The sequence below is a fragment of the Plasmodium coatneyi genome, chromosome 10, assembly GCF_001680005.1.
Source record: "Plasmodium coatneyi strain Hackeri chromosome 10, complete sequence".
NCBI lineage: Eukaryota > Apicomplexa > Aconoidasida > Haemosporida > Plasmodiidae > Plasmodium > Plasmodium coatneyi.
The window spans coordinates 82,490-154,578 of record NC_033565.1 but is presented as its reverse complement, the minus strand read 5'-3'; the positions used below and the strand labels follow the sequence as shown (position 1 = coordinate 154,578).

Below are 72,089 nucleotides of genomic sequence, written 5' to 3'. Positions count from 1 at the left end.
TTTACTTATACTATTTCTCAATAGCATTGTTTACAAGGTTGCGTCATGTTCAAATCAATTCTGCCTTGGCTATATCGAAGGATGCTGCAACTTTCTTCCTATGTATTAATTAAAATAAATATTTTACCATTTTTCCAAGGGGAGTATTCACACCATTCAGTATTCATTTACACAACTTCCCCTTATCATAGACAGATCAGTCCTGTTGGTTCTATCGTGGTAAAACCTTCCAATAAAGTCATTATTTTCGCAGGTTTACATTGAAGCATTTAGTCGATGCGGTATCTTCCTTTTCATTATACTAAAGATCACAGTTACAGCTTCAAATTCCATTTAGGCATATCTTCATTTTTGTATTAATTGGAAAAACATAATGATTCATTGAACATATATAACACTGAAATGAATATTATGAACTCATCCTTAGTCATCTTGTTCCGCAGAAGGTTTACCTTTTTCTCTGTTACAAATTTCGACCAGGGTTCATTGCTTGTTAATCCTTGTAGCTGAGCATCACGTGTGTATTATTTTGCACCTATTCTTCTTGATACTAAGCGGGATTTCTTTTTCCTCTACAGGAGTTCGATACCTTTTTAAAGAAATAACCTATTTCAATTTATTTCATCTTTTGTGCTCGCTTTTAATTATTTTTCTGTCCTTTAGACACAATGCCTTTTTGCATCTTGCGAGAATGAGACAAAATGTTGAAGATCAGCCTCATGTTTCGTAAGTGAATAATTGCATTGGCTCCTTTCATGTTTTTCTGACATTTATGCACCTTTTGGCTCCTTTTCCAAAATATTCTTAGTAGGGTATTTGATTTCCTGCGCTCATTTTTTTGGAAGTTAAACATAAAATGGTTGTTGAAGATGTAATTAGAGTGCAAAAAGAAATATAGGTATTTATATAGTTTTGCTCATGCCACATTGGCTTCTCTTTAAAATTAGTTAGAACGATTTTAATTCATTTACATATGATGCGTATCTTACTTTAAATGCATGATTTAAAAAAACGTGAAGAGGATATAGGTGTGAGATACCATATGCATAAAAAAAATAGCAGTCGCTTCTTTTTTTTTTTTTATTATTAAACATTTGCGTTTGTATTTTTCTATCAAATTAGTGAAGAATAATTTTTTTCAGATATGTTACAATTTATTTTTCTTGTTTTATTTAACAAAGAAATCTAAATCTTTTGACAGACTTCATAACATTTGAATATTTGTATAATTAATAGTGCAACCCATGAGAGGGGCTTATTCATTATTTCTTATTCTTATATATAATATCCCATGTACATATATCCCCTCAAATTTTACCACATAATGCATAGTAAAATATTAGAAAAAATGACAAAACGGCTATATGTCGAACTGTAATTTTTTTTTTATTATTTGAAAAGAAAATTATTAGATACATTTGGCTAGCTGTCGAATAGCCAATATTTGAGGCAATATTTGGAATGAAATATTTTGGTTGCATTCTTTGCAAATTTTCGTTACATGATAGTTATTATTGTATATAAAAATTCGAAAATATATATTATCTTTTTATGATAGATATTTAATGTCATGTTACTTGGAAAGTTTAAAAAAAATTTCGTTTTTCCTATAATGAATATAATCCTAAAACATGAGCTGTCTATGCTCATTGCCCTTAAGCGCGCAATAAATCAAAATTATATTACGAACAACTTGGTACTTGAATAAATTGGTAAATTCCATTATTCCTGCTTACTATCATTTGCAATTTTATTCTTAATTTCATGTAAGGAATATAGTAGTAAATTAATTACACAATTGTGAAGAATTATAATTCAAAATATTGCTTGTTTATTTTTTGTGTAACGAAGACCCTGTTACTACATTAGATATTTTTTATCGAAGTTGAAATGGTAAAAATATTAAATAAATGGAGGAAGTTATATTTTCTGCAAAAGACCAAGTTCCGCTGATACAGATGTTTGCATAAATAATTTTTCCTTACCATTTAATAACCATTTATGTCTTTGCTCTGAATAAAAAATAGTACTTTATTAACCAAGAAAAGGCCCATTAACTGCGAATCATTTAAATTTTGTACTACTATCTATTTCATTTTTATCTTATATATTTATCCTTTTTGTTACGTTCATCCTGATTAAATTATGCAACGCATAATAATCATCGAAAAGAAAATTCAATTTAGAGAAAACTACGTTTATCAGAATATTACTACTTTTAGCATATACAACATAGTGTTTAAAATGACTGTCACCCTTTTTTCTGTTCACTTTCACGTAATTATTATCATTATTATATGTGACTTATTCCAAAAAAGAAAAAGAAAAAAATGTTTTGTGTTCTAGGCATTTTTACAACGAATCCACTGTACAATTAATATTAAATTGTTCGTTCTTTTTGCGTACTATACAAGGTCTTTAATTGGTTATAGTATCATTTTTGCACATCACATATAAAGAGATCAAACAAGGGTATCGTGAATTACTATGTAATAGTCCATTCTTTTGAATTCTACTATTATATCAACATATAAAGGAAGAATATATTATATAAATTTATAATACAAAAAATTTACTGCAAATGTGATAGAATAATTTTTTTTCCCCTCTATATTATAATTTAAATGTTCTGTTGAAATTTCTCAACACATTTGAAATATTTTTTTCCATTTTCACATGAACAGAGGCAATACATAATTATTTTCTTTTTAAAACAATATTTTAATAAAACCAAGCAGTGATGTGGAATTGAAGGATTTTATTTTTTAGTTGAATATTTACAGGTAGCAGTATTCTTGTATATGCGCATTTCTATTTCGTTTTAGAATGCATAAGCACGAGGAAACAGAAGTGTAAATAACACAATTAATTATTCCTTAAAAAAAAGGTTCATACTTACGTAACACACCTAATTATAAATAATGATTGCACAACCAATGGTAGGTGAGCATAAGACTACAAAACGTTTTGGTGTTTTTCTTAAATCACGCAAACAATTGGGTGAGCAAAAGTTAAAAAAAATCTTTGAACATCTCCTAATAATATATCTTCTTCGTTTATACATTAAAATTGCGTAGAAATATATGTATATTTTACACATATGTGTAATGTTGAATAAATATTCGAATTCATTCATTTTTATAGGTAACTAACCCGTTACACATTTCAGTAGTGATGTATATATTGTGTAAATTTCTGAAAATATGTAGAACGATAAATTAATATTAGCTTCTGTCCTCATTACAACATTCTTAATCGCACAAAATAAATAAAGCTAATATAAGGAGTTCGCAACAAACATGTTACGTAAAATAATCGCTTCCTCAATATCTGGGTGTGCATATACAGTGTATTTACTGTAAGTTTTCTTTTTCTTTGAACACTTCTAGTATGAATAATAAAAGAGCATAAATATAAAACACAAAAAAATAATAAATTGATGCCCTTAATAAGAAGGTCTATTGTGATCAAAGACCTTAAGAAATATTAACAAAGCATTTTTTAGGGGTAAATAAAAATTAAGGTGCTCATGAAAAAACAAATTATTAATAAATCAGATTTATTGGGGAGTATAAAATACGTTTATAATTTTAAATATGTATAAATTAAGAAAAAAACATTCACCACACGTGTACACATATAACTATATGCCATTTATTAATCATTAGTTTTGCTAAAATGCATTTATTTGTAGAAAGCATAAGTACCATAACAGGAAATAAATGTTACCATATAATAACAGAACCTTCACATTACCCAGACATAGATCTGAAAAAGATATTTAATTGTACAGCCTGCAAAAAGATAAAGCAACAATGTTTCTACTTTTGATTAACTAGACTTTTGTTCGTTATAAACATTAGCGTTTATGAAGAAGTCTTTTCATTTATGTTTTTATTCTTATAAGTTGTACAAGGTTATAACTAAGGAAGTCCGATATAGCTTTTTTTTATTAACGTTCTTACCAAATATAAATCCACGTAGCTCGATATATATATGTACGGGCGTGCTTAAATATTTTATACGTGATCAAAATAGAAATATATCAATTTCGCAAAAATAGGGGAAAAATTCAGGAGGGTGTACCACTTACAATTACATAATTATATGGTAATAAAGTAAAGGTAGTTCTATATATATAACGGATAAGGAATTAACGATTAACTATAGGAGGTACAATGTTCGCATAGAATTAACCTTCCTTTTTTTAAGCACTATTTATAGGATTCTTTTGGTTTTATTACCAATTTCTATTTTCATTTTATTATACTAGCCCGCACCGTCCGCAGCTTTTCTTAAATATTTAGTAAAGAAAATACTGGTGTGTATGTAGAAACCGCTGAGAAATTCATCATAGAAGGAGTACCTCAGTTGGTAATGAATTCTCTTCTAATTCTATATTAATATGTATAGGGCCCTTTTTTTTCACATTTTCTTTAATCTCTTATTCCAGATTCCTAAATTTTTCCTTCATTCCAATTTCTTAATAATTAATGAATTTCGCAATTAATTTGTGCAACAGATTTAAAAGAAATTTTTAAATGGAAAAAAATTCTTTCAAAATTTTATCATTTTCACATATTAGGAGAACTTTTACGAAATATATAACAACTCAATTTTCATCATTTAAATGAACTGAAGAATAAACTATATATGAATAGAAGCGCCATTATTTTTCCTTACTGCAATAGGAACGTAAAAAAAATTCTAATTTTTTTTTTTATGTTCTACAGAAATAAGATTAATTTCATTTGTTCCTTTTTTTTTTCCAAATGGTAAGATGGCCGAAATGAAGCATATTGTTATGGTGAAAACATAATAGTTAAAGGCATAAAATATACAATCCTGAGTCAAAGAGAAAATATATTATAAAATTTGACCTATGTGAGCTTACTATATTTTTCTTGTACCCTATAATGACAGTTATTTTTATTTATAATTGTGCTACCATTGGGTGAAGAAAAGAAAAAATTACTATTTAAAAGGAAGAGCTTTATAGGAAGATCGAAAAAAAAGGCCTTTATCTGCTTTATTTATAATAATATATAGCTTAGAATGTCTGAGCAAATATACATGCGAATATTTAATTCAATTATAGTAATATTAAAAAAACATAATATGGCGTTCTATTATTAGCATGAAGGGAGGTCCTTGCTCAGTTTTATTAATAGGTTTTTCTCAATAATTGAATTAACACTATATTGTTTATAAAATAGGCGCAAAATAAAAATTTATGCGGACCTGTTTTATTAAAATATCCTTGACTTATCTTATGGCTTGTTTGAATAAATGAGCAACTTCATTTTTTAGAATTTTTTTTTTATCTTTTATTTAATAAAACGGATTCCATTAATAGCAGAATTATTAATTATTACTTTAGAGCACAGTGCGTTTTGGCCATAAAAAATAGGGTATTATAGGAAATACTTTTATTCTTTTTGCATAAATTAAACGAGTTTCATTATATGTAAGTATATATGCCTTATATTTATTTATTTATTAATAATACAGCAAAATGAAGGAAAAATTGTTTGGTTATTTCTAGTCATAAAATTAATGTATAGGTTCAAGTGCACTTACCTAAATGGAAGCGGAAGCCCATTTATATGCATTGAATTAATAGTAGGAAGAATAAAATAAGGAGGAAGCTATAAAAAATTGAAGTTTTTAGCACAAAGAAGCATTTATATTTTTAAGAATAGTTACTTTTATAAGAGTTCAATATTTTTATTAATAAATGTTTTTTTGAATAGATCTTTTGATTGATTTAGAATATATATATATGTATTACATATTTGTGAAAGATTTAGATATAGAAACTTTTATACATGAGTTGCGAAAGGAAAGAAAAGATATTTTTAATTGAACATATATTTATAAATACATATATAAAATCATGTTATGTTTTATTAAGGTCATATAATATATAGAACTCTTATTTATTTTACTGTTTAGTTAAGTAAAATATAGTTTTCTCTTTTATACATATAATATTTTAAAAAAATGGTACTCTGTAGTGCTCACGCATCAGTTTTATCAAGGAAATCCTCAGTTAGGAGGAACGGGAAAAGTAACCGTGATTCCACAAGTGTGTTGTTGGAATGTACAGAAGAGAACTCTAGCAGAAGCAACTTTAGAAAATTTATGTTTTCAAGGTTTGCGAAAGTGTTTCTCGTTGGTTGCTTATATATGTTTTTGGAAGTAAGATTACATGCTCAGAATATGTAGTTCCGTGAAATACTACCCCTTTACTATGTCTTTGCCATATGTACGAGTAATATGTACACATATATATAAACACATCTTGTTCTTTATAATCATACCTTTATACAAATAACTTATCTATATTTTCATACAGAATGGAATAATATATGAAGACAATATAGTATCAGAAAGACATTGGGGTAATGTTAAAGCAAGGAAGCTGGCAGAATCCAATCTTAGAAGGGAAAAGGAGGACAATAATGACTATATGGGCAAAGATTTTGATCCGGAGGATATGCCAAATTTAGGACAAGGAAATTATGGTACTGGGAATACAAATGATCCTAGGGATTTGTATCAGAAAGAGGGAGATCCAACAAATATGTGGGGTGCAGGAGGGAACAGATCCGTAGGTTTCAGTGAAGATGACTGGGATTCATATTATAAGAGCAGTTATGGAAATTTCCCTGCATCTGCTCCTAATGCACCGAACGCCGATAGTACAGATGCTTTAAAGAACAGAACGTTAAGGTATGGTGATAGTAGTATGCAGAATAGTATGGGGGAAGGTGTACCGCCTTCCTTGGATAATAATCCGGATGAAAGTGTTTATAACACTAGACCATATATGGGAGATCAGGGAGCTGATGGTGCTGGTAATGGTAGATTACCTGGAAGTCCTAACATGCATGAGGGTGCTTTTGGATCTGAAGGAGCTGCAGGAAGTAGTCAGGGTGAACAGATGACAGATGATAAATATGCTGTTTTTGATAGTTTATATGAGGAGTACTTAGCAAGTACAAAAGGAGCATCTGGATTAGCAGGTGTAGGTGTGGACGGAGGTGCTGGTTCAATGGCAGGTGTAGGAACAGCGGGTGATGCTGGATTGGGTACTGGATTGGGAATTGAATCAGACGATGAATTAGGCAGTGCATTAGGAGGTAGGTTTGACAGTAGATCAGATGATGGATTAGGCAGTGGATTAGGAGGTAGGTTTGACAGTAGATCAGATGATGGATTAGGTAGTGGATTAGGAGGTAGGTTTGACAGTAGATCAGATGATGGATTAGGCAATGGATTAGGAAGTAGGTTTGACAGTAGATCAGATGATGGATTAGGCAATGGATTAGGAGGTAGGTTTGACAGTAGATCAGACAATGGATTAGATGGAAGATTAGGAGGTAGGTTTGACAGTAGGTCAGACAATGGATTAGATGGAAGATTAGGTGGATTTTCAGGAGGATTAGGAGGTGGAATGGGGGGAGGAATGCCCGGAGGTATGCCAGGAGGCATGCGGGGGGGATTAGGTGGCGGATCAGGAGGAATGCCTAGCGGATTGGACAGTGGATTAAGTGGAAGATTAGGCGGAAGATTGGGTGCTGATATGGGCAACAAAAGTGAAAACATCTTCAAAAAGCCCTCTGATCCATATGGACAGTTTGAATCTGGAGCTCCATCGCACTCTATGTGGTCTGGATTTCTGAATCAGGATGATTCTTTCGGCGGACCTAAGATGAGTACGTCAGTTAGTACGAATGATATGTATCCAGGGGATATATGGGCTGAGTATAAACAAAAACTTGGAGATTACTCAGGTACAAAGGAAGAATTAGAAAAAAATAGAATGGGAGAGCATTCTTCTCATGGATCAAGTAACAGTCATCACCGCAGAAGATCGTCATCTGAAAGAACATCAAGTGGTTCTAGATCTAAATCATCATCAGATAGCAGAGTAGCTAAATATAGCGGAAGAAAAGGAACTTCTGGCGAAGAATATGACAGACGTCGTAAGGAATCCAAAATTCTGGAACAAGCCTCCTCAAAACACATCAGAGGAATGATTGACAAATTAGGTAGTACAGTGAATTTAAGAGACATGTTCTACATTTTTAACTGTTTGATTAATCACGAAAGAAGAAAGTACATTGATATGGAAGAGGGTACCATGCTGTTCTGGGATAAAACAGCAAAATCTTATGGTCTCCCAGATTACTATAAAAATAGACAATGGATGAAAGCTTTTGACGGTATGACGAAAGAGTTGTTTTATACCGAGAAGAAATTGTTCGATAGACTGTACCAGTTACTTCAACATGGATCATGCTCACGAAGTGGATTTATTCAATTTTTGAAAGAAGTTAAGTATACATGCCATAGAATGAGGAAAGAAATGGAAAATCAGTGGAAGCAATATTTGAGCAGCAAAGTCAGAGGGTTCTGGTAATAATGCAAATTTCAGCTATTATAAGTGAATTATAAATATATATCTATCCTAATTTATGAGGCAGGCGGTATATATAAGTATGTATTATTTAATGGAATCTGCTTTATAATATTTTAACATTTTATGCAGTGTTAAAATCTATGTATAATTTATGTGTGTATAATATTGTAATAATATTAGTCTGCATAATATTAGGACCATATTACGGTGCTGCTTAAAATTCAAAGGATGGAGTAATTATTTAGCTTACATGCGTAACTGTTATTATCAATTGTTTATGTTTAAAGGAGGAGAAAATAATATATGATTCTTTCCTTTGCATTATAAATTTAATATATTGTGGAAAATACTGAAGAAGAATAATTTTGTCGTCTGTGCCATTTTTTATTTTGAATTATCTATAAAAGTATAGGTACAAATATATATTGAACTTATACAATGTACATATTCTTTTTAATTATATGCTTACATTTTCCTATGAACTTTACATAGGAAATCATTTATTTGTTTTAGTATTCATGAGTATAATATATATACATACATATATCCATATATACATAGAAAATAATTTTTTTTTTTTTTTTTGCACATGACGGGATTGATAAGCACATAACTCATTCATTAATGACAGAATAATATATTAGAAATGTATGAGAATTTTTTAAAATTACAGTTAATTTAACCACACAAATCGGGACGAATTTTAAAAATCCGCTGTGCTTATAAATGCATTGTAGAATTAATATTCGTTCCTGCAAAATGGAGGCGTAACATATGGACGCTTCTGTTGTTATTTGGAAATATAGAATATATTCCTCATGCTCTTCTTTTTTGTGCATTATAATAACTGCTTTAATTATGTTGTGCGTGATGGAAAGAAATAATGAAGGAGATCGTAAGGGTCCATATATTAATGCAATAAATTAATAGCATAGAAGGGCACGTTAAGTGTGTTATATTGATAAATAACTACGAACAGAAAGAATTCAATAAGTTCTAAATAAGTTCACTGAGTGCGCCACTTGCGCATCTTACGAATTGTGTCGTTGCTAAGTCATTAACGCTTACGTCACAAGTATGTGTGTACAGTGTACAGCACCATAAATAAATATTTACGCCATTCCCTGTAATTGACCTAATAAATTGCGGACTAATCTGTATACTGGAATTATATATATTGTGGAAGCATTTAATGGGAAGATTCAAATATAGGAAAAATTTCAAAAGTAGATACACTTTTAATGATTAAGCATGAATCTGCAGAATAAGCTTTTTTATATAGTGCACGAAGTAAATGAATGATCCCTTTGTTTTGTTATTTTTAGGAGATATATGCATAATAGCTGTTATTATGAGTTTCGCATATTATTTTGTATTATTACTCATAGTTCTATGTAATGTATACATATATATAACTAATATATATAGAATAAATATCTAAGGACATAAAAATTAAATTATAGCTATTATGCAGAACTATAATTTAGGGTATGAACATATATGGTTAGCCTTAGTGAAATATTATGCGAGATCGAAATTGTGCAGTATTTTATTTGTGAGTAAAAATGTATCGTAGGAAGAAACATTTTATTTCGATTGTACAAATGTGGGGCAGTCCGTGCCATGGAACAGTCGATACTCTATATCTCGTTAATTGTTATTTTCTAGTGGTACCTGAACAACATTATTATTGAATTAAACTTTTAATTCGCACAATAGGCGGAAATTATGGTACAAATCGCCGGGAACTGATTGTCACATCATACTGTTAAACTCCGCATGAATAACATAAAATGAGAATGTCTTAACAATTTGATCATAACATATACTTCAGTATACGTTGTCTCAAAACAAGAATAACCGAAGAGAGTGTACACAAAAATTGGGTGTCATGGTTTATTGCTTCCACATTATGGCTATTATTTTAGCGTATACATGATTTCATAAATAGTATCATCGTTTTTTATACAATCCCCACTCCGTTAGCTAAGCCATTCATCATTTTGCTTTTATCTATCCGTTTCAATATATTTTTCTTTTTTTTCCTTCCATTATAATATTTTAATGATATGTATAAACACATCCATAATATTTTTAATGTAAAAAATATGTGCTTCTTACGAACGTAAAGCCTGTCTTATATGCTATTCTAAAATATTCCTTAAGATTATAAGTAGGACTATAGTTGACATAACAATACAAAAAAGGAGAAATTAACACTGCTATGTTGCGATAAAAAAGAAAATACTTCACATAAAATGAAGGTTGAATTCTTTCGGTGGTGTATAAGACATCACATATATAAGAGACAAATTGTTCTTCATCATCAACCTGGAAACCTAAAACCTTTTATAGCTTCTCAATCATGAGCTATTAAATATAAGGCCATATTGCTGTTCTTACAACTTGGAATTTCTATTCACCATACCACAGACCCTAATACCCACACCACACCCTATTCTCCAATTTTTCACCTCAGTTTTTACACACTTCGCACCTCAATATCCACAACCTCATCCCATACTCTAACTCCACATACCTTATTCCCCAATTTTTCACCCTATTCCCTATATATATTGTACCCTAATTTACATAGACTGAACCCACTTTCATACACTTCGAACCCATTTTCATACACCCCGAATACATATTCGTACAACACAAATCTATATTCCTAGAACAACAATCCATATTCTTACACCATAAACCCATAACCCTAAACCCTGAACACTAAACCCTGAACCCAAAAGCCTAAAACCTAAAAAACCTGAACCCAAAAGCCTAAAATCTGAAAACCTGAACCCTAAAACTTGAAAACATGAACCCCAAATCCTGAAAACCTAAACCCCAAAACCTCAAAATTTGAACCCTAGAACCTGAAAATCTGAAACCTAAATCCTGAACTCTAATCCTTGAACCCTAAATCCTGAACCCTTAATCCTAAACCCTGAACCCTACAACGTGAATCCTGAACCCTGAACCCTAAATCCTGGTGTAACGAATATTCCATGTATGAATAAGTTGCAGTATACTTATGAAGGAAGGTGGAATTGGGAAAAAGGGTAGGGGGATCTATTATTCTGCAGAGATTATGAATTTGAGGAAGGAGAAGGGGAGGGTTGTGTAACGGAGAGAGTATTATTCTTATGAAGGTACACATATATTTCCTTAAACTTACGGTGTATGGAATATCTTACATTATACTTTTTTTTGCATTTATTTTTTAGTTCCACGCATTATCTTTGGAATACGAATGAATGTGTGCAAATTAAATATAAGGTTAAAGGGAAGGAGAAAGAGTGTGCTCCTTTTTTTTATTTGAATTATAGAGTATCTGTTCACAATTTTCAATGAGATCCGATAATAATAATGAAACATGAATTAATATTATTTCCTGGAATTTTCGTTAAAGGAAGGTATACCTATATGCATAGTAAGAATAATATATGAATAATAATGGGAATGAATGTTCAGACCGAACATATGCGCAGTGAAAAAACATAATACACATATACATGGTGCAGAGGAAATTTGACTCCTCTTTATTATTCCTATATTTTCGGTTTGTACGTTCCCGTTCTTACATTAATTATATGTATGGTGGTTTGATAAATATATATAATCTGTTATCATTACGTTAAGGGTTGAGTAGTATATGAATTTTGACTAAAAAAAAATTTTTAATTCAACATGCATATTCCTTTTGTAGTTTTTTATTGTACAGATAATATTTTCAAGTGTCCATTGTATGTACATGTGGCAGAAAGCACATATTTGAAAAAAAAAAATTTTAATCCACATATATAAAAGAATGTACACATAAAAAATGGGACAATGGCAGCACAAGTAAGAATAATCGTTTTTTTGTGTTCGTTTGTATTTTATTCAAAATGGACATACATTACTACAAATACAATACATTATTCTTTATATAGTATTCTTCATGTTTAATGTAAGTAAAGTGTAAAAGGAGCATGTAGAAATATGCATCTGTATATTTCACCTTATTTTAATAACATTCACAGAGTTCATGTTTAAAGGAATTACCTTCCATGACCGATTACTATGATAAATTCGAGGGGGCCAATAATTCCTGCAGCAGTAGTTGTAAAACGGGAGGAAAGAATAATAAGTTGAGTACGTATGTTGATGATGGGGACATTGCTGATAAAATTGGTACAGCCTGGTGTGACAAAACTATATTGGACGACGACGCCAAAATTGGGAGTCCAATATGTTATTGGTTCTATTATTGGCTTGGTGATAAAATACCGAGGACTACAGTAGGGAGTAATTCATTTTCAAGCACTATGAACATAATTTACGGAGAATTAGGTTATCCCTGTTCTAGTCAGAACTGTCGCTTCATGTACAGTAAAATTGAAGAAGAAACTTTCAATCAAATGAAAAAAGTATATGGGTACCAGCAGGATTATGGAGTTATAGAAGAGTACACAGGGGATCGCGAAAATCCTGAGCCACCTTGTACTGACGAATATCACAGTTACTTGGAGAAAGTTGTTTCAGCTTATGAATATATGAGCACAAAATGTCCAAAGGAAGATAATAATGCCTGGTGTACGGATTTTAGGAACATGGCTGCTACACACAGTTATGAAGAATTATTTAAATTAAAGTGCAAGTTAAAGTACACATCAGATTGTACAACCAACAACATCACCACCCCAGCTGCTATATCTGGTACATTGGCAGCGATGAGCCTACCAACAGTTGCTTATGCTTTATATAAAGTAAGTACTTACATAATTATTACCACTATATATTTGAAAATGTCTATATATATATGTACATATATATATGTGAGTATACATAATTCATATTTCTACCCTAACACCCTCTCTTTCCACTCCTTTTGTTTAGTTTGATTTATTACCTCCATGGATAAGGAATAAACTAAGGAATCAATTTGGAAGCAACAGCAGTAGAAGAAACAGAAGATCAACCGCCAGGAATGAATTTGACACTCTAACTTCAACGAACAATGCCTCCACATTCGATTCTACGGATGTTTCTACGACAGTGTATTCAACAGCAGAATCAACAATAACAGATTCTACGGAAGATCATTCTACCATATATGGTGGGCGACCACCATCCAGAGGAAGGGAAGGAAGAACAAATAATAGAAGACCAGGAAACAGGAAGAATATAAGTTATGGACGTATGTGAACATTGTAATGTAATGTGTCCTTCCCGAAGAGGCATAAATAACCCCGGGATTTCATACCATCCAGAAGCAGGTTGATATTTCTTTCTTCCCTTCTTTTTTTTTTTTTTCCTTCCTTTTCTTTCTTTGTTTGTTCTCTTCTAATATTATGAATTAATTCAATTCAGCTCAATTGAATTTTTTTTTTCTTCTTTCTTTTTTTTTTTTTACCTTTTCTGTTTTTTTAATTGTTTAATGTGCCACAGTTTGTCCTTAAAATATTGATCCTTTTCCGTATACATACATGTATGTGTGATGACATGGTAAAAAATTTGTGTAATTGGTACACACAGTTCCTTTCTTTTTTGTTTTTTCGACGAATTTCCTTTTTCTTTTTTGCAATTTTTTCTGTGTGACACAATTTATATTAGGGCATTTTTTCTTTTTTTTTTGCAATTTTTTCTGTGTGACAAATTTATATTAGGGCAATTTTTTGGACAACTTTTTGGAGAATTTTTTTTTTGCAATTTTTTTCTGTGACAAATTTGTATTAGGGCAATTTTCTTTTTTTGGAAATTTTTTGTGTGACAAAATTTATATTAGGGCATTTTCTTTTTTTTTTTTTGTGGTTGCTCCTTATTTGGTTGTTGTTGTGCTTCCCACCCACCCCCTTTTTATTGTGTGTGTGTACACTTTCCATATTGTACATTCCATTCTTTTTTTTTTTTTTGTAAGAACACTTTCTTTTTTTGCGCATCTTCGCGCATCGCTGCGCACAATTTGGAGGAGCACCTTTTCAAATGCTCATAATTGGACCGTAGAAAGAAGAAAAAAAAAAATTATTAAGACTAAAAAAAATAACATAGATAAAAATTTGTAAAAAAAAAAAAAATGCTAACAGGAAATTGTCCAAAAAAAAATTGCCCTAATATAAATTTGTCCCAATAAATTTGTCACAGAGAAAAAATTGCAAAAAAAAAGAAAATTATCCAAAGAAAAAAAAATAATGCCCTAATATAAATTTGTCACAAAAATTTTTTCAAAAAAATTGTCCAAAAAAAAAAGAAAAAATGCCCTAATATAAATTTGTCAAAAAAAAATTTTCAAAAAAAAAATTCTCCAAAAAGTTGTCCAAAAAATTGCCCTAATATAAATTTTGTCACACAGATAAAATTGTCAAAAAAAAAAAAAAAAAAGAAAGAGAGGAATAAATAAAAAGGAAAGAAAAAAAAAAAAAGAAGGAAAATGGAAGAGGTAATTTTTCTTCCATGCGGAATAAAAATACATAACCAAAAAAAAAAATGGCGTACCAGAGAGGAGTATGCATATATAGGGACACGTGCATATACATATTTTTAGAAAATGCCGAACGCAATTTAATAAGTGGGACGTTCTCACATTCTTCAATAAATATGTATTCAGTGCAGAATATTAATGAGGAGGTAAGCACAGAAAGAAAGTAAGAAACTGCATGAAGCATAAATATATGTATTGTATAAAAAAGTCCCCACAATAAATCTGAGCATAGGAGTAAATATTTCTCCATTCAAATAGCGTAATTTGAAATTTCTACATTAGGGAAGAAATTATAATTTTCGAAGGGAAAGGAAACAAATAAGAATGATAAAGAATAATATAGTAGTATACAAGAACTCACGCAATGTGTAGTAATATAAGAGTGAAGAGAAAGGGGAAGAAGAACAAATAAAAAATACGCCACAGAGGACTATGTTTTTCCTTAACTCACCATCTTCCTTAATCCATAATTAGCGGGCCACATGGGTAACGGATATATTTATATAATACACCCCAGGCATAAATTGTACTATATAGAAGGAAGGAAAATAAATACACCGTGCGAGTAGAATGACCACTAAATACAGAACCATGAATGAATATAAATAAAACAGAAGAGAGTAATTAAAGGTAAATTCCAGGAAGTGTACACATACGGTACACATATTAGGATAAAATATGCTATAAACCAGTATAATTCTAACAGAAGAGGAGGAAGGGAGAATGTCCGAGGTAAGAACATGCTGCAGCAGAATGAATAAACGCGTGGTACCTAATGAACATGTCATAGAATGTATAATATTTTGAAATGTATGTACATAATATATTGGAGTGCACATACATAGTACAATGGTGTACATATATATATTATTCACTATATTCGTAGGAAGCATGTCTTGGAGGACAGAGTTCGTATATCCTGTACTACAAAAAATTCGATTCATGGGCAAAGACTAATGGATGCGAGGACAAGTATAATAGCGGAGGAGAAGAGATACAAAACTATTTGGGGGCAAGCGGAAATTCTAATAATTTACAGAGTAAAATTATGAATACCTGGTGTAAAGGGAAAAGAGGTTGGAGGGAAGGGCTTCTACCACCAGGGACTGATTGTTTCTCCTTCTACTATTGGTTGGGAGATATAGTATCACAAATGAAAGAGAAGGACCAGGAGTTCAAGGATATTATGGAACTTATATTTGAAAAAATAAAGGAAGTCCATGGTAAGGAGGCATGTGACAATTTGTCCCCAGGCATAGCTGAAGAGCAGTTCAAGCTTCTAAAGAAATTATACGATTACACTAAAACCTTCAGAACCCTGAGGACTAAACTGAGCAGTAATTGTGGAGGAACATGTGGAGCATACAGGAAAGAACTTATTGATACATATGCAACGGCGACTGCAGCTTGTGCAGGTAAGAACAGCGGAGAATACTGTAGAGAATGGAACAGAATGTTCGGTACTGGTGGAGGGTACAATGTTCCGAAGCCACCAGAATTGCCATGTGTTATTGTCAAACCTGCTGCAGCAGCAAAACCTGTTGCTGCCAAACCAGCAGCAGTACGACCTCCCGCTGCAGCAGCAGCCAAATTCGGTGAGGAGGGGTATGATTCACGTGCCAGAAGTGCAGATTCCCCAGTAGAAAGAGTAACTTCCCAAAGTGGACTTTCAGATATTGGACCAACTGAAGCACAAGCTGAATCAGGTAAGCATAATAAAACAACCCCAATTGGAGTAACTTCAGAACCTTAGGTGAAGTTACTTTAACAGGTGAAGGTGGGAGGAACAACGAATTTCCCTATAGTGGCAGGAAGGAAAGGTGTTCTTCAGTCCACCCACACAGAGCAACCTTCCACAGAGAGAACACCTTACAGGGAACACTTCACACAGAACAATCCTCCACAGAGCATCTGCACAGAAAATAGTGCACATGCAACATTTTCATATCATGTGGTTGGTTTTTTCCCGCCGCCCTCCCCTCCTTTCTATTATACTTAACCGATACTATTATACCTAATCGGCACTCTTCCATTTTGTACTTAACCGACACCCATATCATTTTTTCCTCTCTTCTCTTTTTGTGTATTTATTATTTACATTTCAGGTCACCTTCATACTACGTCTGAGGAAGGTCGTCAGGAAGGAGCAGGTGCTATTCCTGGGAAAGCTGGTTCTGCTTCCCAGGTCCCAACAGAAACAAAGAAACTTGAAGTAAGTGGTCCACAGGATTCTCTCAATGGTCAGGAAGTTAGTAGTACGCATGGGGATATAGTAAAAAAACCTGAAGATACTGAAACTATTCCAAAAGCTGATGGTACTGGTGATCAGAGTGGTAGTGGTGGAAGTAGGGCACCTGAACCCGCACAACCAGCAGCTCCAGGAGCACAGCTACATCCTGAACCTGATGCTGCCGCTGCAGGTCCTTCCTCAGCACCTGCAGCGGGCCTACAACTTACTACTATTATCCCTCCTGCTATTGGAGGAATAGCAGGAGCAGTAGCACTTCCCTTAGTTGGTTTCTTCCTTTATAAAGTAATTAGGACTATACATTTAATAAATAAATAATATAATGAATAAGCATTATTTTTTATGAGAAGGCAAATGCATAATAAACTATATTTTGTGTAACACATAATGCACATTTCCATCCCGTCCTTTTCATCCTAACCACTGTCCTTTGTTCCTTTCCTTTTTTTAGTACACTTCCATATTTCCTAAAAGACATAACTCCTCTTCTAATAGAAGAAAAAGAAGAAAGGGAAGATCCATTGAACGAAACGTGGATATGGAAACGGAAGACGACGATTCTATTGAATATTCCACCGAATATGCAACAACAGAACATTCAACAGGAGGAGGCTCCACATCAGACGACTCAACATTTGACTCAACATACGATGCAACGGAGGCTTCAACGGAAAGTTCAGGAGAAGAGGAATCTAACACCGAATATTCTTCCCCATATACTACTACTACGTCTAGCAGCAGAAGAGGGGGGACAAATACAGCAGGAGTTCGTCGGAAAAATATACGTTATCATCCTGTATAACGTTCTTTGCAGAATAATAAATAGCATCTATTATTACTCACACACTATAAGTAGCACATGTAAAACATTGGAATGTGTAATGTTTCTTTCTTCCCACATAATATTAAGTGGCTATGCGCACACAGTTTATATACAATGTACTTCATACACACTGTGTGTAATGGGCAGAAACAAAAGGACATTTTTCCTGTTCTATTTTTTTTCTTCATTCTTCTTTTTTTTTGTTTCTTCCAATCTTGTTTCTTTGTTTTTACAATTTTTTTTTTTTTTTTGTGCATTTTTTTCTCTGTGACAGAAATTTATATTAGGGCAATTTTTTTTCCTTTGGACAACTTTTTTTTCGTAATTTTCAGTGACCAATTTATTAGGGCATCCTTTTTTTTTTTTGGACAATCTATTCCTTTTTTTGGACAATTTTTTTTTTTTTTGCAATTTTCTGTGACAAATTTATTTTAGGGCATTTTATTTTTTTCGACAATTTTTTTTTTCCCAACATTAATTTTATTGATGGTTTTTTTTTGTTTTTTTTTTGGGAGTAATATTTTACGCGGTGTAACTTTGCTTCCCGCGCGCTTGCTGCTGCACGTTGCGCTTTTTCCGCACAGCAGCGACGGCAAGGACGGAAATCCTTTTTGTACTGTTCTGCTTCGTGGTTGCTAATTTACTGTTTCGAATTTTTACAATGCACATTTTTAAATGTGTTCACATTTTACACAGTTTTCATTTTAACTGTCTTCACATTTTTACACAGTTTTCATTTCACACTTTTTCATTTTAACTGTGTTCACGTTTTTGCACAGTTTTCATTTTTAACTGTGTCCACATTTTTTACAGTTTTCATTTTTAACTGTGCTCACATTTTACACAGTTTGCACATTTTCAACTGTGTTCGTTATATTTTCACAATATCATCGCCAGTAACTGCAGAGCCGGAATGGATGCGTGCGGAAAGGAAAAAAAAAAAGTGCAAAATAAGCAAATGCTACGATTCAGTTGTACTGAAATAAAAATATGGTTTACAATGTTTGCATATCATCAAGGCATAGCTGCCATGCCGCGCACGGAAATGTATGCCTTATCGGGAGAGGGGGTTCAAAAATTAAAAATAAAAATAAAATAAAATAACAGAGGAAGATAAAAACGGTTAATGTGGTTAATGTGGTTAATGTGGTTAATGTGGTTAATGTGGTTAATGTGGTTAATGTGGTTAATGTGGTTAATGTGGTTAATGTGGTTAATGTGGTTAATGTGGTTAATGTGGTTAATGTGGTTAATGTGGTTTATGTGGTTAAAGTGGTGAAAACAGAAGCAAACGCAAACGTGATGATGAATGAAACAGCATCAACACGTAGAGACGGGAAACAGAAAGACGAGATATGAATGACCAAGTAACACACACAATTAGGAACGAATACATTCCCCTCTACGCGCAACAAGAAAAAAAAAGAAACGAAAAGGCATATGTATGCGGTGTAAAAGATATAGGGAATAACACAATAAAAAAAAAAAAAGGAAAAAAAAAAAAAAAAAAAAAAAAAGAAATAAGGAATAAGGAATAAAGCGACATAGGAAGGTAAAATCACCCTGCTTTCACATTATTTTTCCAACTCTGCGATTATACATGTTCTTGGAAGAGATGGGAGTGTAAACATTTTATCTAGGATAATAATGTATATTATTTTTATTTTTCCCCTTTCTATTATTTTTTCTTCCAGATGGTGGCCTACCAACATTACATACGGTAGATTCATCTGTAAAGGTGGACAATGAATCTGGTACTGTTGACGCTTGTGTTGTTGAATATAGTGTGTATGTCTCTTCTGTAGATGCATCAAAGTCATGTTTAATTGATCGTCCTTTCCTTCTTCGTCCTCTATTGCTCCTGCTTCCGAGGAAGTTCCTTATTGTAGAAGGTAGAAGATCATACTAAGAAGGAAAAAAGGAGAGAGGAGGGACGAATGAGAAGGAATAAAGAAAGCAGGGAAGGGGAGGGGGGGGAGTGTGTAGTACATGTGTATAATGAAGCTCACCCTATATTTATACTTTAAAAAAAAAAAAAAAAAAAAAAAAAGATATATATTTAATAGAATGCTATTATTATTTATATACTTTTAAGTGTACATTTGTAATTATAATTGTAGTTATAATTGTATGTACTTACTTTATATAAAAAGAAAAAGATGGTAGGAATTCCTACTAAAGCGAGTCCACCAGACACAGAAGGGACGACACCACCACTTCCGCCAACACCAGCATCTGCTTCCTCACCAGTACTAGGTTGACTACCACCCTCAATTTCTTCTCTAGAATCAGGAAGTTGGCGCGGGGACTCCGATTCCGCTGCAAACAACGTTCCGCTACCTGAATCACATGCTAATCCTGATGCCTCTCGGTGGCAGTATTGTTCGTACTCCCTTTCAAAATTTTTACAGTAATTCTCACCCGGATTTCCACATTCCCCCTTCACATTATCATAAGTTTCAAAAATGTCATCCAGATATTGTTCAAAGTCCACAGCACAGCGGTTCCCATAAAACTTTAATAACCTCCCTATAGCCGCATAGTTCTTAGAGTGATCAAACAATTTTTTCCGTCTTTCAAACTGATTTCTGTTAATATTCGTATATATATTACTACATTCCTTTGTAGGAATGAACTTCTGCAACTCTGTATAAATTGTACTTATAGTTCCGCTAAATTCATTTGTCCCCACTAATCTATTGGATAACATATCCCCCAGCCAAAAATAGAAGAATGTACAACGTTCCTCATAGGATGGACTCTGTGAATTCATTACCTTAGATACATAGTACCATGCACCTACAACTCTATCCGCATAACTACTTACATCCAGATACCTCTGTAATACACTTCGCAGACTTCCCTGCCCGAACCTCACAGGAATACTTTTATTATACAGGTCCCAGCTGAAGTCAAAGGCTTGGTACGCACTACCTGCAGACGCACCCTTCAATTTATCTTTCTATAGGTGTAATTCGTGAAATATATATATATATTTGTTACTACGTTTCTGTACCTTAATTTATTATATTGTACACATAACGTACTATATGCGCTTACTAGTGTGTTATTGATTTAAAATATTAGTTAACCGTCAGTGCTCCTGTTATTGTTTCCATTGATTCAGGTTCTGTTTCACTCACTCCTTTACATGGTAATTCTGGTAGCCCCTGACTTGTACATTGATTACCTGTCCCGTGTCTAGTCTTAAATTTAATGCAATACTTATCCTCACTGCTCTCACAAGTATTGCATAATTTGTCATATGCTTTTTTAACTTCCGCCTGCCTTTCGTTATACTTTATGCAAAGGGGATATGTATTAGCATCCGCCCTCCCCCGTAGAGCATAATAGTTATAATAGCAGTCAGACAATATTTTACTCTGTTCGAAAACGTCTATGCCAACATCATCACACATACTATAGAATTCATTCTTACATTGACCTTCTGGAAGTTGCTTGTAAATTTTCTGCATGATCTCTGCAAGGCCATGGAAATCTAATTTCCCTTTTATTTTACCACCTAACCAGTAGTAAAAAAACCAGCAAGGCGTATCATCTCTGCCACTACTTTTTCTTTGTGCACACGCATAACAATAGTTCCGCTCAATTTCATCGGCATCACTATCATCCTTCAACCAAATTTTCAATACTGTCTTGACATTATCCCCTTTATGCTTGCAGCATTTCTGTGCATCCCCTTGTATACCACACCCTATACCTTCGTTAAGCAGCTTGTATATTAATTCTGAAGGTAGTGCAACTGAACCTGCCTGCTAAAAGGTATATTGGGACGAAATAACACATAAGAATGAATGTTCCCACAGTCTATATTTATATTACTGTAAGTGTAAAATACTGCACGTACACTCCATCGTTAAATGTAAGCGCAGAGAATAATTTTTTCCTTTTTGTGTGCTCTTCTCTCTTACTGGCGCCATTTTTCGTACACAACCCTCTACACAACAGAGTTCCACCGAACATGCTTCCTTCTACTTATTCATAAGGAAATGAACAAATGTGAGATTCTTCACTTTATATATATTCTGAAAGGGAAGGGGGGCTCAGCATTTCAAAAATTTATATGTAGCAAATTTTTGTACTCTTCCTCCCCTTAAAAAAAATGCGTATCCTTTCACTTCGTTCAAAGTACAATAATACACTATACCTACGTATTGAACTAGCATATGCATATATACTGAAGTCAGAAATATGTATAAATATTCTAAAATTACCAAAAGAAAAAAGAAAAAAAGAAAAAATTCATCACATTTGTTATGTATAGATTATCCACACGCTACATGAACTGTGTAAAATTATTCGCAACTTTTTATTACAACACTATGTACACTTCCTTCCCTTCCATGTATTATTTTTCCCTTTCATTGGCACAATTTTGGCTTAAGGGAAAAAAAATTTCAATTAGGTGTTATTAATATTCCTCACCTTTTTCCTTCCCATTTCGTTAAATATATAATAAAAATTTCATTTATATTAAATGTACACATTCCCATCTGAGCTATCCTTCCTTCATTCTCATTCCTTCACACCTGTCTCTTATTACTTCCTTCATTCTCATTCCTTCACACCCGTCACTTTTTACTTCCTTCACTCTCACTCCTTCATACTCTTTCCTTCACTACCTTCCTTCCTCCTCCTTTAACGCTTTCTTTTTTAAACATCAGGCCATATTACTGAACCCTAAAACCTAAACCTTAAACCCTAAAACCTGAACCATGAGGCTTAAATCCTAAACCTAAACCCTGACCCTCCCCTCCCTTTCTTAGACCTCCTTTCCTTCCTCCTTAGACCATCCTTCCTTCCTTTCCTCCCCTTCCTCCTTCTTAGACCTCCTTCCTTCCTCCTTAAACCATCCTTTCCTTCCTTAGATCCATTTCTTCCTTCCTTCCACCACCTACCACCCCTAACACCATCTTCCTTCATCCCAAACAACGGTTCTCCTTCCTCCCCCAAAAGACGGTTCACCCTCCCCGAAACAACGGTTCAATACTGTTAAGTGTGGTTTGACACGGTTCTGTAGTTGTCCGACTCGGTTCAACGCGGTCCGTAACGATTACTAAAACTTTTGTAGCTATTTGTAGTAGTTCCGTAACGGTTTGTAGAAGTTTTGTAACGGTTCCTCAAGCGTTCCAATTCGTACCTAATTTTATGCTCAAAAGAATACATACCATAAAAGCAACAACAGCAAAACCACAAAGGGGCCACGAGTATGGTAGTAGTGGACATACCGAAAGACCCACAATCACACCTATACAAAAGAGAGCTAATACATATAAAATGGAAAGGGTCAATACGAGAGGTGATGACAAGAACGGTGACAGGAATGCTTCCCCTTTTCTTGTCCATAATCTTCTTTTTATAGCATATAACAATTTATTAAAAAATCCACTGCGTCGACATCCCCTGGGTCGAATGTTCATAGGTTGAAATTCCCTGGGTTGGAATAACACATCTCTTCTTCCGTTATTTGCTTTTCCATTTTTTATATGTGGTGTTGTTGAATAATCATCATAATGATAATCATCACTTCGCTCCTCAAAGAGGCTATTCATAGAACTGTCCATGGAGCAGCAACTGCTGCTGCTGCTACTGTTGTTTGTTGATAGGGAAGTAACACTGTGCATGGAACCGCTATCCATGGAGCAAGTGCTGTCCGTGAAACTGTTCTCCAAAGAGCGGTCTATTGCACCGCAATAGCGGCGGTTCTTCCAAAAGGGGTTATAGGAAGTACCATCATTATCCATTTGGGGGCGTCCCTTTTTATCATTTTTACCACTTCTTGTTGCATTGAGTCGGTGATATAATTTTTTATCATTTTGATCCACGAAAAATGAAGCGTCTATTCTTTCCATCGGTAAAGGGACGACGTCATCGTCGTTGTTGTTTGATGTACCATCATTATCACTCCACTTGGATTTTAGTGATGTTTTTACACCGGTCTCTACACCACCACCTAAGGTGCCTTTCTCCTGAACTGCCACACCGGCACTTCCTTTCTTTGATGATGTGCTTATTCCATTCACCTAAAAAAAAAAGAGTTGTTAGGGGTGGTTGTTGCTGGAAGGAAGGTTGTGTTAGGGGTTGAAATTTTTCTCTGTTTTTTTTTAGTCCTTTTCTATTCTTAATGAAAAGATGAGAGCTAATTATATTAAATGTGCGCCAAATATTTTTTTTTATATAGGTGTGTAACAGTTATTCTTATATTACGTAGTTGGGATGTTGCCATAAGCACAAAAACAGGAAGGATAGGGTACAGGTGAGTGTTAATCGTTTTGTAGGGAAGGGTGCCATAATTTTGCTGCTTTTGCTTCTTCTTTGTTTGTTTTTTCTGTTCTTTTTTTTTTGTTTGCTTCCTTTTTTGAGTGTGTGTGTGTACAAATATATTTTTAAAGGAAGGAAGTAATAAAAATGTACACAATAAATATGAATATAGAATTTATGGTAATTTGAAGCAAGAGCGACATGGTTTTTAGTTATATTCTATACAATTTATGATGATAACATGCTTAATAATCATATTCCCTTTTATGAGAAAAAAAAAAGTAGAGCGCACCCCCTCTCCCAACACTCACCCACACCCTAACAAACTTTTCTCCGCACATCCCTTCCCAAATATGTGTGTTCCCACCCCCACACTCCCTCCTTCCTTCCTTCTAACGGTGTGAAGAAGGAGCGAATTACCTACATTTTGAAGAGTAAAGTTTTGTTTGTGCCCAAAATTTTGTCATCCTAATTAAGTTATAAAGGTGATTATTTCAGGTGTAAGGGGGATTGTAAGGGGGGTGTAAGGAAGGGGTGTGAAGGGGATGTAAGAGGGGGGTGTAAAGGGATGACAGGTGGAAGGAAGTAAGAAAGAAAAGCAGGAAGTGAAAAAAAAAAAAAAAAAAAAGAATAAAAAAAAAAAAAGGAAAGAAGGAATAAGAAGAGGGGAAAAGAAGAGGATAAAAATGTAGGAAAAAAATTATTATTATTGAGCCACTATTAAAAGAAAGGAATGTGTATTATAAAAAAGTGTTGTTAGTGTGGTGTGCATATATGTCTTTCTTCATATATATAATGAATACAATTTTTTTCTTTTATATATGATACCCTTCTTTTTCATTTAATAAATACATACTCTCCTTTATAAGAAATATGTATAAACATACATAAGGAAGAACAGCACACACACAACTTCCAATATAAACTTAATATATATATATGTAGAAAAAAAGAAAATATATACACATCTGCACATATATATCAACCATGTCAGAAACCGCACCAGCAGAAACATACCTGAAGGTACATTTTTCTCCTTCATACAAAATGCAAACATGCATAAATATATGCGCATGCATAATAATGCATTCATATTTTAATAGAAATGAAAATAAAAGGAGGGGAAGTATAACGATAGAAATAATATGTACTTCATATATACAAACATATATATACACATATATATATACATATATAACTATATATATGTATATATATGTATATTGAATTTATAGAACGAACACCTCGTACAACTACCCTCCAAAACAGCATACGAAGCATTTGACCAAGGCTTAAATGATTGTAAGCACTATGGAATTACTGTGGTGAATGACGCGGAGAGTAAACTGCGCAACACACTGAATGTACATCATAATATTAAGAGCGAAGCAGAAAAAATTGTAAAAGCATGGTGTTATGCGTCCTCACAGACGGAGTCAGGACATAGTCCATCCTATAGTGGGCTTTGTCATTTTCTCTACTATTGGTTAGGAAGCATCGTATGGAATAAGGGCAAAAATGTTTTGACTGTTACTACATTTTTAGAAGCGATGGAGAACATTTATTCTGCATTCGAACAATTTGGTGTTCCAAACAATTGTGAACTTTTTTACAAAGACAATAGTGAAATCAACAAGGAAATTTTTAAGCACCGCAGAACAGTATTCGACTTTTCTTTTGACTATAAAAATATAAAGCAAAAATTGGAATCTCATAACAACTCCTGTGATGAACAATATTACCAACATCTAAAGTCTGCTTTTGATGCATTTCAAGCTGTAAGTGCCGATTGTCACAGGAAAATTGACCTATATTGTATGGAATTCAAAAATACATTTGAAACGAAAAACAACAACAGCAATAATAATCAAAACCCACTCACTTTAACAGAAGGGGAGAAAACGCAATCATCAGGGGAAACAACAATCTATAAGAACGTTAGCTTAAATCTGAATTTTGCCCCACCTAAAACTAACACAGCAATGATCGCTACCATTTCGTCCATATTTTCAATAACAGCACTTGGATTCGCTGCTTCTCTTTTATATAAGGTAATAATTATAATTACAATAATTTGAATAATACAAAAACAACATAACTAATAATAACTCATATATTTGTGCACACACGCCACACGAGCACACCATCCATTCTTTTCTTCTTTTTATATGAACAAACAAATATGTAGAATAGACTGTGTCTATTATATATATACATAACTATGTACATATATATATATACACACATACGTATATGATATATATATGTGTATGTATATGTACTTACCCTTTCCTTTCCTTTCCTTTCCTTTCCTTTCCTTTCCTTTCCTTTCCTTTCCTTTCCTTTCCTTTCCTTTCCTTTCCTTTCCTTTCCTTTCCTTTCCTTTTCCTTTCCTTTCCTTTCCTTTCCTTTCCTTTCCTTTCCTTTCCTTTCCTTTCCTTTCCTTTCCTTTCCTTTCCTTTCCTTTCCTTTCCTTTCCTTTCCTTTCCTTTCCTTTCCTTTCCTTTCCTTTCCTTTCCTTTCCTTTCCTTTCCTTTCCTTTCCTTTCCTTTCCTTTCCTTTCCTTTCCTTTCCTTTCCTTCTTCCTTTCTTCTTTCTTATTAGTACAAGCATCTATCTTCCTGGTTTGGTAACCATTCTGGTGGAGGAACAAGTAGAAATAACAATAATTATAGAAACAGAGGAAGAGGAAAGACAAGATCCACCATCGAACACAACTTCGACAATTTAACGGAAACATCAACCTTAGCCCCTACGGAATATTCAACAGATTTGTCCACAACAACAACAGATGGTGCATCTACCATATATAATGGACGATCACCACGACCAACACCATCTGCCAGAAGTGGAAGAGGAGCAGGAACATATACTGGACCAAGTCGCCGGACAAATATACGTTATCATCCCTAGGTAAAAAGAAGGTTTCCTAACGAAACAATAGGATAGAAAAAATTCCTTTCGATTCATATTAATTGCACAATAACATGTAAACACCTTCATACAATACACAAAAAAAAGAAAAAAAAAAGTCAAGAAATAATAGAAAAACAGTAAAAAGTAAAAAATTAAAAAAAAAAGAAAAAAGGGGAGGGAAGTTAATTAGCTCAAAGAGCACAATGTATATACATATTACATGTAAATAAGTTCCTCATACATTGTACTTATCGAAAGTAAAATAAAGGGGAAGTAAAGAATAATTATATTTATAAAATGGGAAAAATTTATTATTATTACTACTATTATTATTATATTATTATTATTATTATTACTATTATTATTACTTATTATTATTAAGTAATCACATAAAAGGAAAAAAGAAAAAAAAAGAAGAAGGGGATGGCATATTGACAAAGGAATTTACTACTCTTATATGGTAAGGGATATGTGTGCGCACGTTCAAATTTCTATAAAGAAAAAAAAAGAAAAGAAAATTGTACTCCACTATTATATACGTAATAATTAAATGGTGTAAGTAATAATATATTCTTCTAATTAGTCGAACACAATTCCGAATAACATATCACATAGGCAAAAACGGGAAGCATAAATTATAATGTAATGAATGTATAAGGAATATATATGTATATGGGGGCAAGGTGCCCCTTTATACTATTCCTATTCTATATATATACATATTTTTTTTTTTTTTTTTTTTGTCCTATATAATAATTTCAACTCTTTATACAATTTTCACTCCGCATTGGTCAGTTATTTTATAAGTGGTACGCTCCATTTATTACATACTCATAGGTGCATAATATTTTAGGAAGGAAACTTTTTTTCATGTTAACTGTGCACAATATGGTATGTGTGAACAATTTCTAATAAACCGCCTTCACCCCGTAAATAGAAATAAAACATTCATTAGTAGTGCATGCTTAAAATTTTTCTGTTCAACAGGAGAAGAAAAATGAACACTTTCCTATGTATGTTGGAAATGAATGCAATGGTATAAATAGCAGTAGCACGATACTCCAAATAATAACATATACAAAATAAAACAATGCAATGATATAACAATGTAAGAATTACATAAGGAATATGAAGGAATGGAAAGAAAATAAATAAATAAAAATATTTGACATGTTCATGCCTATCCATAATCATTCTGCAGAATAAGCGAGCGTAAATTCCTGTACATTTGCACAATTTGCACATGAACACATGCATGTATGAATACATACGAGCAGCAACACATTACAGTACAAAATTTATTATGTAAAAAATATGTACACAAACATAAAGAAGCCATGACTGTAAGAAATATAAAAAAAACTGCATTAAACATTCATCCTCATACTGAAAAGAGGGCAACATATGTATATATACATACATATATAGACATGTATATGTATATATATGTGTACATTGGAATGTATCCCCCTATGAATTCTACATTTTTAGGACCAGAATTTAACGGATTTACTATCCAAAAAAACATATGCTGAATTCAATGGAGAAGGGAATACATACAGCGTATCATGCTCTTGGCTCGAAAATACAAGGACCGCATTGGAAAGTGCACTTGATGAATGCGGAAAAGTCAAAGGATATGTAGATCAAATAGTAAAAGCATGGTGCATTTTGCAGAATTCGGGAGGGACATATGCATCTGTTAATCGAAATTGCTACCTTTTCTACTATTGGTTAGGGGACATATTAATTAACAAATTAAGTGACGTTGGTGATTCATTCTTAAACATTATGAAAAAGATCTACGAAGAATTTAAAAGTATTCCTGACGGAGGAATTGCTGGCTCAGAAAATGGTTGTGCAATTATATACAAAGATAACATTGACAAAACTACTTTCAGTGCAATGAAAGCAGTATATGAGTACCATTATGACCATACGAAAATAAAACAACAACTACAGAAAACTAATAAAGAGTGCACTGCTGCGTATCAACAACACCTTGAAAAAATTAAGTCCGCTTACAACTCATTAAATAAAAAATGTCCCAGCAGTAATAATGCTAAACACTGCAGCGAATATAGAAGAACATATAAAGGACCTATTGAAAAGAACCTATCAGAATTAATATGTACACTAGAATCTAAACCAGGAAGAGTAGAAGTTCGGAGCAGCCAAGATTCTTTTCAGGGACAGGAACAAGTTCGTCAGGAATTTCCTTTTGCATCTGAAATGGACAGCAACACCCCCGCTATTGTTTCCTCTGTACTCGGCGTACTGGGACTTCCTACCACCGCATTTCTTTTATATAAGGTAAGTATAAAATTACCACTATATATATACTTTATATATACATATGTATATATATTGGTATATATATATATATATATTCTTCCAACCCTACTTTTTTCAGTATAATCTTTTACCTGATTGGTTACGTAGTCATTTTAAAGGGAGCAGAAGCGGAAGAAAAAAAAGATCTGTTGAACATCATTTTTATGCGTTTACGAACGACGATTCAACAACAATAGGAGGTTCTACCACAACAGAATATTCCACTACAGATTACACAGACAATTATACCATGTATAATGGTGGTAGATCACCACAACAACGACCACGTGGTGGAAGAAGAAGGAAGAATGATCTCCCTCAACAGAAACAAGGAAAGAATGTGGCTTATCACCCTACATAATGCCTCTACAGAGGAAAAGAAATAAATAGAAGTGTTCAGCACGCTCCAATTTATAATTAGTGTGTCCATCCCCTCCCCCCCTTTTGTTAATAACTTAGCTGTGTGCAAACACTCTTCTATATATATATCTATATATATATATATGTGTGTTTTTTCAGCAGGATAAGTGTGCATAGTGCATCATCATGTGATTTAAAATGTTCCTATTTCGAGGTAGTCAATCATACGAAATTCTATATAATGAAAATATACTGTGATGATAACGTATACATATATCTAGTAGGAACACACTCCTGTTCGGATAATTCACAAATTCGACATCAGACCCCAAATAGGGGCTCCTACATATATATATCCGTAGGAGGAAAATGGGTTCCTTATTCCAGCGGATACATATATAGGAGCCCCTAATTGGGGTCTGATGTCGAAGGACATGGTTTTCAGCAGTTGGGTGAGCAGTTGGAGGGATGCAACGCAGGTTTTTTTTTTTTAATTGGGAAGGACACATGTAAGATTTGTGCAACTTGATAAGTGCAACCTGCTACTATTGGAACTGCTATTTTAGTGGAACTGTTATTAGTGTAACCTATACCTATATTCTATAATGGAACTCCACCACCGAATTTATACATATATATGATCCTAATTTATCCTTCCTACCGTATATATGTGTGTATAATCTGTTATTTCCTATTTTTATTTGTGACACCCCCTGAAAAGGAGGTAAGAAGAATATAAATATATAATACTTGGAACTTCATTCTTCGCAATTATAATTTACCACCTTATATGCTGCTATAGGTAAATATGTAAATAATGATCGTGATACATACATATATGATTATATGCACCTGTATTTATGTTATATACTCAGGAAATAGCACAAATGAGACGTTCTGTAGAACTTCCATGACTTTTCGGAGCTTCATAAAATTTCTTGGAGAAAAAAGGAAAGGGAAGGAAGGAAGCAGGAAAAAGTAGCTCAAATGGCACAACATATATACATATTGCATATAAAGAGGAACCATTTTTGGTGTGCTCATTAAAGAACGAAAAAAAAAAAAAAGGGAAGAAAAAGAAAATTTTTCATATACTGAGCCAGTATAAATAAATAAGAAGGAAGGGATTTATGATAAAGGAAATGACTACTATTATAGTGCTGCGTGCGCACATACAGTACACTTTTCTTTCCTTATTCTTTCTTTCTCTATCTTCTTCATATATGTGTATAATTAATATATATACATATATATATATGTACACATATACCGATATATATATATATGCAATAACTGAAGCGAACACATGTAAATAATAATAATATATAATAATAATAGTAATAGTAATAATAGTAATAGTAATAACAATACTTCCTGGGAAGGATTGTGCATAATCCAAGAATAATGGAATAAATGAATGAAGGAAGGAACTGTATATAAAAAGTTTATTCTTTCCTTTCTTTGCTTATTCTTCCCATTCTTCTTTTATTCCATTATGCGACTTCCTTTAACACATTTTCTTCCTACTTTGCATTAGGTTAACCATATGTAATGGTTGTGCTGTACATATATATATACATATACATGTATATATTTATATATATTTATAGTAGGTTATCATTACTTTGAAAAATTGGAACAATATATATATATATTATTATTGAAGAAACAAGAAGTGAAAATTGCACAATCACACTTATCATTCATCCACACTTCCACTTCCACATTCCATACACTTACAATCATAAAGTGGGCAAAATTTCTGCATACATTCTTTATATTAAATATATAAATATATAAGCAATATTTAAAGTAAAATATATATACAAAGATATATGTGTACACATATAAACCATGGCAGAGAAGGTAATCAGCATTACAGGTTTGTCCCCCTTTTGTGTACAGTATAAAAGGAAGCATAATGAGCATGAAGCATTTTATACATGCTGTCATGTAAAATAAAGGAAAAATATACATAATATATATATATATGTATGTATTTTTACATATATATATATGCCTATATATATATATAACATATATATATATGTCCCACACAAATAACCCTCTCCCAGACATGTAAACTAGGGTCAATTACTGATACGTTAGCGATATATAACGAATTCTATACAAATTTCAAGAATGCTGTAGGGGGCCAAGGTGACAGGAGTACCGATGTTACAAAATTACATACTGCATTAAGTAGCAATTTCTCACAATGTAAAAAAATTATTGCGGACGCTGCAAAAAACGCCAACGCCTACGAAGATGCATGTATGCAGAATAATAGCGCACAGTCCAATAGTATACCCTGCCGCTCGTTCTATTATTGGTTTGGACACAAATACTGGTCTCACCTAAATCGTAAAACACTTTCGGAGGTTTTGAAAGTAATTTACGAAACGCTGGGAACTTCTTCCTTCAGCAGTGGAAATAAATGTGAATTTAAGTACAAAGATCTTGAGGACCATACCATTTTTCGCAACATGAAAATCATATTCGATTATTACCACGGTTATAAGAATGTACCAAATTTATTAAGTACGAGTGGTATTACCTGTCTGAAGGAATGGTCCAATTATTGGACCACACTTTCATCAGCATGTAAGGCTATGGAGGAGAAGTGCACAGGTGACAACGATCACAAGGGGAAACCATATTGTACAGACTTTGAGAAAACCTATGCAATACATTGTGATATGGCTGAGCTCCAGCAAAAGATGGATGTATTAATAACAAAGATTCAGCGTGAAGCACAAAAAACGTTAAGTAAAGCCAGCACCACTTCCTCCCTTTCTTCTATCCTTGGCACCTTAGCAACAATCGGTACCCCTTTCTTATTATACAAAGTAAAAATCCAAAAATTTTAAAATTTAAAAATTAAAAAAAATAAAAAAAATTGAATCACTTAACAACCTTGCCTCCACCCTACCACTCCTAACAACCCATCCTTCCTATCCTTCAGTATAAACCATGGTCTTCGTTGTTTGGTAACCACTCTTCTGAAAATGGAGGAGGAAGAAGGAAGAAAGGATCAAGCCGACGACAACAATTTGACGAATTAACAGAAACTTCCACAATGGACTTGACGGACAGTTCAGAAACAAGTTCCACGTTTGATCCCAATACAGTACCTTCCTCTACTGCGTACAACACAAGACAACCTAGTAAAGGAAGAACAAATAATAATAGTACACCAGGTCATCATCATCAAAGAACGAATGTAGGTTACGGTCTCATGTAACACTCATTTGGAATGCTGAATGAGTGTTTGCTCCTCCCTCAAGAGGGGGACGCATAAATGACAATGAAGCTTATGCATTGTTTATGGAAAGAAGCACATATTACCATTCATCCTTTATTTCCCTTTCCTTATTTTTTTTTCCTTCTTTTCTTTGTTTCCTTGTTTCCTTTGTTTCCTTCTTTCCTTCCTTTTTCTCTTTTTCTTTATTCCTTTTCTACCTATTTGTTTCGTTTTTTTCCTTTTCATTTGTAAGTTTGAATAACCACATAAGGAAAGAATACTCCCAACGCGGATGCGGAAAAAGGTCCTAACATTTTTGAAGAAATATTCCTGTATTTCAAAAAAAAGAAAAAAAAATTTTTGAAGTTAAAAAATTTTATAACAAAATGAATAAGCATTTTTTTTAATTCTTCAATAAAAAAACAATTTCACCAAACAAATCAAAATAACGTGGGAAAACATTTTCTTCACTTCCACTTATATCAGGTACACATGAACGTGTAAAAATGTTCATGGAATACAAAAAAAAAAAAAAAAAGAAAAAAGTATTTACTACACCCTAGACCCGTAATCTGAACTTGGAACCTGTTCCATAGTAATATCTTCCTTAGGAACACATTCCTTAGAGACATTTTCCATAGAACAGAATCTTCCTTAGGAACAAAGACTTCCTTCCCTAAACCCGGAATCTAAACATGGAACCTATTCCTTAAGAACATCTTCATTAGGAACACTTCCCTTAGGAAGAATGTCTTCCTCCCTAAACCCGGAATCTGAACTTGGAACCTGTTCCTTACGAACAAATTCCTTAGAAACGCTTCCCTTAGGAACAAAGTCTTCCTCCCTAAACCCGGAATCTGAACTTGGAAACTGTTCCTTACGAACAAATTCCTTAGAAACGCTTCCCTTAGGAACAAAGTTTTCCTCCCTAAACCGGGAATCTGAACTTGGAACTTGTTCATTAGGAAGAAAGTCTTCTTGCCTAAACCCGGAATCTGAACTTGGAACCTCTTCCTTTGGAACTTCTTCCTTAGAAAAACATTGCTTAGCAAATTGTTCCTTAGGAACATTTTCTTCTTTTATAAATTCATTTCCCATAAATTCTTGAACCAAAATTTCAAAAAAGTCCTCTTTCGTCGAATGCAACTTCCCCTTTTGACATTCGTTTAAGACTTCTAAATGAATATCAATAATCATGCGGCGACGTACACCACGGCGACGACCAGCACGGTGATCAACACCCCGTTTTTTCCTCCATTTTATAGGCGCAGAACGAGGTTTGCGTTCCTTTATTAAAGAATATTCATGTGGACCATCCTGCTGTTCCACATGCTCAACAATCTGCTGCTCTAAGGATGGACCAAGTGTTTTAGTAGCCCTTCTGTAACGTTTTCTTGTCTTAGCAAGCATTCCAAAGTACTAAAGAAAAAAAAAAAAAAAAAAAAAAAAAAAGGAAAAAGTGATTTTTAGGGGGTGAATATTTTGTTTTTAGAACCATAATTACTACTTTTAAATTAAGTTAGAAATCCTACAAACACACCCCTAAAATGCGAAATCCTACAAACACACCCCTAAAATGTGAAATCCTACACGTACACACCCTAAAATGCGAAATCCCACACACATACACCCCTAAAATGTGAAATGCTACAAGTACACACCCTAAAATGCGGAACCTATATTCACTCATACCCCCAAATGCGAAAATCCTACACAAAAACACCCTAAAATGCGAAATCTTACACCCACTCACTGATTCATTCACCTTTATTTTTTTTTTCTTTTCTGCTAATATTAATTTTTTCTTTTTTTTTTCTTCTAATATTAACTTTTTTTTTTTTTTTTTGTTTCTTACCTTCCAGAGGAGGTAACTCATTACAAGGATACCAGTCACCGGAGGAAATAAAGGAAGGTATGATGTAGGCAGGTCAATCTTGCTAGTAAGTTTGGCAGGAGAAGCAGGAAGCGGAGCAGGAACCTTAGCAGGAAGGGCATCTGAAGTAATGAGTGAAAGGAAGAAAATGGAAGGGTGGAAGTGTTGTTTTCATATAGTTCCGTGCGATAAGTATGGCCCTAAGTTGTTGTAGGTTCACCCTTTCCTGGGTGCCCGTACTTCCTCCGGAAGGTGGAAGGAACGTTGTTAGGGGTGGAAGAGAGGAAGGTGGGTTGTTAGGTTTTGGGGGGTGGAAGGAAGGAAGTCTGCACTTCCTTTCTTCTTCCGTCCCTTCCTTCCTCCTTCTAAGGGAGGATTCTTTCCCTCCCTTCCCCTTAGGGAAGGAAGTATTCTCTTCTTTCTCATTAGGACGGTTGTTCATTTTCCTTATTTCCTCCCCATTCGGAGCAAAGTATCTTCACTTTCCTTCCCTCCTTTGTATTCCTTCCGCACATTGTCTTTCTTTCACCCCCTTTTCCTTTCCTCCCCCTTCCTTCCTTCCTTCCACCCACCTAACATCCTTCCACCACCTACCACACTGTTCTTTAGTAAGTTTACTTTTTAGAAAGATGTTGTACTCTTACTTGTCTCTTCCCGTTTAGAGCCAGTGTCATCCTCCGACGCTTTTGGCTGTGGTTTTTCTGGTATAGGTACTGGTGGTTTCTTCTCTTCATGAACAGGAGGGGAGGGCGATGCTTCATCCTCTCCATTTGCTTCAGGACCTGGTTCGGGTGGTGGAGGAGGAAGAGGACCTTCCTCCGTTGATTCGTCCCTTCTACTTTGACCGCCTGATGGAGCAGTAGGAGGTGTTTTACATAGATTATCTATAGAAGTTAGAGTTTGTTCTATCTCGGTTTCTTTGCTATTGCTCTCGAATAGTTTTTTCAATTGGGGCCCCAGTTGCTGTCCGCCCATTTCGCAGTTGGAATAGTCTTTTTCCCATTTGCATTCAACACATGGATAAGTTTTAGCACATTTTTCTCCTTTAATTTTTCCCATGAATCCGAAGCCTTTTTCTATGCCTGTCTCTGTAGCAGGACATTTCTCTTCTATTTGTTTAGCAAATTCTTTCAATAGGAGACATGCTGCAAATTGTTGAAATTCTTGGTTCTGAACAGGGTGATCCTGACTCCCCTGTTCATAAGACTCCTCAATACTGTATAGATGATATAACCCTTTAACAATAAGCTTGCATGCTTGTTTATTTGCTTCTTTCTTTGTAGGATCTGTCACTGTAATGTTCATGCATTCGTTTTCTTCCTTTATTTCATTTCCATTAGTCATGGCCTTAGACAGTTCTTTCAATATCTGCGGGAAGTCATCCCAAACTGCACTCTGTACATGTAGGAAGAGAGAGGGGAACATGTACATACATTTATTACCTAAACAAACTATTTATCCGTTCTATTTTTGAAATATATACTTCCCTCCCCTTTTTATATTCATTGTGTATGGTTAGATTGTAAGGACAAAATATATAAACACCCCCCCCCTTTCTGACCTCATCCTTCTTCGATTTTGTGTTTGATCTGATCCGTGCCCATTCCTTCGTTACGCATTTGGCGCGTGTACATATGTCCTCATCCTTACACTTTACATCTATAAGAAGGAAGGAGAAAGAAGAAGACAGTGAGTGTTAAGGAAGGAAGGTGTAGGCGTGAATGAAGGAGTGCTGGTGGTAGATTCCTTCTACGTTCTCTTCTACACTTCCTTCACTCATTTCCTTTCATCTTCTTCCTTCCTCTCTTCTCCTTCACTTTCCTTCCTTTTTCTTCCTTTTCCTTTCTTTTCCTCCTTTACCTCTTTCCTTCTTTCTTTTTTTTTTTCTTTCCTTTTTTTTCATGCACCATCCGGGTGCACCTTTCAGGTTTGTCCCCCTTGTCCGGTTGGACTTGGGTTGTCCACTCTCTTTTCCCCCCTTGTTCAGTATTCCCCTTTTTCACTAACCCCCTTGACCACTAACACCCTTGACCACTAACCCCCTTGACCACTAACCCCCTTGACCACTAACCCCCTTGTCCAGTCACCCCCTTGTTCAGTTTCCTTCCCCCTCTGTATTGTTCCCCCATTCTATGGTTCCCCCTTGTCCCGTTCCCCCTTGTCCATTTCCCCCCCTGTCCTGTTGCCCCCTCGTCCAGTTCTCCCCTTGTCCATTTCCCCCCCTGTCCTGTTGCCCCCTCGTCCAGTTCTCCCCTTGTCCAGTTCACCCCTTTCTCCATTTTCCTTCCTCCCTTGTCCCGTTCTTTTCCCCTATTCCGGTTTCATTCCCCTTGTCCGATTCCCCCCTGTCAAGTCTACCCCGTCTCCGAGGAACTTTTCCCTTTAAAAAACACACCCCTCATTCATCTAAAACACCACTCCATACGCCCTGAACCTTAAACCCAGAACCCTAAACCCTGAAACCTAAACCTGAAATCCGACTCCTACAACCTGAAACCAACACGTACAATCTGAACCATAAACCCAGAACCTTAAAACTTGAAACCTGAAACCTGAACACTAAACCTTGAACCCCATTCATACAGCCTTAACCCCATTCCTACACCCTGAACCCTAAAACCTGAAAACCTAAATACTAAAACCCTAAATCCTGAAACCCTAAATCCTGAAACCCTAAACCCTAAAACCCTAAACCCTTAATCACTAAATCCTAAAAACCAAACCCTAAACGCTAAACCATGAACCCTAAAACCTGAACCCTAAATCCTAAGCCCTAAAACCACTAAACCCTGAACACTGAACCCTAAACTCTAAACCCTTAATCCCAAACCCTAAACCCTAAACCCTGAACCTTAAAACCGAAATCCGAATTCCTATAGCTCTAAACCCTAAACGCTAATCCAGAAGTCCTATTCTCCAGTTTTCCACTTATTCTCCGGACAACACACCTATTTTCCACCTTTACGCTTAACCGGGAACCCACCTTTACCCTTAGCCTAGATCCCACATTACCCTTAACCCGGGTCCCACATCATCCTTAAACTAGATCCCACATTAATCTTGACCTAGAACCAATTTTACCCTGAACCCGGGATCCTCCCTATCATAAATTTTAAACTTAGAACCATCCTTCCGTTTCTTTTTTTCCTCCTTTTTTTTTTTTTTTTTTTTTTTTTTTTCTTTCATTCTAGCGCCCTTCCTTCCTTAGACCCTCCATTCCTTCGTCGTCCTTAGGCACCTTCCTTCCTACTCCTTAGACACCCTCCTTCCTTAGACCTCTTTCCTTTCTGCGTTTCTCTTTCTTAGACCCTTCCGTCCGTTTCCTTTTTTCCTGATTTTTTCTTTTTTTTATTTTTTTTCTTAAATAATATTAATTAATATTTCTTACCTGCTTTACCTCCTGGTGGTTGACTTGCTGCGTCCTTCTCCTCCTTCAGTTTGGCATCGACCTCCTTCTGTAGATCATCGTGGTTCGTGTTTTCCTTTTTCCCTATTTTATCCAATATTTCGTCTGCACTTTCCTTGGATAATGTTTTTTCTTTGTCCAATATTTCCTGTATTTCTTCTATACTCTTTCTAATTTCTTCCCCCCCATTGATGCGGCCCCCTTCCCCTGGTTCCCTCCTACCCCCCCTTCCAGCTTCACTTCCGTCACAATTCTTCGCGCTCCCCGTAACCAAGTTATACTTCCCTACTTCCCCTTTCTTCCCTTCCACCCATTCTTTTATAGTCTTGCCAATTAATTTACCCCCCATTTTCGTTATTTCTAGGTCTATAGCACTACATTCCTTATCATTCATTTGCCCCTTATGCATCTCCACCATTCCTCCTACTATTCTTGAAACAAAACTTACCATTTCCTTGAACAAACAGTGTTCCTTATATAATTCCACTAATACTATATTCCCTATGATACATCTGAAATAGGCATCCACCATGTCTTCCGTTTTTACACTTTCCCTTACTGCTATATTGTGCGTTAGACCATTGGTATATAACATCACTTTGATCATAGCTTTGCATAACTCCTTTTCTGCACTGCCCCATCTTTCTATTCCTTTTCCCCTCTCATCACCTATATCATCGTTACACAGTGTTGCTATCGTCGACTCCTCCCCCTCTCCAATTGTACGCATAAGGTTATTAAATATTGTTTCCAGGTCATCCCATATTCCTTTCTACAAAGATTAAATGAGGTGAAAAGAAGGAGAAAGTACCATGATATGTGTGAACACTCCCTGTTCATTCACTTTCTTAGGCCACTTACATATATTTTCATACACATTCATTACTCATTGCCCCTCCTCCTCCGCCTACTACCCCTTTATTACATGGACGTCATCCTCCTTATCATGACCCTTTTTCTCTATCCACCTTACGATTAGATCACTTAATAATTTCACACCCCCCATGTTGTCAATCTTCTCTTCTTTACACTTTAAACCTTCTTTCTGTACACCTTAAACCTTATGTTTCTTTTACCTTAAACCTTCCTTCTTCACACCTTAAATCTTCCTTCTTTACACTTTTTCTTAACACCTTCTTTTTTTTACCTAAACCTTCCTTTTTTACACCTTCCTTCTTCTTTTTTTCTTCCTTAAACCTTCGTTATTTACACCTTCCTTCTCTTTACACCTTCTATTCTTCTTTTCTTCCTTAAACATTCCTTCCTTACACCTTCCTTTTTTACTATTTTCCTTAGTTTTCTTTTCCTTTTTAAATCTTCCTTTTTTACACCTTAAGCCTTCGTTCCTTACACCTTTTCTTTTTTATCTTTCATAAACCTTCCTTTTTTTTCCCTTAAAACTTTTTTTTTTTTTCTTCTTCTTCTTTTTTTTTATACACCGTTCGGGTGTACCCCCCCCTAAAAGAATTGATCGTCCTCTTGCTTCAACCCTAATGACATCATTCTAACACCCCTAAAATCCTTCACATTAATACCCTTACACACTACCTTTACATCCTTACAACCCTACATTCTACCACCCTCAATAAAATAACATCCCTTCCACCCCTAAAAGAACCTTACTCCTATCCCTAACAACAGCACCCCCCTGCACACCTTCCGTTCCTTCCTTCAATTTTTTTTTTTTTTTTTTCCTTTTCTTCTCTAAAATAAGTGACCTTCCTTCTTTTCACCACTAACACTCGTCCTTAGGTGCACCATGCTGCATACATTCCCTAACAATCCACCTACCACCACTAAGTGCACCCCCCTGCATACTTAACACCTCCCCTCCACCCCTAACACAACCTTATTCCTGCCCCTAGGAACTGCACACCTCTACACACTTACCACCTTCCTTCCACCTATCACACCTAAATGCATCCCTCTGCACACTTCCCACGCTTCAATTTTTTTTTTTTTTTTTTTTTCTTCTTAAAGGAAGTGACTTGCCTCCCTTCCACACCTAACAACAAACATACCACCTTCGAACATCCTAACACTCCCTTAAGGTGCACCCTTCCTCACACTTCCCTCCCTTCCTTCAATTTTTTTTTATTTTTTCCTTAAAGAAAGAGCCCTTCCTTCTTTTCACCCCTAACATTCCTCCTTAGGTGCACCCCTCTGCACACCTTCCTCCCTCACCTTTTTTTCTTTATTATATTTTTATTTTGTTCTTCTTTCTCCTTAAGAAAAGTGACCTTCCTTCCATCCTACACTTCCTTAAGGTGCAGCACTCTGCACATTACCACTAAGCATACTTCCCTCCACACCTTCCCTCTAAGTGCACCCCCCTGCACACCTTCCTACCTTCCTTCAATTTTTTTTTTTTTCCTCCCTAAAGAAAGTGACCTTCCTTTCACCCCTAACAACCAAACTACCACCCCTAACAATCGTCCTTCCACCTACCACCCACCTAACAACCTTCCTTCCACCAACCAGCCCTAACAACCTTTCTTCCACGAACCACCCTAACAACCTTCCTTCCTCCTTTCACCGCAAGCAACCTTCACTCAGCTACCACCACCCTAACGGCCTTCCTTCCCTTAGGAAGGTTACTTCCTACCTTCCACCCTTAATACAACCATACTTCTTCATCTGGATGATGACGATTATCTGGTGGATGAAGTATATGGGATTGAATATTCTGAAGAATTAGTTGAATCATATTCCGTTGTCGAGTCGTCGTCGCCGTTTGAGAACCTGTTGAATTCTCTCCTAAGGGACCTTTTACTTCTACTTCCTCTAGGAGAGGAGTTATTTCCCTTAAGGAAGAAGAGGTGTGATTTGTACTTGTAAAAAAAGTATGCTAAGGCAGGAAGTCCTACTGCAGCTAATGCAGATGGTATGGCAGCAGGAAGGATGCTGCTTCCACCGGGTTCGGAACCTGTAGAACCGGTACCAGAAGAACCTGGAGACTGGTGTCCGGTAGAACCGGTACCGGAAGAACCTGGATTCCAGGTTCCTGTAGAACCTGGTCCGGAGGAACCCGGAGACTGGTGTCCTGTACTACCGGGACCACAGGAACCTTGGTTCTCAGAAACTTTTGTGCAGGTTAAATCTAACGTTGCTTTATTGCCGTTTCTTCCAAATATTTCTTGAAAATGCTTACAGCACTTATCACCAGTTCTATCCTTACAAGTGCCATGTACAGTCTCATAAGCCTTAAGAATGTCCTCCAGGTGCTTGTAATAATGCTGATCACAGGTGCTTCCCTCCCTACCTGAATACATTTCAATAAGTGCAGAGTCCTCAAAGTAATCATATATTATTTTTCTAGAGTCGAAAGAGGCTTTGTCAATAGTAGGGCATATATTTTGACATATTTGTCCAAGAGTTTGTCTCTTCAGTTCCTTGTAAATGTCCTGTATGACGGTTTGAAATGATTCCTTATTTTGTAGGTGTTCCGATAATATACTTCCTAACCAGTAATAAAAAATATAACAGAGTTTATCTGTGGAGCTCCTGACTTGCTTCGTTTTATGTATATGGCACCAAAATTTTATAATTCTATTCGCGTGCACACTGAGATTATGGTAACTTGCTATTTGAGTCTTAACGTGACCCCTATCCCTCTCATTAGTGCAGTCTGTTAAAGTTCCCTGTCTCATTAATTCATCGTAAAAATCTTTCTTTGCACATAATAGAGCCAAATGTTCCTTCTAAAAATGCGTAATTAGGAAAATATATATGTGTTAGTATACATTATTATTTATTCTATTATTCATAAGGTATTATATATGTACACACGGCTTAAATCTATTTTGAGTAAGGAAATAAATGTAATTACGTTTGCCTTCGCCCCTTCTACCATTGTATACATATGTGTATATATATATATGTGATGTATATATATATATCTATGTATGATTTTTTCTCTTTTTCCTTTCCCCCTTTTGCCTTGTATAAGGAAATTTTTGTGTTATAAAAATGTTGTGTGTTGTATATGTGCTCTTTTTTCCCCTTTTCTTCTTTCGACATATATATATAGGTATATATAGCCTATATACATATATGTATGTATATGTATATATGTATCATTTATATATATAGTTATATATACATCATATATATCTTTTTACTTTTACTTACTATTTATATAAGAATGGTAATTTTTTGCTTCTTCTTTTTTGCTTCTTTTTTTTTTGTTTTTTTTTATGTTTTTGACGATAAATTTTTTACTTCCTTCCTCACACCTCCTTCACTCTTGATTTGTACATTTTAATTCATTTACTTTTAAACAAAGATATATATGTATATATTTGGGCATACATATATATATGTAAATATGTATATACATATATATGTGCATGCAAGGGTAAAAAATACTCCCCAAACGGACTGTGGAAAAAGGAAGAAAAAAAAAAAGAAAAAAGGAGTACTTACCCTTCCTTAAAAAAAAAAATATTCATGTATTTTAAAAAAAAAAAAAGAAAAGGAAGGAATAAGAAGGAAAGAGAAGGAATAAGAAGGAAGGAAAGGAGGGTCTAAGGCCGGAGGGAAGGAAAGAAGGAATAAGAAGGAAGGATGAAAAAAGGAACGGAAGTAAAAAGACGGAAAAGAAGGAAAAGGAAGGAATAAGAAGAAAAAGAAGGAATAAGAAGGAATAAAAGAAAGGAAGAAAGAAGGAATAAAAGGAAGGAAAGGTATATGAAAAACTTATTACACAAAATAGTATAAATGAAGAATAGGGAAAAATGGTCACAGAAATGTGTGCAATAGTCTGTGGAAAAGGAGATGTATCCGTGTAATCAAGTAAGGAAAATTTAAGAACATTTCGTAAAATATTACATTGGTCAAAATGTAAAAATGGAGCAATTAGGAATGTGTGTAGAATGATGCATACTATTTCTCATGTTCGTAGGGACGATGTTTGGAAGATTTATATTCAACAATGATGTTCACTACACTGGAATGTGGAGGAGGAAGCGGAAATAATTGTAATAATAAATATACATAAATAGAAGTACAGGTATGAGGTGCATTAGAACCATATGAGGGCCTTGTAGTTTATAAGGATAGGATTATGAGAAAAGGATTGTGAACACTTTGTGTAGAGTGAGTTCATTGTCTATAGGGGGGAACATGGAGCCAATAGTCCCCTCTGTTACCCTTTGTACTATTGGTTGGGAGATATAATAGCAACGATAGGAGCGGAGGTAACAGCAACCCTATTCCAACACCATCACAACTAACATGTGAAGGAGTAGGTCTAAGTGCAGAAAGGACACGGAAGAAGCAATATATCACCATACTACTGAGGAACAAGCACGGAATCCATCACAGGATGGAGCTTCCTTTAATGCTGCACCTGCTGCTGTGTCTACTGTCTCTGGTACATTAGTTGCAATAGGATTACCAACAATTGCTGCATTCTTTTTATATAAAGTAAGTTAAGTAATAATTATAATTATCACCGAAACCACTATATATATATATGTACACATATAAAGTGTACATATATACATACATATATATGTGTGTATATATATATGTACATATTCCTACTCTCCCATCCTTATTCCTTCCACCAACCACTCCTAACAACCCACCTACCATCACCAAAGAACTCTTTCAACAAAGAAAACTTGTCTTCGACTATTACCACGACTACGACACTATAGAAGGTAAATTACCAACTGATAAGAAATGGTGTAGCAGTGACTATAAGGCGTATCTAGAAGCGGTTTCTAAAGGTTTTGATGATGTTGTTGCGGGTTGTACAGCATCTAATGCTGATCAAAATAATAATCTCACTGACCCATGTTGTGTTAAATACAACGAAGAAAAGTCTGGAGGGAAGGACGACAAATATAAAGAATTATTAGGAAAAGGCTGTACTGCAGCAGCAACTGAATCACAAACTGTGCAAGTTCAAACCGCAGAGGAGACAATCTCCTTCTCCGGTGGTAGTAGTGCTGTCCGTGCTACTGCTGTTTCGTCTGCCGCCGCTGCATTAATAGGTCTTCCTACAATCTCTTTTATGTTATATAAAGTAATAATTATTACCACTATGTACTTGTATATATATACCCCATATGTACATATACACATATATATAACTATATATGTACGTATATATATATATATGTATTTGTATATATGTATACATATTTGTACCCCTTAACCTTTGCAACGCCACTCTCTTCCATTCCTCTTTATTAGTACAAGCTGCTACCTTCTTGCTTTGGTAACCATTTTAGTAATAAATTTAGAAACAGCGGTGGAAACAACGCAGGAAAAAGAAAAAAAAGAAGATCCACCACCACACAGAACTTCAGTACATCAGCAAGTGACTCAAAAACAGCATATTCTACAGAAGAACTTTCAACAATTGGTGGCTCCACAACAACAGATTCCACAGATGGAGCATCTACCATATATAATCATGAACAACGCAGAAGGGGAACGAATAGAACAAGAGCAGGGGGAAGAACAAATACGGCACCAAATAGGCGAAATAATATACGTTATCAAGCAATGTAGAACATGTTAGTTATTGCGGATTACACAAAAAAAAAAAAAAAAAAGAAGAAGGAAAGTACTGTTATAATATATAGAATTTACATACATACATTGTGCAATTCTATGGGTGGGAAGTGCTCACATGGTATATGTCTGTAGGTGCTATATATATAAGTGTACTATGTGTGTACAGTTTTTCGTTCCCATGTGATTATTCACATATGTTTTAGTGTACATATTTTTAAAGTAGATATAGTACAGAGCCAACATGTATGCAGTTATGAATGTCGCACACATTTTATATGGATCGCTCACAGAGTGAATTAAGTAGGTTCCATATACTAAACTGTTATATGCATATTTGGTAGGAAGGAAAAATGGGGCGCACATAGCATAGCATACGCACCACCATCCATAGTAGTACTCAATATATTTTTTTTTTTTTTTTTTTTGTCCTTCATATAATTTATTCCAACAATTGTCCACTATAATAATTCCAACATGGTAATTCCCCCTTTTCTTTTTTTTTTTTGTTTTTGCCACATTTACATTTTTGAATAACTGTGCATAGAAGGGAAAAAGTACTGCAGAACGGAGGGAGGCAGAAAATAGAAAGGAGAAAAAGAAGTATTGACCCCTTTTCAAAAAAGAGTATTTATATGTTTTAGCGAAGAAAAGAAAAATAGAAAAAATAAAATAAAGGAAATAAATAAAAATAAGGAAAAATTAATACGTGCAAAGTAATCTGTGCTGCAGAGTGGGGGAAAAACTCAAATGAAACATGATATAATGTGCCCATCTTTCACATAAATGAGCCATCTGCTATGTACTCATCGTGAAATAGAAAAAATAAGGGAGAAAAGAACTAAAGGAAAGAAAAGAAAAATTTTTTTTGTTCCCTGAGAAAATTCCGTCTCTTCTCCTCTACATACACGTAATAGTGGAAAGCCCGCAGGTAATTATATATATTATTCTAAGTACTGATGCACAATACACCAATACAATAATAAACTACATGAATAGAAGGAATGTATATGAAAAAATTCGTTCCCCCTCTTTCTTCTTTTTTCTTTCCTTTTTTGTTTTTTATTCTTTTTTTTTTTTGTACATTCTTCAATTCCTTAACAAATTGCTCCTCCAACATTTGTGGCTTTACGTATATGTACATATGCCATAAATTTCATACCTATATATATATAAATAATAAATATAAATATATATATATGGTATATGTATATATTCGTACATTGTATTAACAACGCTCATTGTATAAACAACGTTACTTGAAAAATTGGAAAAATATATATGTACATTGTTTTCTAATAAAAATATAAGAATTCGAATAATATGTATTCGTACATTGTAACAATCCTGGACAGTTTTGTAAAAAATTTATGCATTTGCACATTCTACATCTATGGACACATATATGAACATCACACATTCTTTAAGATAAATTTATTACATATAAAAATTACTTACGTGAACCATAACCATGTCAGGAGTAAACGTAAGAGAAAGAATAAAAAAAAAAAAAAAATTACATGTTTCCTTTTTGTGCATGTTTAAAAGTGTTTCATGTATATATATACATGTATATATATGTACATATACATATGTATGTACATACATTTTCACTTCTCTCCCAATTATTCATATTTACAGCCCCTGGATCCAACAAATTTACCTGCACATGTATATTTCTATGGCCCATTTAAGACTGACGCACAAGAATGTAAAGCTGACACCGAGCAAAGCAGTATACAGATCACGCTGAATTCATGTTGCGGACATGGAAAAGTGGGAGAACTTGACCACAAGATTAAAAATGCCCTTTGTTTTGTTTCTGGATTGAAACCATACAAGAATTATAAATTACATATATGGCGTTGGCATTTCCTCTATTATTGGATAGGAGAACAAATATGGACCGCATTGGACGGTAAAGATACAGATGGAAAGGTTGCGGGCTGCTTGAAGCAGATTTGTGAATTAATAAATGATAAATGTGGAAGTGGAGGTGATGAGGGGGAATGTAAAATTCTTTGTTCTGAAAACCTTGACGGAGAAACCTTCACGAGTAGGAAAAATTTCTTTGACTTTACACAAAATTATAATGATATAAAGGATTATTTACAGCAAGGTAAACCCGAATGTGCAACATATTGGTCCACTTACAAGAAGAACATTGAAGCAGCATGTACTGCTGTTCGGGATTATTGCAAAAAGGATGGGGAACATTCTGCTGACCCATATTGTGTCAAATTCAGGGACACATATGAAATTTACTGTACGGGGGCGATGCTACCAGGATTAAAGTGTATGTTGAAAACTGAACTGGATGAAATAAGATGTCATGATTGTCCCTGCCACAGCGAACAATCACAGATTACGGAGCTATTAAATGAACACAACGATGCCGTTCGTCAAGCCAACACCACCACTGCTCTTTCTTCCATCATTGGCACATTAGGATTTACTGTTGCTCCTTTCTTATTGTATAAGGTAAAGTTATAATTAAAATACTACTATAAATAATAGTATTTTCCCCTTTTCTTCCTTCCTTAGATCCCTTCCTTTCTCCTCATTTAACATCCTCTCCTTGCTTCCTTAGAACCTTCCTTTCCTTCCTTCCCCCTAACAACAACAACCATTCTTCCACCCCAAACAACGTTCCTTCCACCTACCACCTCTAACACAACCCTCCTACCACCCACGTAACAAGCTTCCTTCCACCAACCACGCTAACAACCGTCCCTTCCATCTACCAACACATAACAACCCACCTACCACCACCACCCTATCAACCCAGCAACCACCACTAACAACCCACCTACCACCCTACCACCTAACAACCCACCTACCACCCTACCACCTAACAACCCACCTACCACCCTACCACCTAACAACCCACCTACCACCCTACCACCTAACAACCCACCTACCACCCTACCACCTAACAACCCACCTACCACCCTACCACCTAACAACCCACCTACCACCCTACCACCTAACAACCCACCTACCACCCTACCACCTAACAACCCACCTACCACCCTACCACCTAACAACCCACCTACCACCCTACCACCTAACAACCCACCTACCACCCTACCACCTAACAACCCACCTACCACCCTACCACCTAACAACCCACCTACCACCCTACCACCTAACAACCCACCTACCACCCTACCACCTAACAACCCACCTACCACCCTACCACCTAACAACCCACCTACCACCCTACCACCCTAACAACGCACCTAACAACCTTCCTTCCCTTTAGTATAAACCATGGTCTTCTTGGTTTGGTAACCGATCTTCTGGAAATGGAGTAGGAAGGAGCAACAGAAGGAAGAGAAGATCAACTGGACATCACTTTGATGCATCCACAGAAGACACTTTAACAGAAATTTCCACAGATAACTCAACAATAGCTGACGCCACAATAGATGGAACAGTAAGCTCCGCTGCACACGCGAGACCGTCTACCAGGAATGGAAGAACAAATAATACACGGGGTCGTGGGATGGTAGGTTATCAGAACGTGTAGCACTTAGAAAAGGAAAGGAAGGGAAATGTTTCTTCCCTCGGTGAACACATAAATAAGTGCGCATGATTCATACAATGTAAAGAAGCAAAAATGACCATTCTTCCATTCTTTCCTTTTTTCCTTCTTTTTTTTTCCTCTTCCTTTCCTTCTTTTCTTCATATATAATTGCTTATTTTTCTACATTTCTAAGTTTGAATAAGCACATAAGGAAAGAATACTCCCAGAAAGGGGAGCGAAAAGAAAAAAAAAAAATGGTATTGACCCTTTCGAAAAAGTGTGTTTGTATTTTAAAAAACAAAAAAAATATTGTAAAGTCAAAATTTTATAACAGAATGAATAAGCATTTTTTTTAATCTGGAATAAAGAAGAAATTTTACCAAACAAATCAAAATAAAGTAAGGAAGAAATTTTTTCCTTCCCTTTGAACTTATATTGATTTACACATGAACATAAACAATTTAATACAAAACAAAAAAAAAAAAAAAAAAAAAAGCAGTGAAAAGCCAAGTCCATCTTTTTTTTTGGCAGTAAAAGGCCTCCTTTTTTTTTTTGTGGACGCTTATCCTAGCAACACCTGTGTAAACTAAAAAAAAAATTTTTGAACTTATATTAATTACACATGAACGTGTAAACACCTTCATACAATACAAAACCAAAAGAAAAAAAAAAAAAAAAAGAAAAAATGTTTCCTTACACCCTAAAACCCGGAAAATCTGAACTTTGGAACCTGTTCTTTAGGAACTTCCTCATCAGAAACACCTTCCTTAGGAACATCTTCCCTAGGGAACTTTCCTTTAATAATATCTTCCTCAGGAACTAAGTCTTCCTCCCGAAACACTGAACCTGAACATGGAACCTGCTCCTTAGGAGAATCTTTCCTTACGAATAATGTCTTCCTCCCTAAACCCCGAATCTGAAATTCGAACCTCTTCCTTAGGAACATCAACCATAGGAACACATTCCTTAGCGACTCCTTCCTTAGGAATAAAGTCTTTTTCCCTAAACCCGGAATCTGAACTTGCAACCTGTTCCATAGGAATAAAGTATTCCTCCCTAAACCCTCAACCTGAACCTGGAACCTGTTCCTTAGGAACAAAGTCTTCTTTTATGAACTCACTTTCCATGAATTCTTTAACCAAAATTTCAAAAAAGTCTTCCTTCGTCGAATGCAGGCCCCCTTTCTGACATTCGTTTAAGACTTCTAAATGAATATCAATAATCATGCGGCGACCCACACCACGACGACCGGCACGGCGACGAGCAGCACGTTTTTTCCTCCTTTTTTTAGGCGTAAACCGAGGTTTGCGTTCTTTTACAATGTAATATTCACGTGAACCAAGGTGATCCACATGGTCAACAATCTGCTGCTCTAAGGATGGACCACGTACTTGATGCGCTCTTTTGTAACGTTTTCTTCCCTTACGAAGCATGCCAAAATACTACACAAAAAACAAAGAAAAAAAAAAAGGGAACAAATGTTTTGTTAATAGGGGTGTGCAATGTTTATTCACGCAACCGTAATTACTACTACAAATACCCTAAAATGCGAAATCCTACATACACACCCCTAAAATGTGAAATGCTACACATACACCCCTAAAATGAGAAATCCTACACGTACACACCCTAAAATACGAAATCCTACACGTACACACCCTAAAATACGACATCCTACACGTACACACCCTAAAATGCCAAATCCTGCACATACACATCCCTAAAATGCGAAATACCACACACTCCTTTACTCATGCACTCTTTTTTTTTTTTCATTTTTTTTTTTCCTTCTTCTATTCTAGCATTAATTTTTTTTTTTCTTTTTCTTTCTTCCTACCCTCCCCTAAGGAATTAAGTTGCAGGCCAAATTGTTGTTCTTATACCCTGAAACCCACAACCTTAAGCACGTAACCCTGAATCCGGGTGCTAAAACAAGAACCGTACCTTTTTTTTCCTTTTTCTTTCTTTTTTTTCTTTGTGCAGAAAATATATTTTTTCTTCTTTTATTTTTTTTTATTTTTTTTTTGTTCTAATATTAACTTTTTTTTTTCTTTTTTATCTTATATTAATGTTTTTTTTTTTTACCTTCCAAAGGAGGTAGGTCATAGCAGAAAAACCCATTAGGACAGGAATGGTAGGAAGGTAAGGAAGGAAGGGGTCGTCTGTTTGCTGCTTGAATGGGGCAGCAGGGGAAGGTAGGGGGTTGGCTCCGCCATCCAGAGAAGCAGTGGCAATATCCTTTCCACCATCATCAGATTTTTTGTCTTTGTTCTCGTCACCTGTAGGAGGAGTTGTAGTTTCACTTGCACCTAAGGAATAAATAAAGAGGAGGAAAGTATTGGGTCCACTATGTTCAAAACTGCGGTATACAGACACCCAGAATACTGGGTGCACCTTTTTGTATAATTGTTGGAATGTTTATAGTTTTTTCCTTACCTGGGTCGTCCTGTTCAGATTTCGTGTCCACTTTCTCCGTTTCGTCTTTAGAAGTTCCTTCCTCTTCAGAAATTACATTATCTGAAGGTGGTTCTGGTTCTTGGGGCGGTTGTTCGGGTTGTAGATCATCTTCCGTCGAATCATCTTCTCTGGCCTGTGATATTTCGGTTTGTTTTTCTCTTTTCTCTTGTTCAATTTTTTCTCTGACCTGTCTCACCAGATCATCATCCCACGTGATTTTTCCCTTCTTCATTTTTTCCAATATTTCTTGTGCCCCTTCATTTGACAAAAAATTTTCCCCTTTCAATATTTCCCTTAATTCTTTCTCTCTTTCTTCCCCAATCCATATTTTTTCCTTATCCTTCTCATCTTTTTTTTTTTCTCTTCCTTTCTTTATTAGTTCTCTTGTCGTATCTGTGCACGAGTCACTTCCTTTTATATTCCTCCAACCTGCAATACCCTGGTACCCATTCTTATTCCATTCAGCCATTTTCTTCCCAATTAATTTACTCCCTATTGTTGCTTGTTTAAAATCCATCCATGCACATATCTTAGTGTTGTCCCCAACTGGCCACAACACTTTTAAACTTTCTTTCACTGTATATGCATAATCCATAAATTTTTCAAAATAACAATGATCCCCAAATAATTGGAACATGGTTACAATTCCCACCATACATCTCATAAAAGCTTTTTCCTCTTTCTCATCCTCATCTATTTTCTCTTCCTTCTTCTTCCCATCTAAATTTATTCCGTCCATATAAAGGAATGTCTTCAATAGGGCTTTACATAACGACTTCTGTATGGGCTCAATTTTAACATTGGCTATCAAAACTGTTTCTTCCGTGCAGAATTGTTTCATTAGATCAGTCTCACCACCCTTCAGATTTGCCATTAGTTTTTCCCGCTCTGCTTTTATATCATCCCATATATTCTCCTATAGGGAAAAAAGTAAAGGGAAATATGTACATATATATGCACTCAACATACATTGTCCCTTTTCCGTTTCATCCTAGCACACACTTATAAATATCTGTCTATAATGTACTCCCTTATTTTATATTTGTGCATATTACATAATCATCCGCCGTAGTAATGCCTCTTCTTTCTATCCATTTCTTTAAGAATTCTGTGAATGAATCCCCCGTGGGGCCCACTGATACATTCGGTGATGTTGGAGGAGGTGTTCGTGCTTCACGTTGATCCTTCCCTGTTGATCCTGTTGTTGTTGGCACCGTTACTGTTGACGCTGGAGTGTCTCCATTCGGCATACCCTCAGTGCCCGGAAGAACTGCACCTGGACCCCCTGTCATAATTACAGCATCATCATGTCCGATTGACCTACAGGAAGGATCGGTCAAAAAAAAACATAGAGAGAGAAAAGGAAAGAGGAATACTTTTTTTTTTTTTTTTCCTTCTTTGGTCCAACAACAATTTTTTAAAGCATATATATACACATATATATATATACACATACATATGTTATATATATATACGTATGTATATATGTATGTTATAGACGTACTTATATATATGCATCTATATATATGTATATATATATAAGCAATCGTAACCATACCCGCCGCCTTCAACAGACTCTATTGTTAGTCCGGGCTTTCCTCGCCTGAGAGATACTAATACGTCATCGCCCTCTTGAACAAATTGGCTAGCTTTACTGTGTGCTGAACCTTTTACACTACGTGGACGACGTCCACGAGGTGTACCATCTCGCGCACCATCATCCAACGCTTCCTCCTCTACCTTCGTATGGTCTTCTTCATATTCACTCGTCTTCTGTGGAGCCATTTTTACCATTTTTTATCTCATCACCACTATTTATTCAATGAATGGAATCTTTAATTACTAAATGGAAAATAGTATTTCACTAAGTATCTACAAGTGTGTACAACAGAATGTACAAACATTCATTCTTCTTTCATCCTTAAACCTCCTTTCTTCCTTAAGCCTACTTTCTTCCTTAAGCCTTCTTTCTTCCTTACAGCTTCCTTCTTTACACCTAAAAATCCTTCTTCCTTATACCTTCCTTCTTTACACCTTAAACCATCCTTCTTTCTCACCTTCACTTTTTTTTTTTTTCTGCTTAAACTTTTTCATTTTAATTTCCTTATTTCTTCGTAGATGCACCCTCCTGCAGAGAGAGTGTACATACAACCTCAAGATACTAAACAACAGGTAATATTGTTGTTCTACAACCTACAAAAGAATCTTATTTTTACACCCCAAACCCGAATTTCACACCCAAAACCCTACTCTCACACCCTGAACCTTATTCTCACACCTTGAACATTCACTATAATAGCCCATAGAACTCTACTTCTTCTTCTTTCCTTCCTTTCTTTCCTTCCTTCTTTCTTTCATTCTTCCTTTCTTTGTATCTTCCTTACCCTTCCTCCTCTTCCTCTCCCTAAGGACTTAAGTAGCACGCCACATTGCTGTTGAAATAACCTAGAAAGGAAACTTACCCCCACACCCTGAACCCTACCTCAACATCCTAAACCCTATTTTCATAACCTTAAACCTACTCCCATATACTGAACCCTCTTTCTTATTCTTTCATTTCTCTTTTTTCCTTCATTTCGTTTTTTTACATTCTTTTTTTCTCTCTACCCTTTTTTTTGCCTTTCTTCCTCCTTTTCCCTCATTTTTTTTTTCTTTTTCTCTAAAAATACAACTAAAGCAAAAAAATTCTAACATACAACCTTCCGCTTCTCTCCTCCCATATGCATTTTACATCCATCCCTCACTTTTTTTTTTTTTTTCGTTCTTTTTTTTTGGTTCTCTTTTTTTCGTTTTTCTTTTTGCTCCTGCCTTATTCTTTTTTCCTTAACAAAAAGATTATTCCTCCTAAGAAGTTAAATACCAAACCATATTGTTTTTTCTTATCCTAGAAAAAAACCTTATCCCACAACCTTAACCCCGTTCCCACAACCTGAACTTTCAATTTCATATCCAGAACCCTCATCCTAACACCCCCAAACCATGATTCTAATACGCGGAAGCCTCACCCTAACACCCTAAACATTCATTTTAACACCCCGAACAACATCATTCTACCACCTCTAACAACATCATTCTATCATCCCTAATAACATCATGCTACCATCCGTAACAACATCATTCTACACCCCTAAGAACATCATACTAACAAGCCTAACAACTCTCCTACCACTTATTACCCCCAACAGCCCTCCTACCACTCTACCACTTAGGAACCCACCTACCACCTAAGAACCCACCTACCACCTAAGAACCCACCTACCACCTAAGAACCCACCTACCACCTAAGAACCCACCTACCACCTAAGAACCCACCTACCCCCTAAGAACCCACCTACCCCCTAAGAACCCACCTACCCCCTAAGAACCCACCTACCCCCTAAGAACCCACCTACCCCCTAAGAACCCACCTACCACCTAACAACCCACCTACCACCTAACAACCCACCTACCACCTAAGAACCCACCTACCACCTAAGAACCCACCTACCACCTAAGAACCCACCTACCACCTAAGAACCCACCTACCACCTAAGAACCCACCTACCACCTAAGAACCCACCTACCACCTAAGAACCCACCTACCACCTAAGAACCCACCTACCACCTAAGAACCCACCTACCACCTAAGAACCCACCTACCACCTAAGAACCCACCTACCACCTAAGAACCCACCTACCACCTAAGAACCCACCTACCACCTAAGAACCCACCTACCACCTAAGAACCCACCTACCACCTAAGAACCCACCTACCACCTAAGAACCCACCTACCACCTAAGAACCCACCTACCACCTAAGAACCCACCTACCACCTAAGAACCCACCTACCACCTAAGAACCCACCTACCACCTAAGAACCCACCTACCACCTAAGAATCCACCTACCACCTAAGAATCCACCTACCACCTAAGAACCCACCTACCACCTAAGAATCCACCTACCACCTAAGAATCCACCTACCACCTAAGAATCCACCTACCACCTAACAACCCACCTACCACCCTACCACCTAACAACCTTCCTTCCCTTTAGTATAAACCATGGTCTTCTTGGTTTGGTAACCACACTTCTGGAAATGGAAGGAGCGGAGGAAAAAAGAGATCAGATGGACACCACAACTTTAATGTGTCTGCAGAAGATACTTTCACTGAACATTCCACAGATAATTCAGCAATAGGTGACTCCACAGAAAATTCAACACTACGGTCTGGTGCATACAGCACAAGACAGACCAGTGGAAGAAGGAATAATAATACGAGCGGTCACCGGAACAATATAGGTTACATTCCGATGTAGAACACCTGAAAAAGGGAAGTCTACCCCCCCCCTCTGAAGGAACAATAAATAACACCTTGCACACAGTTTATATATACAGTATGTGTATATGGGAAAGAAAAATAAATGGAAAATGACACTTTTCCTTCTTTTTGCTTCTCCTTTCCTTCTTTTTTTTTCTTCCTTTTCGTTCCTCCTTTTTTTTTTCTTTTTTTTTCCTTCTTTTTTTTTATTCATTTTCTTCACATTTCTTTCTTCTTTTCCTTTCCTTTTATATGTGTGTTTAAATAACTGCATCAAGGAAACAATAAGCCCAACGCGGATGCGGAAAAAGAAAAAAGTTGTTGACATTTTCGAAAAAATATTTGAGTATTTAAAAAAAAGCGGAAAAAAAAATTACACAAAGATAAAAATTTATAAAAAAAAAAAATTTAACATATTTTGGATCCTTTAGTAAAAAAAAATTTTACCCAACAAATCAAACTAAAGTGGGTAAGAAAATTTTTTCTTTTTCACTTCCACTTATATCAGGAACACATGAACACGTAAAAAATTTAATGCAAAAAACGAAAAAAAAAAAAAAAAAGAAAAGAAAAATATTTATTACACCCTAAAACCCAAAACCTGAACTTGGAACCTGTTTCTTCAGGAACGAAGTTTTCCTCCCTGCACCCTAAACTTGAACTTTGAACCTGGTCCTTATGAACACGTTACTTAGGAACAAAGACTTCCTTCCCTAAACCCGAAACCTGAACTTAGAAGCTGCTCCTTAGGAACACCAACCATAGGAACACTTTCCTTAGGAACCTGAACTTGTTCCTTAGGAACAAAGTCTTCCTCCGTAAACCCGGAATCTGAACGTGGAACTTGTTCCTTAGGAACATTTTTGCCTTTTATAAATCCATTTCCCGTAAATTCTTGAACCAAAATTTCAAGAAAGTCTTCCTTCTTCGAATGCAGATTGCCCCTTTGACATTCGTCTAAGACTTCTAAATAAATATCAATAATCATTCGGCGACGTACACCACGACGACGACCAGCACGATGACGAACGCCCCGTTCTTTCCTACTTTTTTTAGGCGTAGAACGATGTTTGCGTTCCTTTACTAAGGTATATGCATGTGGACCATCTGCCTGGTCATCCACATGAGCAAGGAGTTGTTCTTCTGAGGAAGGAGAGGTTAAGTGTTCCTCTCTTCTGTGACGTCGTCTTCGCTTACCGATGGTAAAATACTGAAAGCAGAAGATAAAAAAAAAAAAAAGATGTTTTTTTAAAAGGTGAGTGTTGTTTTTAGGAACAATAAGTAACACCTTTAAGCTAACTGCGAAATGTGCACCCTACATGCGAAATCCTACATACACCCCTAAATGCAGTGCCTTACACCATAAGTGTGAAATCCTACATACACCCCTAAATGCAGTGCCTTACACCATAAGTGTGAAATCCTACATACACACCCTAAAATGCGAAATCCTACACCCTTAAGAGTAAAACCTTACACTTCTTTCTTTCTTTTTTTTTTTTTTTTTTTTTTCCTTTTTGCTTTTTGCTTTTTGCTTTTTGCTTTTTGCTTTTTGCTTTTTGCTTTTTGCTTTTTGCTTTTTGCTTTTTGCTTTTTGCTTTTTGCTTTTTGCTTTTTGCTTTTTGCTTTTTGCTTTTTGCTTTTTGCTTTTTGCTTTTTGCTTTTTGCTTTTTGCTTTTTGCTTTTTGCTTTTTGCTTTTTGCTTTTTGCTTTTTGCTTTTTGCTTTTTCCTTTTTCCTTTTTCCTTTTTCCTTTTCTTTTCTTCCTTCCTTTTCTTTTTTCCCTTTCTTTCCTTTCTTTCTTTTTTTCTTTTTTTCTTTTTTTGTTATTGTTTTTTTTTTTTTTTTTTTACTCCTTTTTTTCTTTTTCTTTTTTTTTCTTTCTTCGTTTACCTTGCAAAAGAGATAACTGATAGCAGACATACCAATGAAGACAAGGATTAAAGGAAGGTATGGGGTAAGGAGATCAAGAAGGTTGTCCTTATTGTTACTAATTTGGGCAGAAACAGGAGGGGCGATGCCTCCGGCACCCCCCCTCCCTGAACCACCTGACCCTATGTGTTCTGTTCCTAATGATGAAGAAGGACTTTGCCCTCCTAAGAAAGCTGATGATATGTCCACGTCCTGAGCTGATTCATGCTCGTTAGAAGCCTTTGGATGAACCTCCTTGGAAGGACTATCAACAGTACCAACGGATTCACCAGAAGCTGCTTCAGGAGTGGAGGCATTCTGTCCAGTTTGTTGAACTAAGAAATAAATAGGAAAGGAATGTGTTAAATTATGACTAGAAAGGGGGAGGGTAGGGCACATGTATAATTTTTTTTGTAGAGTGTATCCTGTTGTGCATATTTTTTGAAGTGCTTGTTCTTTGATGGCTATTACCTTTTTCAGGATCAGCGTTCTGAACATCTTCAGAGACAGAAGAAGGTTGCCCCGAAACCTCATGAGGTGTTTGACTATGTTCTTCCAGTTCATCATCAGCAGGTTCGGCAGCTGGAGCGGGCTGTACGGTAGTACCCTCTTCAGCACCCTCAAATAGTTCCTCTGGAGGATCCTCGAGACCGGGACCACTGTGAGTACCTGCAGAAAATTCAACAGTACCTGTCTTACCATCAGCAGAAACAGCAACAGGACCTACATCATAGTCACCTTTGTCCTTAATGGGAGATTTTCCATCATTTTCAGGTGCAGCACTAGGTTTAGGATGTAACTGTCCCCCTGGTGCTGCTGGTCGTGCTGGTTCGGGTGGGGGAGGTGGTGTATGTTTCTGTATGACTTCATCAACAGCTTGACTTATTTCTTTCTGTATTTCATCCTTCAAGTTTAATTTGTTCTCAACTCCCTTTATAAGATCTTTTACTTCTTCCAATTTTTCACTATCCTCAGAAGATTTTCTACCTGTCCGTCCGTGCACACTACTATCACTTCTCCCTCTTCCATTTCCCGTATTTATTTCTGTTTTTATTTCTGTACACCAATCTTTAGCACGATCATTTAATAATTTACTCAGGAGTTTGTTTTCACTTATTACACGAAACAACTCACTTAACATTTCTTTATTTCCTCTATATAAATTAGCATATTTTACTAGATCACACTGCTTATAATTCCCATTATTGTTTAAAGATTCCTCCATGGCCTCTAATGTTTGGGACACTATATCCACAACATCCTTCAGTTTACACTTCGAGTAAACACTCCCTAACCAAATCTTCAGAAGATCACATGGTTCAACATAATAACAGCTGGCACCTCCTTTTATACATTTCTTCTTTGTGTACGTTTCTTCCTTACATTTTGATACTATTAATAAATTTTTCATGAAAACCTTGCAAAATTCTTTGTCACCCTGTGTCCACTTCTTTTCACTCTCCTCATCATCCCCCATACCTTCACATGCACTTATAATGGTACTACCATATTTCTCTTCATAGTAATCACTGTCGTCCGTTACTTTATTGAAAAATTCTGTGAACCATTCTTCTATGGCATCTGTAAATTCGTACCAATAGTGATAATAATGAATGCTCCCTTATTTATGCCACACGGATAATTCATTTTATCCCTCCCACAGAGAACACTGCAATAAATATACAAACTCATGTCTACGCAGTAACTAGAATAAATAAATTATATCTTACCTTCTTCCCCTTCTTCAAATTGTCCATTCTCGCCTCCAGTACACCCCATTCTATCCCATACTTTCTTCTTTATATCCTTCATTTTTTCGTCCATTTCTTTTAATACTTTGTCCTGTTGCCCCTTCGGTATGTATTGGTTCTTATTCACTATTTCTTGCATTCTTTTCTTATCCTCTTCGCTTATCCACCCAGGCTTATCCTCCTTTGCACTTTTCTCCTTAGACTGCTGTTCGCGCCGCTGCTCCTCCTTACACCAGTGATCCCAACTTATTATATTAGACCTATCACCATAGGGGAACTTGTCAACGTCCCCAATCCACCCTGATATTGTTTCTCCGATAAATGTCGTACCTATTTTCAGCTGATCAAAATTCATTCCAGCACATATTTTAGTACTGTCCGCTAACCCCGCTCCCTTCCTGGCATCTTCCGACACCCTGTGTGCATAGTCTGTATATTTTTTAAAACAAGCACGGTGTCCGAATAATTTGAATAGGGCCATCATGCCGACTATACACCGAAAGAAAGATTTCTCCTCTTTGTTTTTGGTATCCTTGCTTGGTAGTTTCCAGGTTTGTGTTTGTAATCCTTGCATGTAGTAGTATATGTGCATCATGTTCTTACACATTCCTTGCTCTTGCCCTTTAATTTCGACCCCATGCTTCTTCCCTTCACTTATGGAACATAATCGCTTTATGTCTGTGTCACGGTCATTTGTAATTCTACTTTTCAGTTCCTCCCATTCTTTCTTCATATCTTGCCAAACTTTATCCTGCAGAAAATAAATTACCAAAAAAAATCACACATATATATGTGCACACCTTTTACAATCACACTGCACTACAAACCGTATTTTATTATATTACTATTTTCACATTATGCTACTTCTACTTTTATATTTAAAGAGTTCATTTACCCCCATTTGGTCCACTTTTTCCATACCGTGTGTTTTTACCCAATTTGTTATTAATTTGGAGATGAAATGGAATTGCTGTGTGGTCATTTTTTTTGGTTGCGGTGCAGGTTGTTGTTGTTGTCCACTTGTTGACGTTGTAGTCATAGCACCACCATTGTGTTGGAAACCTAATTGTGATAGAAAATTTTTCTCCTCTGGACATGGTTTCTCTGGTTTTCCTTTATTTATTAATGTCATAACATTAGGATTCCCTTCCATAGTAGTACGAATATAATTCAGTAGACTGAAATCCCTCAGTATTTTCATAGGCTCCAATTGTTTGTACTCACATTCCTTACACTTCCCTGCAGGATCAAGTTCCCTGCTCAATTTCTTCATTGCAGCGAATGCACTATTTATAACATTACTTGCAGTTTTACAATGCTTACGTCCATAGAAGAATAACCACATACTCATAACTGTGCAATATACATACTCCTCCATTTTCTTATCCACATTTTTCCCTTCACATGGACCCACACTCATTGTCTTTATGTTAAACAGATTCTTCAGAATGAACACACATACTTCCTTCACCTCTTTCGTCATTCCTTCTGTTCCTGTATACATTTCTTCGCATTGTTTTTCATAAGTTTCCGTATCATCTTCCTTCTTTATCATTTCTTTTAGCATTCCATCAACCCACTTACCTATTTCCTGGTATAGTCGTGTCTACAATTTAGAATAATATATTCATACATATTCCCTCTGTACATTATGCATTTTTTATTAAAATAAAATAACATAACTCAAGGCACTAACAGATTCATACACTATACACAGATAATATTTTATTACCTCCCCCACACCTTGCTTCTCCCCAAATCCTTTCTTCTCCAGCCATTCTTCCTTTAGCGGGCCAAATACTACATCTTTACCATTCGACGGAGCCATTTTTTCTTTATCCACACTATACAATAATTTTGTTTTTTATTAGTTCAAAATAATGCATTCTTACGTACTATGTGCAAAGCACCCCTTCCACCTGTACCATCATCCTTTGACTGATTCCTTCCTTCCAGGAAGTAGTATATGTGCGGAATTTTTTACTTTTTCATTCATTTTTCGTTCGTTTTTTTTCACTCCTTTTTTTATTCATTCTTTTTACCTTCACTCCCTTTTTTCACACTTTCGCTCCTTTTTTTGGATCCTTTATTCTTGCATTTTTTCCTTTTTTATTTTTTCTTTATTCATCTTTACAGAAAATTGAGCATTTATTGCTTCCTTTTATGAAGAACATTATTCTATTCGTCCCTTTTTTTTTTTTTATTCTGTTTTGTATACAACTTTTACACTTGATTAAAAGAATGTTCTTTGTGGAAGATATCTGCATGCGCATTTACTTCCAAATTTAATATAAGTTGTTCACGAAGGAGAAAAAAAAATTACCACAAAAAAAATTATCGCTACAACAAATTATTGTCAGAGAAAAAAAAAATTACTCACCGCACTGTTGTTAAATATACATTTTTTTAAAAAGAAGTTGTCATTAGTACATTACCAATAAAGAAGTTGAGACGAAAAAGCAAAGGGTGCATACAGAAGTGCGGAACATACTCTCTGTAGTGGAATTCTGACCTGCAATATGGGAAAAAATTTATCTGCAATATGGGAAAAAGTTTATCTGCAATATGGGAAAAAATTTATCTGCAATATGTGAAAAAATTCATCTGCAATATGTGAAAAATTTCACCTGCAACATGGGGAAAATTTCATCCGCAATATGAGAACACTTTTTTTTTGCTCAATTAAATTTGCACTGTATAAAAAGTGCTCTCCCACATATCTAAAATTTATTCTTTTCCCAAACAAATATAAAAATTTAAAAGGGAGGAAAGAAAGAACAGAAAATTCCATTCTACTATTCCCCTATATTTATTTATATATGTTGTATAGAACTTATTCCTTTGGCATAAATTATGTTTAGCGCTAATTCTCCTTTTTTCCTTCCACTTCTCCTCCATTCAATTTTCCCTATGCAACTTCTTCCTTTATGCATAATTTAAGAAGGAATGTTCTCAACATAAATAAAATGCCACCAACATAGGAGAACTGTCAGCAAATAAATTTAAAAAAAGGGAAAAACATTGTTTCTGCAAAAAAAAAAAAATTCTTAAAGAGAAAGATTTGTGAATAATAAAATTTTTTAGAAAAAGTGATACAGACGAATTTACCATCAATAGTTGCCCAAAAGAAATTGCACTGCACAAGAATTACACCATACTTCGCACTGCGCGCTAATATGTATCTAAACTGCCGTTGAGACACCATGGACCAGTATGGATTACCATGGATCACTATGGACCATTTTATGAACCCACATTGTATGAACAACTATGGATCATTATAATTTTTGTTCCACATTCCAAGCTTTACACATATAGAATATACTTTAAAAAAGAGAATATGCTTACGGGGAAAAAATGGAGCATTGGTTGCTTGCTTCCTTCCTTTCTATATATATATACTGTATCCACACTTTAAGTAACCCCAATGTTTACTTATAATGGTTATTGAAATATGCACAAAAGAAGCACCTCCGTCTAACTAACTTCTATATAAATAACTATAAAATGGGGGAAGAGTGTTCTCGTTCTATACAGAAATTCACAATAACGTATTCTATAGACCACTACTTGATTATTGTAAATAAATAAATAAATAAATATATATATATATATATATATATAAGTGCAAAAGAAGACTAAGGGTTGCACACACACGTATAATTTACTGTGTGTGAGTGGTCGCACACAAACATGTAATTTAATGTGTGATCGGTTGGTCCACATGCACCACACAGTATGGGAACATCATCATCCCCCCACCCCTTTTAGGAGGTGGTAGTGTGGGAACATCCTAGGAGGTTGTGTGGGAATATCGTTTCCCCCTTTTTAGGAGGGTGTGTGGGAACCATCTTTTAGGATGTTGTAGTGGGAATATCATCCCCCTCCCCATCCTTCCTTTTAAGAGATGGTAGTGGGGGAACATCAGCATCCACCCCCTCCCTCCCCCACATATAGTCCCACATATAGATAATAAGGTCCCCACATTTAAATAGTGTGTGTGTAGGAGAGGGACGGGAAGGTACCCCATCAAGACAGAGCTTATTTACCATCCCACATGGTGCTGCCCATGTATTCAATTCTTTCAGTCTATTCTTACCATATAACTTAGAAGAATTCCACTCCGTTTTACGTTGGGCCCATGGGCTCTATGTGCATGAATTCTATAATATTCCAGTTTCTCCCTTTACTTCATATTACTGTCTCCCACTGCGGTTACAACTAAGTTTGAACAATGTAACAGGCTTATGGGATCGTGTACTACCCAGTTTTGCAGCAGAATAAGTGGATTATATACGGTTCTTGTTCCCATACTCTCTTATGGAACATTTCGTCCCAGGGCATTCGCTCCTGTAGAGGCATAAAATAATAGTAATGTACGTCGCGACATCGCAACAATTATTATTACAATGCACATAAATGTACTGTACAAATAACAATGATCCAACCATATTATAGCCCAAATAGGAAACCTTCTATATGTGTAATATATAATATATAATATGTACTGAATAGAAAGACGAGTGTATCCCCTTAATCCCCCCTTAAGCCCCGTTTGGAATTTCTATGCATTCTTATGCATTACTATGAATTCCTATGGACAAAATAGGAAAAGGGGAAAGGGAAAATGGAAAAAAGGAAAAAATACATTCCTTTATGGAATAAAAATATGCACTAAAAAAAAAAAAAAAAGGAAAAGAAAGGAACAATCACATTATTACTACTAAGCAAGCATAATTAAAAAGAGGAAAGAGTTATTACAACTAAACCATGAAGCGCAAAGAAAAGAAAATGAATAGGGATGTATACTATGAGGGGTGTGTTCTTATAAGAAGTACGTAAAAAAATTTTTCATTTCCTTTTTGAAATACAATGAGCACACAATTCCTTCTGTATTATATCCTACTTCCTTCATTTTATAAATGCACGCTCCCGAATAAGTAGGAATAAGTACATGCACATATTGTATGAAAGAAGGGAAGAAAAAAATGATGCTCGCCTCGCATGCATACACAATAATTAAGAGAAAGCGTGTAAGAATTATTACAATGTTAGATGTAGGAACGTGCCACCTTATAATAGAATTAGAAAATAATGTATGGCGGAGTGAAAAATTTTTGAATATTTGTTTTTTTTCGTCGTATATATTTTGTAGTACACTACACTTTGTTCGTACTTTTTTTGGTTAAGTGAAATAATTTTTCATAATGATTTTGACACATACATACATATGTGTATAGGATGTGTGTTATCTTTATTTGAGAAATCAGAAGGAATGTGTATGCTAATTGGAAGGAAGAACATGAGAAATGGTGATATTCGCTTATGATCACTAGGGAATAAAGAAAAATTTCGAACTTCCCTTATTATTAGTTTACGAGTGTAATAAGAGGACGTTTAAGCTCGAATTCATTGTATATAGGAATGAACATCCACAATGCCGGATGACGAACGAACACCGGGACCACTAACGGTTAACTTCCTCTCTATTCAAAAATGATAAATATATGAACATATGTTATATACACATATATAATAGTACCCTCTTCGTGTGTGTATGTGGTGTGTAGTGTGTAATGTAATAGAATAGGATAATGAAAATGTAAAAGTGTAAGGAAATACGCATAGAAATATCTATTTATATATATTATACTTCCCTGCTAATTGGACTTGCAGGGTCAACATTTAAGCAATTTACCCTCAAAAAAAACATATGCTCAATTGAACACAGGGTGGGGAAATTCTTATAGCACATTTTGCCCTTGGTTCGAAAGTACAAAGAGTAGCCTAAAGAAGAATTTGGCGAACTATACGAGTGTTCAGAATTATGTAGATCAGATTGTAGGAGCCTGGTGCAATGGATATACACTGGGAGGGAGAAGTTTTTCATACACCAATACCTATTGTACTCCCTTTTATTATTGGCTGGGTGATATATTATTGAAAGAATTAAATGTCGGTGACTCATTTCTGGACATTATGAAAACAATCTATGAACAACTGAAAAGTATTCCTGGCGCACGTGTTGCTGATGGAGGAAATGGTTGTGACATTATATACAAAGATGGCATGGACGAACACCTTTTTAAACATGCAAAAATATTATATGACTATTCCCAGGATAGTCATATTATAGAGGAACAACACCTGAAAGCACCCAATAAATCCTGTACTGAGGAATATAAAGCTCACCTAAGAGCCACTCAATCAGCATGTATCGCTATAGAGGCAGATTGCAAAACAGGGACAGGGAAGAATGCTAATGGGCAATATTGTGGCAAATTTAATGCGGAGAGAGGAGTGGATGGACATTATTGTAGCGCAGATAAGCTACAAATATTGAAGTGTAATGAAGTATCTGAATCCCCAACTGAATGGGATGCTGTGGAATTTGTGGATAGCCAAGTTTCTTCTGTGGAAGAAGGGAAGGGGGGACCTGCAACACCTGCAGTGGGCGCAGGCCCTATCATTTCCTCCACACTTGGCATCGCACTATTAGGATTACCAACAATGGCGTTCCTATTGTATAAAGTAAGTATTAATTATAACAATTATAATTACCACGATGTATGTCCACATAAACATATATATATATATATGCAAGTACATATATACATGAATATATATTCATATATATGTGGACATATATATATAATACATATTCTTCCTCCTTTTTCCTTAGTATATTTCCTTACCCTTTTGGATAAATAACACCCTCTTTGGAGGAGGAAGCAACATGCACAGCAACAACAGTAGTAGAAATAGAAGTATAAGGACAAGATCACTGGACCGTAGTTTAAATACAGAAGAGGATGATTCTTCAATCACTGAAGGTTCCACTGAATTGTCAACAACAGCAGATTCTACTATAGCAGGAGATCATTCTACAGTGTATTCTGTTCCATACACCACTACTACACGAACATCATCTACCATCACCACCAGGAGAAAAAGAAGATAAAGTAAGGAAAGAGGAACAAAGGAATATAGGTTAACATTATATATATGAGTAAGTGAATGTGGTGTTCCCACCTCTACACACACGTCCTTTCTCTTTTTTCTTTCTTTTTTTTTCTTTTCATTTATAATACACCCCTCGGCTGTACACCCCCCTTGAGGTGCTTAAGTACCAGGCCACATTATGGGACATTAACCTAAAAAGACCCTACTCCTACAACCTTAAACATTCATTCTACCACCCACCTAACAACCATTCTTCCTTCTACCCCTAACACCCCTAACAACCTTCCATTCTAACACCCCTAACAACCTCCCTTCCACCTATCATCGCGAACAACCTTCCTTCCACCAACCACCCCTAACAACCTTTCTTCCTCCTACCACCATCCTAACAACCTTCCCTTCCACCAAATCTCCCTAATAACTTTCCTTCCACCCTACCACCTAACAACATTTCCTTCCACCAACCACCCACCTATCGACCTTCCATACACCCTACTACCCCTAACACAACTTTCCTTCCACCTATCACCAACCACCGAACAACCTTCCTTCCACCACCCACCCCTAACACAACATTCCTTCCAACCCTAACAACCCACCTACCACCAACCATCTAATAAACTTCTTTTTTTTAGGGGATTGCCATAAGCACATCATCAAAAAATGCCAGTGTCGAAACTCAGAAGAAAGGCACCTTTGGAACAGGTGTAAAAACACAATTAAATCAAGAAAGTAGTATAAAGCACAAAGAAAAGAGTATACCACCACCTAAACAGAACAAAGCACAGAATATAGCACCAAATAATGTCCAGCGCAAAGGAGGAATAGGCGGAATAGGGATTGGGAATAAATGTAAATTATTTTTTCATGGAATGATTCAATCCAACTTCATGAAAAAACCTTCCTTACCATTTATATTAATCATTTTATTTTTGAACCCTATGCTCTGGACCGCTGTGGATTCCATTACCACTTCATACCTTGGGCACTCACTTAGCAGCTACCCTGTAGCGGAGGGGGTAAGCAAAATTGCATTTCAACTTCTCATAGCAGCTTTATTTTTAGGTTCGATATTAGGTTATTATTCTTTTAAAAAAAGAAGAAAAAGAAGAAGAACAACAACAACAAATACTGCCCTAAAGGAGAAAAAATGAAAAAATGAGACTGTTCTTAAGAATAAAACATCGTCACCAACCACCTACATTCATAATGAATATATATATATATATATGTGCATACTTATATACTAAAACCCCTAAACTCTAATTATAATGAATGAACGAATGGATTAAACGAATGGATAACGAATGGATAACGAATGTAGAATGAAGGAATGGAATGAATACGAATGGAATGAACGAATGGATTAGACGAATGGATAACGAATGTAGAATGAACGAATGATTTAGACGAATGGAATGAACGAATGTAGAATGAACGAATGGATTCATTAAATTAGTGAATTAATATGTGTTGTTTTACACACATATATGTGTGTATAATAATTACTCTCTAATTTGAATAACTCCATAAGTATAATATTCATATATACACCTGTCGGCGGAACTGCAAAAATATTTATGGGGGAAAATATGCATATAAAAATGTACGTATAGAAACATATGGAGGAAAATAACAACAAATATATAATTGCTACTATGCATAAATTCAAGTGGAATATACGGAACTTGCTATTAGCACCTAAGAAAGAGGGAAGTATGTTGAATATAAACCTTTTCTTCCTTCCTTCCTCCTTCCATCCCCTAACTACCTTCCTTCCTTTCTTTTTTATGGTTAATATAATTCTTAAAACTGTACCGCCACTCTTTTTTTCATTTGTTTTATAATGGAACGCTGTTTATTAAATAGGAATGTGCATGTGTGCACATATAAAAGAAAAAGAAAGGAAAGGTTGATAGTGCTCAACTAACATATAATATATAATATGCACATATTACACATGTAAGTGCATTATTTATTTGTGTGTACTAATCGGAGGAAGGAAAGAGCAGAGAAAAATACAAAAAAAAAAAGGAAAAAAATGAAAAAAAAAAATGAAGGAACTGTTATTATTATTCAACAAAAATGGAAGGAATGTGTTACGGGAAGCATAACTATAAAGGTATGTACGTCCTCTCCCCCCCAAATATATGGTTCATATAATTTTTTTTTTTGTGTATTATACATCTGTACATTTATTTCATAAATGTGCACTCTTCTTTTACTGAATTTGGCTCAATGTACACATGTATAGAAAAGGAAAGAAAAAGAATGTATGCTCTCCTTCTCCCTCCTGCTATGCTGCACATATACACATATATGCACATATATTCATGCACATGTGAACTGTATACAATATATGTGTTAACAATACATCTAATAACCCTCTCCTTTTAATAATATTAGTGAAGTTATAAATTAATAGAGTACATATTGAAATTTTCTGCTTAGGAAGAAAAATGTACCTTTCTATATATTTAACAATGGTAATATGCAAATCGTAATATAATATTCCGGGAGGTCATGCATAATTCAGTAATATAATAGATGGAATAAGGAATGTATATGCGGAACTTTGATTTCTCCTTCTTGGTTTTGTTGGTTCAGGGCTTTTGTTTCTATTTCTATTCCTTAAATTATATGCATGTGCACATATATAATGATTTTGATGCACATATATGTACATTGTATTATTACCATTTAAAAATTGAAGTATATTATTAAGGGAAGAATAGGAATTTGATACTTCTCTATTAATTATAATTCCTACGGGAGGCAAGCAAAATGATCCCACATATGTATGTTCCTGCATGAATACATATATAAGGAAGGAATAAAATTCTAACACAAACTTCCTTATATATGTACAGAAGAATAATATATACACATATAGGAACCATGGTACCACTAATACACTTTATTCTATGTGATGAATGTATACAATAATGTGCATATAATGGTCTGTACTTTATATAATTAGGGGAATGTGGACGAACACATACATATATGTACTCACCCCCTCAATAATATTTATATAGGACGACGACACAAATAAATTACCTTCACAAAAAATATACACTGAACTCGAGAAGGGAAGAAAAAGTTGTACACTGAAAGGAAAAACTTGGACCCGGGGTACAGCGGAAGGGGAAATAACGTGGTATTTGATGGGGTACGGAGGACAGAACTGGAATTGGATTAGTAAAATTGCACAGAACTACTGTGTAGCATGTAACAGTACAGGGGAAGGGGAGTTCGCTTCTTTGCCGGATAATGATCGTTATGCCTTTTTTTATTATTGGTTAGGTGACAAAGTTAAAGGGGAAAGATTGAATGCGGATGTCCATTTCCCTTGGATTATGAACACAATTTACTCTACACTCAAAGGTTCTGCAGGTAGTTGCGGTTGCACTAATCTATACCAAAATATTAGCAAAGACCTTTTCAAGGAAATCAAAATATTATTCGACTGTAAATATAACTATGATACCCTAAAAAAGCAGGCCGATAGTGGTGAATGTTCTGGTATTGCGGAGTATAACGCACAATTGGAAAATGCTAACGGAGCATTTGGCCAAGTAAATACTACGTGTAAGAACGGTGGTCCTGATTCATATTGCACAAAATTTAAGAGCACATGTGATCAGTGGAACCCGGGGAAACGACCGACTTTAACCTGCACTCCCAAGAAACCCTCTGCTGGGGAAGATTTCGACCTTGGTAACGCCGTCATCGATGGTAAGTGGTACATTTTTTTATGGTGCTTCATTGCTTTATGATAGTGTAGTGGTAGGTGTGGTCGGTGGAAGGAATAGGATGTTAGGTGGTTGGTGGAAGGTGGTAGGTGGTCGAAGGAAGGTTGTTAGGGGTGGTCGGTGGAAGGAGGTTTTTGTTAGGGTGGTAGAATGAAGATTGTGTTAGGGTGGTGTTAGTGGTGGAAGGAAGGTTGTTAGGTGGGTGAAAGGACGAAGGAATGTGTGCAGAACGGTGCACATAGGGGTGGTAGGTGGAAGGATGAATGTTGTTAGGCATGGTAGGTGGAAGGAAGGGGTTATAAGGAAAGGGAAGAAGTAAAGGAAAAAAAGAAGGAAGAATAATACGCTAAGATTATTTCATGTACTTATTTATTTTTCAGCTCAGCATGATTTAGTGGATGGTGTCTCTGGTGGAGAAAGAAAAGGAGGGAGTGACGGTGGTGGTAGTCACAGAAAAGAAGGGGAAGAACCAGATTCTAGCAGCATCGTACCTGCTGCTGTGTCTGGTGGACTTGCTGCAATAGGATTACCTGCCTTAGCATACTTTTTTTACAAGTATAAATCACACTTCTTCTTCCTTAAGGGGAATAACCATTCTGCAAATGAAAGAAGCAGAAAAAAAAGATTCGCCCAAAGCAATTTCGATACACTTACGGAAGGTGCCTCAAGGTTCGACTCAGCGGAATATTCCACAGAAGTTTCAACAGTAGGTTCAACCATAGGTTCTATGGAAGAAGATCATTCTACCATCCATAGTGGGCCAACATCTGGCCGAAGACGGAAAAATAGAATAGAAAGAAATATTAGTTATCAAAACATGTAACAACACGACACATCGTTGTATATGTAACAACGCAACAAGACACACATTTGTGTGTGTGGAATGTGTAAACAACACAACACACGCCACACATACACATTGATGGGAATGTGTAATGTGGAACACACATTATATAATTATTTATATAATTATTCATATAATTATTTTGTATAATTATTTTTTATATAAAATGAAAAAATGGAGAAAAAAAAAAAAAAATAAAAGTGCAAAAATATAAAAATCGAAAATGGAAGAAAGGGCGCATTACTGTATATATGTCACAATATACACTTAGGAAGAAAGAGAAAGAAAGTAGGTCAGGGAGAAGGTTAGCTCAAAATGGCGCACAACACACCTGTGTATCTCATCTTCTATATGTTGTGTGAGTTATTCCTAGTGCGCTTATCTGGAACGGAATGGCTTATCGCATAATGTATTTAACATAAAGGTGGAAAAGAAAAGAAAAAAGAACGAAAAAGCAAATTACACAAAAATAAACACTTTTGTAAAAGGAAAATAAAATAACAATAAATACAAGAGGGGAATACATTTTCATATGGGTAAAAGTGGTCTTTTATACGGAATAAAAGGGTAAGTTGAAAGGAAGGCGAGCGTTATGGTTAGCTCAGATAAGGAAATTGTATGGTAGATGTTAATTCCTCCCTAAACCCTTCCTCCCTCTTCTTTCCTTCGTTTTTATTTTTGTACCTTGATTATATACATACATACAACAAACGAAGGAATATATATATATATATAATGTACGATCATTAACATAAGAAGTGAACAATGCATCATCATTAATCAGAAGAAGAAAGGAAAAGTAAAGTAAATAAGAAAAGAAATAATAAAGTAAAAAAATGTTTGATAAATTTGATAAAAACTTCCATATTTTTCATAATCATAAAACAAATATATATATATATGTGCATTAATATGCCAACACACATGAACACATTTGCATACATTCTGTATAAATAAGGAAGCAGTAGCAACAGCAACAACAATAACAACAATGACAACCAAACCACTAACGGTTCGTTCATACCCCTCCACCCCTTTCTTCTTTCTTTATTCAATATGGATATGTAAATATTATGCACGTAACACTTCGTGTGTGAAGGGGTATATTTAAAAATAGGAACACAGAGGAGAATGTGTAAATTTTACCAATTAAATTTATAGGGGCAAGATTGGTACAAATTACCTTCCAATGAAGAATTTTACAGTAAGCTCGGGACAACCAAGGACACCTGTAATGGGCAGTCTTATTCACGTATCATAAAACAAAAACTGGAGAACTATCCCTATATGAGTGCGTACGAAAATGACATTATAAGGGCGTGGTGTTATGTGGGCGAAATTAACGGGAGCGAGCCCCTATACGGTGAACGTTGTAGTTTTCTATATTATTACATAGGAAGTAAAATACCTACCATTCAAGAGGGAGAAGATGATTCCTTCTCAGACCGTATGAACAAAATTTACGATGCATTAGTGAAGTTGAATGTTGGGAATAAGTGTACCTTTAGGTCCACGGATGACATTAGCTGGGACCTCTTCATGAAAAGAAGTAAAGTACATAGTTTCACGCTGGATTATGAAACTATACAGAAGCAGCTGCAATCTCATGAACATTCCTGTGAGGAAGTTTATTATAAAAACCTGGAAGAAGCTAAATCGGCATTTAGTTCTGTAC

General features: G+C 35.4%; 9 protein-coding genes across 9 annotated transcripts; 5 read left to right on the top strand and 4 right to left on the bottom strand.

Annotated features, from left to right (window-relative positions):
- Nucleotides 1–6,003: 6,003 nt before the first annotated feature.
- On the top strand, nucleotides 6,004–8,428 carry PCOAH_00028420 (Uncharacterized protein; the record flags this gene model as incomplete). The annotated part of the gene is made up of 2 exons (XM_020059647.1): nucleotides 6,004–6,201; nucleotides 6,359–8,428. 2 exons carry the CDS (start codon nucleotides 6,004–6,006, stop codon nucleotides 8,426–8,428), a joined length of 2,268 nt encoding a protein of 755 aa, XP_019915239.1.
- An 11,614-nt stretch (nucleotides 8,429–20,042) lies between these two features.
- Nucleotides 20,043–21,735, bottom strand: PCOAH_00028410 (KIR protein; the record flags this gene model as incomplete). The annotated part of the gene is made up of 2 exons (XM_020059646.1): nucleotides 20,043–20,924; nucleotides 21,055–21,735. Coding segments are annotated over 2 exons (1,563 nt in total), but the record flags the coding sequence as incomplete, so codon positions are not given.
- A 3,805-nt stretch (nucleotides 21,736–25,540) lies between these two features.
- On the top strand, nucleotides 25,541–26,322 carry PCOAH_00028400 (Variable surface protein Vir7-like protein; the record flags this gene model as incomplete). The annotated part of the gene is made up of 2 exons (XM_020059645.1): nucleotides 25,541–25,546; nucleotides 25,675–26,322. The coding sequence occupies 2 exons, from the start codon at nucleotides 25,541–25,543 to the stop codon at nucleotides 26,320–26,322; spliced, it is 654 nt and encodes a 217-aa protein (XP_019915438.1).
- A 2,175-nt stretch (nucleotides 26,323–28,497) lies between these two features.
- On the top strand, nucleotides 28,498–29,880 carry PCOAH_00028390 (Variable surface protein Vir7-like protein; the record flags this gene model as incomplete). Its single annotated transcript, XM_020059644.1, has 3 exons — nucleotides 28,498–28,503; nucleotides 28,652–29,473; nucleotides 29,725–29,880. 3 exons carry the CDS (start codon nucleotides 28,498–28,500, stop codon nucleotides 29,878–29,880), a joined length of 984 nt encoding a protein of 327 aa, XP_019915268.1.
- Nucleotides 29,881–31,708: 1,828 nt separating this feature from the next.
- On the top strand, nucleotides 31,709–33,409 carry PCOAH_00028380 (KIR protein; the record flags this gene model as incomplete). Its single annotated transcript, XM_020059643.1, has 4 exons — nucleotides 31,709–31,720; nucleotides 31,930–32,703; nucleotides 32,820–33,094; nucleotides 33,352–33,409. 4 exons carry the CDS (start codon nucleotides 31,709–31,711, stop codon nucleotides 33,407–33,409), a joined length of 1,119 nt encoding a protein of 372 aa, XP_019915366.1.
- A 391-nt stretch (nucleotides 33,410–33,800) lies between these two features.
- Nucleotides 33,801–35,413, bottom strand: PCOAH_00028370 (SICA antigen; the record flags this gene model as incomplete). The annotated part of the gene is made up of 3 exons (XM_020059642.1): nucleotides 33,801–34,517; nucleotides 34,954–35,093; nucleotides 35,212–35,413. 3 exons carry the CDS (start codon nucleotides 35,411–35,413, stop codon nucleotides 33,801–33,803), a joined length of 1,059 nt encoding a protein of 352 aa, XP_019915469.1.
- Nucleotides 35,414–46,376: 10,963 nt separating this feature from the next.
- On the top strand, nucleotides 46,377–48,437 carry PCOAH_00028360 (KIR-like protein; the record flags this gene model as incomplete). Its single annotated transcript, XM_020059641.1, has 3 exons — nucleotides 46,377–46,391; nucleotides 46,547–47,386; nucleotides 48,171–48,437. The coding sequence occupies 3 exons, from the start codon at nucleotides 46,377–46,379 to the stop codon at nucleotides 48,435–48,437; spliced, it is 1,122 nt and encodes a 373-aa protein (XP_019915219.1).
- Nucleotides 48,438–49,143: 706 nt separating this feature from the next.
- On the bottom strand, nucleotides 49,144–50,210 carry PCOAH_00028350 (SICA antigen; the record flags this gene model as incomplete). The annotated part of the gene is made up of 3 exons (XM_020059640.1): nucleotides 49,144–49,449; nucleotides 49,517–49,876; nucleotides 50,151–50,210. Coding segments are annotated over 3 exons (726 nt in total), but the record flags the coding sequence as incomplete, so codon positions are not given.
- Nucleotides 50,211–55,882: 5,672 nt separating this feature from the next.
- On the bottom strand, nucleotides 55,883–56,179 carry PCOAH_00028340 (SICA antigen; the record flags this gene model as incomplete). Its single annotated transcript, XM_020059639.1, has 1 exon — nucleotides 55,883–56,179. The coding sequence occupies one exon, from the start codon at nucleotides 56,177–56,179 to the stop codon at nucleotides 55,883–55,885; it is 297 nt and encodes a 98-aa protein (XP_019915408.1).
- Between the last annotated feature and the right edge of the window lie 15,910 nt (nucleotides 56,180–72,089).